General features: G+C 37.4%; 2 protein-coding genes across 8 annotated transcripts; one reads left to right on the top strand and one right to left on the bottom strand.

Annotated features, from left to right (window-relative positions):
• Positions 1-5532: 5532 nt before the first annotated feature.
• Positions 5533-7136, bottom strand: LOC121982215. Of its 6 annotated transcripts, XR_006112032.1 has the most exons (4): positions 6948-7136; positions 6789-6855; positions 6638-6692; positions 5533-5874 (listed from the first exon to the last, which is right to left on the bottom strand). XR_006112032.1 is itself a non-coding variant. In XM_042535180.1 (3 exons), exons 1-3 carry the CDS (start codon positions 6909-6911, stop codon positions 5729-5731), a joined length of 324 nt encoding a protein of 107 aa, XP_042391114.1. In that variant the 5' UTR covers positions 6912-7136; the 3' UTR covers positions 5533-5728. The 6 variants fall into 6 exon arrangements, 2 of the variants coding, with proteins under 2 accessions (XP_042391114.1, XP_042391115.1); XR_006112030.1 differs by lacking the exon at positions 6638-6692; XR_006112029.1 differs by lacking the exon at positions 6638-6692 and having other exon boundaries at positions 6789-6901; positions 6982-7136.
• Positions 7137-48957: 41821 nt separating this feature from the next.
• Positions 48958-64789, top strand: LOC121982214 (5-methylthioadenosine/S-adenosylhomocysteine deaminase-like). 2 transcript variants are annotated; one of them, XM_042535179.1, is made up of 11 exons: positions 48958-49231; positions 49315-49487; positions 49923-50081; positions 53130-53279; positions 54182-54325; positions 54854-55010; positions 55583-55755; positions 61033-61088; positions 61329-61431; positions 64174-64289; positions 64406-64789. In XM_042535179.1, exons 1-10 carry the CDS (start codon positions 49018-49020, stop codon positions 64261-64263), a joined length of 1419 nt encoding a protein of 472 aa, XP_042391113.1. In that variant the 5' UTR covers positions 48958-49017; the 3' UTR covers positions 64264-64289; positions 64406-64789. The 2 variants fall into 2 exon arrangements, with proteins under 2 accessions (XP_042391113.1, XP_042391112.1); XM_042535178.1 differs by having other exon boundaries at positions 64174-64312.
• Positions 64790-72089: the final 7300 nt, after the last annotated feature.

The following is a 72089-nucleotide window of genomic DNA, read 5'->3' as shown; positions in this document are numbered from 1 at the left end:
AATAAATTGGAAATAAAAGTGCGCGGCTGAGGAATCGAAGGGAACGCCGAGATCGCAAGCTTCCTCGAAACCCTAGGATCGTTTCTTCGGCTGTAAGTCCAAGAAACCTAATGTAAGTTGCTCATTCACCTGCGGTAAGAGTAGTTCCGAGATTTTCTGCTTTGTTGTTGTGAATTTGAGGTTTCGGATCTTAGTGTTCATGAATTCTGGAGCTTGCTGCTGTGTTGATTTTTGTAGCTTGCTTTTAGGGATTTTAATTTCTGTTGTTGATTCCTTCTTGGTTTTGTTTGCTGCCGTGAGCCCTAAAGAAAGAAGAGAAGGATTGATTGAGTTTAAGCATGAAGAATAGGAGAATTAGTTTCGAGTTTTAGTTTCCTTCTTTGTTTTGGATTGTGTTGTATAGAAATTATGGTTAGGGATTTAGCCTCTCTTTCATGCTTTCGGAACATGTAGAATTTATGTTTGTGTTCCTTTGTTTTAATTCTGTCAAAGTATCTCAATTTGGATTCTTAAAAAAAATGGCAGGTATAAGTATATGTAGCAGTTTAATGGCATTGGGTAGTATCTTAGTTTAGATTTTTCCGGTGTTTTGGAACTTGCTGTACAGAATTGAGGAATTGATAGAGCTTTAGTTTCCTTTCATGTTTTTTTTTTCCGGAATTGTTGCTAGGGATTTAGCCTTCCTCTCATGACTTCGAAATATGCAGAATTTAGGTTGTGATTTCCTTTGCTCTGAGACTTGCTGCTTTGTGATTATTTAATTTTTCTTCCTTGGCAGACTCAAAGATAATGAATTGGTTTGATGTAAGCTTGGGTTCTATAATTAGGAAGATAATTTCTGTATAGATTTCTTTTGAGGTTAGCTTAGTCTAAAGGGCTTGATGCCATGAGTTTTTTTTTTAAAGGAAGATAAGAAGGGGTTTTAATGGATTTGGCATATAGTTGGGTTTAATTACTGATTTAAAGTTATTCAAATTTGATTCTTTAAGTTTCAATTCAGCAAGTTGACTTCTTGAAGTTCAATTCAGCAAGATTAATTCCTCGCATTCAGTTCTAGTGTTGTAGCATTTGTGCATTGCTTGTACATTGTAAGTGTTTGTAGAAACATGAAGATTAATTCCATAAGCAAGAATAACCTTATAGTTAGCGTGACAGATGGGGGTTCTTTGGTAAATTAATGAGTATGAATAGCTTTAGGTCAGCATTTAGTTTAGTTCTTTTGCAAAGGTTATTAAGCATGGACAACCGGCCTTCTCTTTTAGCTTTGCAGTTTTATTTCCTTTGCAAATCAGTGAGCTTGAATGGTCTATTTTAATGTATGCAAATCTTAGATTTCCTTGTTATTGGACAGCATGTATAGTTAGATGCAATTCCTTATGTTCACAGCAAGTCTTAATGAATTGAACTTGTTTTATGCAACTCTAGAATCTATATGTACATATAGTATTCTACTTAATCCTTTTAGGGATTCATGAGAAGTTATAAGTAAAGTAAAGACCAAGGTCTGAAGAAGAAAAAGATAAATATTTTAAAGTATAAGAAGTATAAGTTTTATAGAGTTTCAAGTTCTAACCAGTTAGACCCTTTTGTTATCAATTGTTTAACATGCTATTAGATTTTTTGTTAGTGATCCTTTAACCTGCAGTTATAGTTTTAAGTTTAGCATGTTAGTTTCAGATTTCATGAAAACATTTCAGACTCTTTTATTCCAAGTATATAGTTAGATTTTTCTTTAAGTTTTTAGTTTCCTTTTGTTTTGCTATTAGGCAATGAACATAGAATGACTTGGATTAAGTATTGGTTTATTAGGCTAATTGGAGGTTGATCTGGCAGTGATTTTGGTTTATTTTTAGATGAAGTAGGTGGTGTCATCTCGTTAGTGTAAAGTGAGAGATGTTGAATGACTTTAGCTTGTGAAGTGATAGACCAAGTAGAGAGGAGCAGGATTATTTTAGAGGATCACCTAGACTATTGAATGGATTTAATAGAATCTGAACTTATGATGCTTAAGTAAATGTTCTTTCAATATGCACTTAAGTTATTTGGATTGAATATTCATAGTTTGCAATTCCAGTTAGATCACTTCTTCATATTGGTTGAAGTAGGAATGGACTTAAAAAAAAATAAGGAAAATTGGAGTAAATATCCTTTTAATCATAAATAGATCATGTTGATGATGAAACAGAAAGTTTAGAAAACAGTGGTTGATATTAGATGAGTGAGGAAACTGAGATAATTGAAATTAATTTGGAAGTTTTAATGTAGTTTAGATCTCCTCATAGTGCAGTTTTAAAAGATTATAGTGACGTTTGATTAAGTCTTTAGAGTGCAGATTTTTATTAGGAAGAGCTGTGCAGATTTTAATAAGTAGATTTTTATAAGTATAGTATGCAGATTTTAATAAGCAGATTTGTATAAGTATTGTTTGCAGAATTTAAAGTGCAGATTTCATTGTGCTATTAGCTGGACATAAGCAGTTTCCTCTGCAGAATATTAAGTGCAGATTTAGTTTAGTTCTTTAGCAAATGCAGCTTTCATTTATGCTATTAGTAGAGCACGAGCAGTATTTCTCATTTGCTATTAGAATAACATGAGCAGTATCGATTCCTATTTTTAGTCCTTTACTACTAGATACACATGAGCAGTTTCCTTTAGTTTTCATTTGCTATTTTAACAAGCATGAACAACCATGTATTCTAGTGGAAAAATAAGAATCCTATTAAATACTTTTAGAAGTATTAACAAGTAAAGAAAGAAAAAGAAAAGAAAGAGAAAGGCCAAGGCCTTTAGTAAATTCCAAAGTCAAGACTTTAGGGATTTTGACACACAAGGTGTCTATTAAAATATCAAGGCAATTAAAGAAGAAGTAATTAAGTATTTTACTTTTTAATGGCATGTACCGGACACAAGGTCCATTGGGTGGACTCCTAGATCGCCCCTAGGCACAAGATCGCCTAGAAGTACCTTAGTAGTTTCGGGATTAGCTACCTCGACTCATATTAAGGATGCGCGCAAATTGGTACAATGTCGGGCCCAAGAAGAAGTTGATTATTATTTTAAAGTAATAAAGTATAAGTTTTGAAACAAATGAAACAAGCACCATTTATGCTTAGAATTAGTAAGTTTAGTTCTTTTGAATTCTAGCATGCAGTATTAGTTTTGTTTGTTTCCTGATTTGATATTTAGCATGATTAGCTTTATCTACTAGCATGCAGTTTTATCCTTGTATAGCATGATTAGTTATTGGAATTACATGAGTAGTTTCCTTAGTTTTTCTTTGCTATTAGTGTGACATGAGTAATTATGTTTATGCTTTATTTTCTTTTAGAGCATATAGTTTCTAGTTCTTTCTGTATACATGCATATTCGTGTTTTTGTGAGTTAGATAGCGCTTACTAAGCAAATTTTGCTTATAGACTGCATTTTCTCTTACTGCAGATAAAGGAAAGGAAAAGATCTAGCAAGGAATGCGACAAGGTGGTGCGGATGGTGTGTGATGCCAAGACTATGGAAGTCTTGGGGCTAGAAAAGAGTTCTTTTAATTTTCTTTCTTTATTACTAAGTTTTCCATGTTTTAGTGGACTGTAAACGTTGGAGAATGTACTTTATAGTTCATGTCATTTGAGTTCATCTTTGTTTTAGATTGTTATTACTGCGTGGTTGTGAAATATATATACCAGCCGCTTGTGGCTGAGTATATATTGCATGTATTGTTGAATATGGTCATCGGTACAGGGGAGACTCTGTCGAAATTTTTCGGTAGGGTTTCCATGTGATTTTTAATCATACCGATTAAGTAGAGTTAATAGTTAAGTAACGGTCATCCTTAAAGAGTAGTAGTAGTAAGAAGGGTAGTCGTTACACCACCTCTGGCTGTGCTTGGAGGTTCTCTTGGGTCGTATATTTTCTAGAATACAATGATAAACTACGTATGCAACCAAGCACTGGTTATTCGTGGTGACTGAGAATGAACCCAATTACTATCACGAGTAGTTTAGTTGAACGGATGCACGACTGAGAGAGTTTTTGTGGGAGAACATGGGTGGACAGAGGTTCGCTTCCTGCTCTTCCTCTCACTCTCTCTTATCTTCTGCTACTGTTCACTTTGTTCAAGATCCAGCCTCCTTATATAGGAGCTCACACCCTTTGACCATAATAAATGACTAATTAATGGTCATTTATTGTCATTAATACAGTTTTAATTTGATCAATTAATGAACATTTATTGTCATTAATTATCGACAGTTTCAATTGAATGAATTAATGACCATTATTATCATTAATTCTCGACAATTTCAATCGAATGAATTATTGCTCATTTCTTATTATTAATTATCGATAGTTTCAATTGGATTGAATTAATTGAAACCATTTCATTCGTGCCTCGATCGGTCCGGTATTTGACGTGTGCAGGTTGTGCTCGCACACGAGTTAACATTGATTCAGTACAATCCGAGCCCTGGATTTGCACTCATGTCTCCTCACCCACACATGAGAGAGTATCTTCTCATGCATATGTTTACAACATTAATGCATGTATCATAATTTAAACCAATAATAAAACTAAGAGACTTCTAATGTGGAACTAAAAACTCATAAAAGGATAACCCGGTGCACAAAGCTCTCGTCATGCAAGGTCCCAAGGAATGATCCATTGTACGCAACCTTACCCTACTTTTTGCAAGAAGCTATTTCCAGGATTCGAACTCGTGACCTTTTGGTCATAAAGCAATAACTTTACCGTTGCACCAAAACTCTCCTTCAACTAAAAACTATGCATAAAAGAATTTTTTCATCTCTATCTCTTTATTTCATTCACATTTCCAACCCTCTTTGTCAAAAGGAGTTACATGCATTTAATTTGAGTGCAAGAAATGTGTAGTATTTGTCACTCACCAAGAAATTGTCGAGGAGGATTGTCTTCAGCTTCTTCTTCATCGTCATCATCCTCTTCATCATAAAAAAACATTGAAGATTCACACATGGTGAAGAGATCAAAATCCAAAGAAAATACTTGCTCTTCATGTATATATAGTTTGCAATCAACTAAAAACTAAGAAAGACATAATATTGATTTCAATGTCCGACAATGTGATGAATACCTCGTCATGACTACTAAAAAAGACCCTTTAACGACAGAATTTCCTGTCATTAAAAGGGCAATTTCCGTCGTTAAAGCTCATCAACGACGGTATTAAATACCGTAGAAAGTTGTAACTAAAAGTATTCGTCAAAAATTAATTAGTGACGGAAAACAAAATACCGTCATTAATAACTCTTAATGACAATTTACACTATCATCGTTAATAACTCTTAATGACGGCAACAAGTTTAGATACCGTCGTTAATGGCAACCACGACGATCATATGTACCGCTATTAATAATGACGATTATATTTACCATTATTAATAATTTAATATCATTTAATCGTTTCACAACAATTTAGTATACCATCGTTAATGGCAGCAACGACAGTATCACTAATTCAGACCTATCAAAATGTATATATTTTTAATAAATATATTAATGGATACTAATAAAAATTAAAACACGATATATTAAAAATTAAACCACCATATATATTAAAATATCATCCAGTAATTTATAATAATTGTTTCTACACATCATTAAACTAGATATCAAATATCTAGTAATCTCGACAAACTCGAGGTAAATGTCTTCCTTATGTACTAGTCACTATTCAAAAGACTAGTAGCCGCCCGTGATTTACCTCCTCTGTATTGGCTCTGAGACAGGTTGGCAGGGGCGCTGGGGACGAGCGTATTCGTCTTTTACCACCAAGAAACTCACCAATCCGTATATGTGTATTAACACTGGCATAGCTTGCAGTTCCTGTAAGATTCTTATTCTCCCTGTAAATGGATACACCATATGAAACCAAAAACACATTGCCTATAAAACAATTCAACAAAATCCCATGATAGGAAAATGTAAAATATAACAAAATTTGTTAGGCTGGATGGATTAAATAAAAATAAGAAAAAGATTCCAAGGAAAAGTCAATTTATAGTCATAAAACAAAACTTGCTTAGGAAAAGACAGAATTCTCTGCTCAATTTAGTTTGTACATTTCTTGTTAGTCGCCAAAGTGTTATCCCTAAACCCTAAAATGTTATGCCTAATTGATTGTTTACTATAACACAACCCCCAAAAGAAATCATTTCCTTTTAGAAATGACAAAAACCCTGAAATTGATCAAATAAGCTTGATTCAAAAAAACTGTGCAAACATCTCAAATTTTATTTTCGCCCTCCATTTCACTCTTTACCCTTCCTGTCAAGCTGCTCATAAAAAAACATGTATAGTACAGATTAATTTTTAGGGGCTGAAAAGTCTCACAAACAGTGGCTAGTATGGATATGAAGAAACTTATAAAAATAATAAATTATAAACTAAGAGAAACAATACAAATTCATTTAAGATTCTGCATACTAAAACATCAGCCTCAAAGAAGAATTTGCCAAACGTGCTATGAAGTAAAAAAAAACACAGAATTATTATATCAAGATCAAGTTTTGATTACCTATAAGGTATGTGCTTATGAGTTTGGAAATGCCTGTACTTCTTTGCGAGACCATAATTAATAATATAAACTTAAGAGTCAAAAGGTAATACCAATCAACAAATCAGAACGTGAAGATGTCATGCTAGTTACTCGATTGCTCCATTTCTAACATTCACAACACAACAGATGCGGAAGATAGCTATCAAATCTTCTCTTGAATAAACAAATAAACCTCACGTGAGGCTGTTAGAATAGAGTTACCTTCTTGTGGTATTGTGGTGACAGATTTGAAGAAGATAGCCTCATCTTTGACAGTTGAAAAGAAACCCTATGCAATAAGAACAAAACCCTAGATCCTAACCTCATCTCAAGTACTGCAACCATTGTGAATCAGTGAAAAAAAGATTAGGATTTTAAAACCTAGATTCCGTAATGCGATTTGGGGGGGAAACACCTTGATTTGGTCGCTTTCGATCTTGGAGAAGATGGAGATGTTGAGCACTGGAGGCTTTGAAGTGGCTGCGAGCATCCTTGCCGCTACGAGGGTCCTTATGGCCGTGTGAGGTTGCCCGGGCTCCCTCACCGCCCGACCTCGTGTTCGAGTGAAGGAGGCTCGGTTACAAAAGAGCATATGTTATGGAAAAAGGATAGAAATGTAAATTCATCGACCACCATTTTTTTTTTTTTTTTGGTCTTAACAATCTTAATTTTTCCTTAAAATTTTTCCCTTTAACATATCATTTTTCATTACAAAAGAGCAAATTTGAGGGAAAGGAAATAAGAAACTGATTAAGGCAACCTAATAGATATGTACATATATTAAAAAAAAATTAATGTTCAATATTGACCGAATAAAGTCTTTATGTATTCAAATTTCTAAATTTAACTCCTCAATTTTCTTTTTCCAAAATTCCCCTGTTTGACTGATTTTAAAAGTGAGAGATAAATGCTCATAATTTAAAAATTGATATATATATATATTTTTAATTTTAGTGCACTAGATTCATCAAGTCAACCGGCTCTTAAATTTATATATAAATAAATAAAAATAAAATTTAGAAAATCGATCGTGTTTTTATGTTTTAAAAAATGTAGGCTTCAGCACATTAAAAAAACAGCTTAAATTTCTAGCTCAATAAAAAATCAGAAAAGTAACAATGAGGAGAAAAAAAACCATGGTTAAAATTTTCCAATAGCGACAAGTGAAAATCCCATCGTTAAAAGTATGATATTAACGATCGAAACAAAAAATATCGTTGTTAATGACAAAGCATCAATGACAGGAGAAAATATCATCATTAATGTATATACACCAACGATAGGTACTAAATACGGTGGTTATTGAACCATCAATAACGACGGTGTTTGATATTGTTGTTAACTTTCAGCGTTAAAAGTAACTTTTCAGGTAGTGCATGATATCTTACCCGGTGTCATCATATTTTTTAAATTTCTATACAAAGAAAATAAAACTATGCATCCAACAATTCGATTACGAAGACTTAGACATAATGTCTAAGTGGTGTCATCATACATTTAAATACCTATTCACCGAAAATAGAACTATGCATCGATAATGCTATTAGAGTCCAAAGAATTTCTTGCATGCCTTCTTAAGCTTCCCCATCTTTTTCTTAGACATGTCTTGATGATGCTCTTCCTCTTGACCATGCTCTTCATCATGCTCACGATTGATTGTGATCTTCTGTTTGTTGTCATGAGCAATGTCATGTTCGATACTCCTATATTTGCCATCCTTTACCGAGGTGGATCCCCTCATGGAGAAGGTTCTTCGAAGGGTGGTGGCGCTATTTGATCTTGACCTTTGTGGAGTCGAAGATTGTGCTCGATTAAGCATTACCTCTAGTGTCTCTTTACCCTTTGTGGCGCCACTTTCATTCTTGATAGGAACCTCTTTCATTGTAAAGGAGCTTGTGTTTTCTCCCATGTTGAATGTGCGCGCACACACACATAAAAGACTACTAATGGAGAAAAAACAGAGGGGAGGCTTTCATTCTTGTTCTTTAGAGTAATATATATTAGCAATCCCAGAAGGGAAAGAGTGTTGGTTGAGCGGAGTTATCGGGGATTGGTTAGCTATGTGTTTTCTTAGCCAAACAACACCACCCGATAGCAATGGAAATCTATTTTGCTCCAACAACTATCAGTTGATATTATTCAATAATCACATTCTGCCAACAATTTGTGCCACTTTGACATGTGTATAATTTTTGATAAAGACATGTAACTGATGTGTATTTAGAGTAGACCAATAAGTTTTAACTTCGATTTGAAATTTATAAGAAAGCCTCTAAAATAAGTCAATGAAATAGCACCTAAGAACATTTCAAACATGGTCATGGAACTAAAGTTGAGTGAGCATGGCTTCATTGATGGATCACAAGTGTGGACCGTTAATGATTTCTCCGAGATTAAAAATGAGACTTCCGTTACTTTAGTACATAAATTAACCGAATTAATTGAAAACTGATTTAATATTGGCTAACTGAATCTAATCAAAACTTTGTTAAAATTGAATTAAATTAAAAATAGATGGTATCGATTAACACTGAATTAACCGAATTTATTTAAAAATAATAATAATAAATAATATAAAATTAATAATAAAATTAACTAAATTAACCGAATGCTCACTCCGACCGAGATAGTTAAGGACATATGAAGTTCATAGTGAAAATATCCAGACTTTTATTAAAATTTGAAACTTAAGAATAAGCGTCTAGAGACAACTAAACTCGATGCTCATGGGTAGGTGGAAGAATCCAATTTAAGATGGCTTTTGATTTTAACTACGACAGAAGTAATGGCGAAGGCAAACAAAGCCCAAGAGCATATTTGACACTTAGAAGAGGATAAATGAGGTTATGCCCGAATTCCTAGAAGGAAGAATATCTTGAAGACTAGTACGAATCTCTTTGCCCTGAATTCTTGGTCCCTTCTCAAAACAATGTACTTCGGATGCCGTTAAAAGTTAAAATGGTATATTGATGTTGTTTTAAGTTTAGGTATATTCAGTGTAGCATTCTTTGATAAAATAAAGTATTTTATAAACGTTGGAGGGGGGGGGTTGGTCAAAATTTGAAAGTTTTGATTGAATTTGTATTTTTTTTTCACAAATTGGTAATATTTTAAGTTTAAGTATGTTCAATGTGACATTCTTTAGCGGAATTTAGATTGTCAGCATAAATTTAACTGCATCCGAAGTATGTCAATTTAGAAGAGACCAAGAGGGAACCAGAGATTCGAGACCAAGAGATCCGAACTGCTTGAAGGCCATTTGGAAAGGCTAGGAGGGTTGAATTTCCTTTACCGCTTGTACATTCCAATATTTGTGGTCAGGCATGGATTTCATTATTTTTATAAATTGGAGTAAAAATGATAATGTTTATCTCATGTGGCTTAATATCATCGACTCCTCAACTAAATACAGATCGATAAATGACAAGGGAGTATTTTATCTTAACTCACCAGTCCTTTGCACGGGGAGGTCAGACACTCAATAAGGTGTTTTGCATCTGCTAAGAATTGACCCTAAAGTTTATTGGATCAATGATCCCCTAAAGTCCGTCCCATAGATATAGAGGGAGATAAATGCATGTACACAGTTGAAAGCACATGGCAGAGACGTTAACCTCAGGTCATGACTTCCCGAGGATCGAACTTTGGATCTCTCGACCATAAAATCATGTGCCCCCAACTGTGCTACACCCTAGGGGCATTCATTACTTTTATAAATGACTATACTTGACATGGTTGTCTATTAAATTACATAAAAAATCTAAAGCAATAGATTGTTTCATTATAAAAAAAAAAATGATTATACTCATCTCATGCGTTCCTTAATATCCATCCCAAGATTATGTGAATGAGGTAAATCACAGAATTACCGATCCTCAAGTTGTTAAGGCTAGGAAGAATTTTTTTTTCCCTAAAAAACATACGCCCATCAAAAATTAATCTTTGTCCATTATAATAAATCTGTCAACCGACCAATTGAGCATTTTCACGGGGATGTCTTCGTGCTAGTCTAAGGACAGGTTGACGGGGACATTGAGGGTGAGCGAATAACTTTTTTTCCATATTTTCATATAGGAATGTAGAGTGCTTCTCATATGAGGATGAGAGTCAAATAGATTCATGATAAACCAATAAGGCAGAGAGTATCTGAAGGAATTATGTAATGAAGAAGGGATTCCGATAAAGAGTATACAAAAACTCTTATAGGAACTCAAAAGGGATACGTCTTTAACCTTTTGTATGATGCTCTTGGTAAGTAAAAGGTGCGCCTTTAACTTTTGTGGGTAGCTGCTTCGTCACGGATCGGTTCGTTCTATTTTTGAGTCAATTAGATATTTTAGATAAAATAATTTGATGTATTTATTTATTTAATAATAAGATCTAGAACCACCATAACAATTTACAGTTTTAATGTAGGAATACTTGCATGTATAAATATTTTATTAACGGTTAAGGGCATTCATATTGCTCTTATGAATGGGGTGTTATAATAACCTTTTGGTATTAAAAAATATAGATTTGTTATATTAATGATCCTTTTAGTATCAGTTCTATGGATATAGAGAGAGGTGTATATAGATACATAGATGTTAGACGTATGGTGGGGTAAATTCAAAGTCGTCAGTTCTTGAGAATCGACCCCTGCCCATTACGCTAAAGATGTCATGCACCCATCGTCTGCGCTACGCCCTGAGAGCACCCTTTTGGTATTAAAAAAAAGGTAGATCCGCTACCTTAGCGGCGCTCCCTAGTGCTGGTCCTACGGATATGAAGGGAGGTTCATGCAGGTACATAGGCCATAGGCACATGGCGGGGTACACCCTTTTGGTATTAAAACTATTATGAAAGGGTGTTCTACGGGTTCGCGTATAAGTTGGTGTGGGGTGGGTCAGCCCTAGCCCACCCCATGAGTGTATTATTTTTTTTAATTTTAATTATTCATTTTTTTATAAATTTTAAAATTAAAAATTAAATAAAATGAATAAATAATAAAACATGAGCATATTTTTAATAATAATAATATTTATTTATTTTAAATTATAATAATCTGATTTTTATATGCTTTTTCTTTTAGCATTTGGGTTTGTATTTTGTATTATTTTATTTATTTATAATTTTTTTTTATTACAAATGATTGAGTGTAACGTGAGACTCATAAATAATGAATGTTAATGTTAAATAAAATATGGGTGAAAGAAATATGCTATTTTAATGAGGTGCATGATGAATGCTATAATGGGAGTGGACTGTGGATGCTCTAAGGGTGCGTTTAGTTCGGGGTTATTCTTGATAACCTTGGTTATCCATCCAAGGTTATCAACAAAAACCTTGTTTGGTTTAGGTATTCGATGATTCCTGAGTAATATTCCATGCCCGACACGTCAGCAATAGGGTCATGCAGCCCGGAATTGGAAAATCTCAAAAAACTAAGGGTGCGTTTGGTTTGCACCGTTTTCATTTTCATTTTTTGGAAAACGCGCGTTTTTTAGAAAACAGAAAACGACTATTTGTCATTCTCTGTTTTTCTAGAAAACGATAGCCAATTTTTTAGAAAACGCGCGCCGAAAACGCAAACCAAACACCGTTTTTCAGAAAACGCGCATTTTCCATAAAATGAAAATGGAAAACGTTCGTACCAAACGCCCCCTAAGGTTTTCTTGATTCTGGGGTTAACGAATTTTTTTTACCAAAAATATCCTCCGATAAGAAAAAACATGGAAAAAAGAGAAAAAATTGTAAAAAAATATTAAAAAATGTAAAAAAAAATGTTTAAAAAATTTAAAAATTTTTTAAAATAAAACATTTTAAAAAAAAATTTAAAAATAAAAACTTTAAATTTTAAAAAAAATTAAAATTTTAAAAATTTTAAAAAAAATTAAAAATTAAAAAAATTTTTAAAAAAAATTTAAAATAAAAAATTTAAAAATTTAAAAATAAAATAAATAAATTAAAATTAAAATTTTAAAAATGTAAAAAAAATAAATAAATATAAATAATATTAAAAAAATAAAAACATTAAAAAATAAAAAAACACATAAAAAAGTAAAAAAATATACAAAAAAAAGAAAAGTAAAAAAAACATAAAAAATAAATAATAATAATAATATGTATAGTTGATTTTGTAACTGAGGGTAATACGGTAAAATATTAAACTAAGGTATTCATTAAAACTTTTAAACAAACAAGTTTTTGTTGCATTACCTAGGTTGAACCAAACAACATTTGGTTATGTTTTATTCCCCATAACCTTGGTTATGTGATCACTAGGTAATCGCATAACAGATCTATTTTATGTGATCACATTACCAGGTAATCACATAATCAGGTAATCACATAACAGATCTATTTTATGTGATCACATTACCAGGTAATCACATAACCAAGGTTATACATGATAACTTAAATCAAACGCACCCTAAAAGCTAATAAACGTTTTCAAATGGTTCGATTAGATAAAATTTCCCATTCTAAATACATTTTAAGGGGGAAAAAAATAAAAGTTGGATCTATTTTAATCATTTAGCTGTGAGTGGACTAGACCTGTTCACGGTCAAGTCCTAATCCGGATCTACAATCGAGTCAACAGATCATCAATCCGTTGATTCAGATTGCAAGCTTAAATTGTAATTGGCTCGTCCTTGTCGGACCGATTAATATTTAAGGGGCCCTGAACCGTCTGATAAATTTTTTAGATGTAAATACATGTCTCTCAAATGAGAAGTGAATATCTTAATCGACTATGAGGATGTTTGGCTCAGCTTATAAGTTTTACAAAACAACTTATAAGTTATTTTAGGGTTTATAAGCTCTTCAAATATATTTGATAAATTTTTTTACAAATAGCTTATAAATTGTCAAAATAAACTGTTTGACAGCTTATAAGTTGTTAAAAAAAAAAATAAGGGAGACCTTATTTTTTTAAAAAAAAATTATTTTAATAATTTTCTTCTCTAAAATATTCTTATGTATTTTCATTAATCTCCATCTTATCATCTATAGATTTTTACAAACCTAACAACACTCTCTACATCAACTTCTTTTCCCAGTGCACGAAGTCTCCGACACTCCCTTCCATTTCTTCTCTCCCCCGTGCACAAATTCTCTGACTCGATTAGAATTTAATTTTTTTTTTATCTAACTTTTTCTTAGAATTTAAAAAAAATAAAAGTGTCAAATATATTATTGATCAATTTTTAACTATAATTTTTATTAGAAATATTAATGATTATCATTAAATTTTTGAAAACTTCTAAATTAAAATATCAAATAGTTTTATTTTTTATATAAGTTTAACCTATTATAAAAGTGTTAACTAGTTTCGTTTGTTTTATATATATATATATATATATATATATATGTGTGTGTGTGTGTGTGTGTGTGTGTGTGTGTGTGTTGAGCGATGTTTTGTGCGCGACAGTGAGCGATGCACAGACATGGCGTTGCCAGCTCGATTTCGCTATAAAAAAATATGTCATTTATTCTCTCTCCCCTTCCGCCTTCTATTCAAAACTTCTGCGTGAGAAATTTCTCAAATTAAAATCTCCCTCGACGTTCTCTCTCTCCCTTCGTCTCCATCGTCCGTCGGACCTCACGCTCCAACCGAGAAAGTTTCACCGGCGTCTTCAATCTCACAGCTGATGCGAGAGCTTACCACCTCTCTCCATTCCCAATGGTAATTCGTTTCATTTTAATTTGTTATTTCCCACCGTTATAGCATACATATATTAGAAGGATTAATGCTATAACGTGTAGGGATGACGCCAACTACAAATGCCTGCAGGCTACAACCATGTCTGTGCATTAGCTGCTACACGTTTAGCAGCTACAAACGTGAAGCAACCACTTGGTAAGTCATTTTTTTGTGGTGGCTTCATTTTCTAGCAGATATTACCCCTACAAATATTTAAGTTCATGTATATCAACTTGGTAAAAAATTATTTGAAATTATTTTTTACTGATGCAGCGCCTTTGCTTCGCTTCTAAATGTTGCAGCAACTACTTCGCAGCAAACTGTCCTTGTAGCTGCTACAACTTGTAGCAGCTAACTTGGAATGGTGGTCATAGAAGGAAGGAAGGATTTATGCTACAACGTGCAAGGCCGACGCCTGCTACAAACGCTTGCAGCCACATGGACTTTCATTTGCTACTACAAGTTATAGCAGCTACTTAGTCAGTTAACTACTACACCTTGTAGCAGCTAACTGTCCATGTAGCTGATACAATGTGTAGCAGCTACTTCGATAGTTAACTGCTACACCTTATAGCAGCTAACTCTCTATGTAGCTGCTAAACTTGTAGCAGCCGCTTGGTAAGTCATTTTTTTAGTAGCTATATTTTCTAGCAGATATTAACCCTAAAAATATTTTTGTAGTTGTATATTCACTTGCTAAAAAAATATTTAAAATTATTTATGCTATTGCAGCGCCTTTGCTTTGCTGCTACACGTTGTAGCAGCTACTTCGATAAATAACTGCTATACCTTGTAACAGCTATATTTTATAACAGATATTATCCCTAAAAATATTTAAGCCGATGTATATCAACTTGGTAAAAAATTATTTGAAATGATTTTTGTTGATGCAAGGCCTTTGCTTTGCTGCTAAACATTGCAGCATCAACTTCGTAGCTAACTATCCATATAACTGCTACAACTTGTAGCAACTAACTTGGAATGGTGGTCGTAGAAGGAAGAAAGGATTTATACTACGATGTGCAAGGTCGGCGCCTGCTACAAATGTCTGCAACCACTTGGACATCGAATGCTGCTACAAGTTGTAGTAGCTATTTCGACAGTTAACTGTTACACCTTGTAGTAGCTAACTGTCCATGTAGCTGCTACAACGTGTAGTAGTCACTTGGTAAGTCATTTTTTTGGTAGCTACATTTTCTAGTAAATATTATCCCTAAAAATATTTTTGTAGATGTATATCAACTTGGTAAAAAATTATTTAAAATTATTTTTACTGCTGCAACGCCTTTGCTTTGTTGCTACACGTTGTAGCAACTACTTCGATAAATAACTGCTACACCTTGTAGCAGCTAACTGTCCATGTAGCTGCTACAACTTGTAGCAGCTAACTGTCCAAGTAGCTGCTACAACGTTGTAGCAACTCTTACATAAGTCGTTTTATGTTAAATTGTAATTTCCTCTCCTCTTTTCATATTATATATCGTTTATCTATGAATATCTTTACAGGATGTCTCGGGTGGTAAACTGTTAATTAATTCCACAGCTAGTTGCTACAACACTGTAGTAGCTACTCGGAATGATAGCTGGTATAACGCTGTAGCAGCTACTCGGAATGATAGCTGCTACAATGGCGTAGCAGTTACACGGAATGATAGCTGCTACAACTCTGTAGCAGCTAACTCTACGATTAGCTGCTGTAAAATTGTAGCAGCTACTTGGAACGATAGCTGTTACAACGCTATAACAGCTAACTTGACGGTTAGCTACTACAACGTTGTAGCAGAAACCATCGAGGTAGCTGCTACAGCGTTGTAGCAATTACTTGGAATGTTAGCTGCTACAACGTTGTAGCAGCTACTTGGAAAGATAGTTGTTATAACGCTGTAGCAACTAACTCGATGGTTAGCTGTTACAATACTATAGCAGCTACTTGGAATGTTAATTGCTACAACACTATAATAGTTATTTGGTTTTTGCTATGTGATATACGCAGACTGCATAGTAGCTAAGCGAGCTAAGAGGGCGAGCGGGCTATCAGTCGATCTGGCGAGTAGAGAGGCTAAATGCGCTTTTGCCGGACGACCAAAGCGACCAGGTAGGCTAAGCGTTCGGGCGGACGAAGCTTAGAAATCGGCCGGGCGAGTGCGCTGAGCGAACCGATCTGCCTCTTTCCTCTCCACCTTTTCTCCGTTCACACATATCCAACAGAAGATTTGGCATCTATAGCTGGTACTTTCAAAGTTTTATTTCACTTTAATACTATATCTTAATAAATATAGCCGCTATAATTATCTTTGTTTTTGCAGGTTCTAACAACATGCCCTTGGAGTAATGAAGCTAGGTTTACCAAACTCTAAACTAGCGATAATTTTATTTCTACTCCGATTCTTACGTTGTTAGTCCATTAATCATCTGAAAAGTATTACATAAAGTCTCCCTGTGTATAGTAACAAATTCATTAATCCATTGATCTTTCTTGTATCCTCGATTCCTAATTCTACCATTAATGAATTGATGGGTCTCCAAAAATCTATTAATTTCAAATTATATGAGTGACCATTGAATTATTAATAGGGATTGGGACTAGTTAGTTGCATCGACAATAGCACAGATACACGTTGTACGGTTGTAGCACCTCACTTCTCTAGAGTTGCTGCTACAATGTTTAGCAGATAATTCGTACTAACTGCTACACAGTATAGCATCTACTTATGAGAAGCTACACATTGTAGCAACTCGCTTTAATACTGGATCTTGATAATGTTCGACTTATAATTGTCTTTGTTATACTAGTTCTTGATAGGTAGCTGTTACAACATGAAGTGTGTTGTAACAGTTACGAACCAGCAATTGCTACAACATCAACTTAATTAAAATTAAATTTCATTGACTCCTTCCATTGCATTTAATGTGTTATCTAGAAATGATTAAAAATATTGGAGAACAAATTCAAGCACGGTGTTTAACATCTACCCACAGAATAATCACAACAGCTAGTTGGCAGTAGCTGCTACATCATGTAACAGCTACTCAGGAGTAAGAAAATAAGGCGTAGCAGCTATAAAATACATTTATACCTTTCTTGACAAAATATTATCAATAAATTTACATTTCGATTACATCATAAGTTTAATATTAAACATAGTGTTCAGAACCCCCATGAGCGCTCACATTGTTCTCATAAGTTGTACAACGTCATTTTCATATTGGCCGAGTTGCGTCCACAGTCTTCTCCATGAGCGATCACCCTTAATCAACGTACAGAGTGTTGTGAACACCAAACAACTTCCATTATTTTCCATGTCCCTCGTATCCTTTGGTCGTGGATGGGAAAAGTTCGTCGGGGCGATCATCCTCTCCCTAATCCAGGAGCATTCCTCAAGGCATTGCTGAGGCTCTTCGTCAGCAACATGGAATATTGGGAGAACTTAAACTACTCCATGAGCAGCCTAACCTCATCAACATACACTCATTGGGGCTAGACGCTAGTGGTTCCTTTAAAGAAATTCCTTTACGAATATGGAAGTTTACACTAGACCGTGGAAGGCAACAAGATCGCTTTATCAATCCCGATTTGGAAGCAAGATACACTTCAAGATTTACAGTGGATGTCATGAAAGAAATGACAAAGGTGGTGTCGAGAAAATGTCAGCAATCCATGAATAAGCTACTCATTTCCATTGGGATTTCATGAACGGATCCACCCTCTGTTATATAGGAACACAACGGTGCTATACAATTAAATTTGGGAGTAGGTGTATTCATGAGCCCACAGTTGCCCTTCTGACAAAGTAGGATTTTACCAGTAGTCATGAGTCATGATTTATGATAGCTATGACTAGTCATATGAGTTATGCCAACTATGAGTGGTCATTCTATGGATGATGAGAGAGTAATGGACCAGATTTAGTAAGTTGTCATTGAATTAATTTATGTGTCTCCATAAATTCATTAATTTCAATTTATATAAGTGACCATTAAATTATTAATACAGATTAGGGCTTGTTAGCTGTATCGGCAGTAGCCACTACACGTTGTAGTAGCTCACATCTCTGGAGTAGCTATTGCAATTTGTATCAGGTAAGTCGCACTAACTGCAACACAGTGTAGCAACTAGTCTTGAGAAACTGCTACACGTTGTAGCAGCTTCTGCTAACTAGCTGTTACAGGTTGTATTCGTGATTATCTTTATTGGACATCTCGGATGATAAACTGGTAATTAATTTCATAGCTAACTGCTACAATATTGTAGCAGCTACTTGGAATGATAGCTACTACAACTCTGTAGCAGCTAACTCAATGGTTAGCTGGTACAACATTGTAGCAACTACTTGGAATGATAGCTGCTACAACTCTGTAGCAGCTACTTAGAATAATAGTTGCTACAACGATGTAACAGTTACTGCCATGGTAGAGTATACATTATATGCATAGAAGGAATCAAGGCTCGACGGTTGGTTATCCTTGTCTTTACTGCCTGTCTTATCTTTTCACAGGTTTTGATGAGTTGTACTATCTGTAATTTGATGACCTATTTTTATGGTATTGGAAAGACACTCTGGTTTGACTTGTCTTTATCAAGAGTTAATGATGTTAGAACACATTTTCCTATAAATCGTCTATCAACCTAACTCCCTCTTTCACACTACCTAGCCCTTCGTTCTCTTATACATTGGGTTTATTGTAGCTGTTCAAGGAACATGTCTTTCTTTAGCAGGAAGAAGAAACTCACTCTGGGTGGTGTTAAAGAACCCCCTATCGAATAGGATTCAAGCTCTACATCTTCTTCCTTCGAAAGACCATCTCTATTAGTAAAATCGTCTGCTTCTCGGTTTGTATTATCCATTCTTCTTCTATTATATATATCTTTCATTCCTTGAATTTACAAATTTTCTAAAACAATCCTAATAGGTATCTCAGTCTAGCCATGGAACATCATGTTGTTTATGGCTATATTAAGATTCTCACAGAACAACGGAACCAGGCGAGGAAGGAGTTAGAAGCTGCCCTTTTCCGAGAGAAAAAGAACCAAACTGAACTTGTACAGCTACGACGACAACTGTCCCAAGTTAATGGAGAATTAGAGGATGCTATAAATCAAATGAATGAATGAAATATCATTCTTTGTGAGGTTTAGCCTAACATCTCTCTAGCAATGCTGCCCTTCTACGAGAGAAAAAGAATCAAACTTAATTTGTTCAAGTGCAACGATAACTATCCCAAGTTAATGTAGGATTAGAGAATGTTATAAATCAAATGATTATAGCATTAGAGTTTATAATAACTTTTTGGCTTAAGATCTTGTTTGTCTTATATTATTATCTTTGTTTAGAATATTAATATTATTCTATTCATGTATATCAAACCCAACTATAGTCTCCAAGTCTTTTTTCATTTACGCTCAACAAGATGTTACTCTATCAATCTCAATTTTTTATTTAGATTAATTAAATGAGCTTCTAGATGTTGTATCAGTTAATGTATAAATAGTTAGAAACTGCTACTTGTTGTAGCAGCTACTGCAGCACCTTGCAACAGCTAGTTGTCAGAAGCTGCTACAACGTGTAGCAGCTTCTCAAGAGTAGCTGTTACACTGTGTAGCGGTTATGATGGATTAGCTGCTACACATTGTAGCAGCTACTCCAGAGACGTGAGATACCACAACGTCAGGCAGTAACTACGGATTAGCTGCTACATATTGTAGCAACTACTCTAGAGATGTGTGCTACTACAACGTATAACATTTATTGCGGATTAGCTGCTACACATTGTAGCAGATACTCCAGAGATGTGTGTTACCACAACGTGTAGCAGTTGCTGCGAATTTGCTGATACACATTGTAGCAGCTACTTCAGAGATGTGAGCCGCTACAAGCTACAACAGTTACTGGTGATGCAAATAACAAGCCCTACTCCCTATTAATAATTCAACGATCAGTTATATATTTTAAAAATAATAAATTTATGGAGACACATCAATTAATTAATGGTGACCTACCACATCTGCTCCATTGATCCGTAACGTCCATAGAATAACCACTCATAGCTGTCATTTATGACATGTATGACTAGTCATACTTGTCATAAACCACGACTCGTGAAGAATTCAAAAACCTGTTTTGTCAGAAGGCCAGTTGTGGATGTGTGAATACAACTATTCCCAGATTGAATAATAAGCGCCTTTGTTTTCCTATATAATAGAGGTAACCAGGCTCATTTCATGACATCCAAAGATAAATGAGTAGCTTATAAATGGATTGATGATATTTTCGCGGCACCACCTTCACCATTTCTTTCATGGCATCTAGTCTACATCTTCAAGTGTTTCTTGCTATAAATGCGGGAATGAGAAAGTGGCCATGTTGCCTTCCACGGTCTAATGTAATCTTCCATATTCATAAAGGAATATCTTTAATGCGAACATCATTGTCTAGCCCTGATCAAAGTACGTGCATGTGGTTAATCCGCTCATGGATTAGTCTAAATTCTGTACAAAATCCTGTGTTCGCGATAAAGAGCCTCGGGAATGCACTAAGGAATCCTCATGGAGTAACCACTGGATTCTTGCCTTGACAAACTTCTCCCATCCTCAACCAAATGACGTGAGAGAAATGGAAAACAATAAGAGACCAATGTGAGAGGTCATGGGGGTTTAGGACACTGTGATCAATGTGTTCAATATTACACTTACAATGTAAGGAAAATGTAATATTTGATTGACAATATTACACTTACAATGAAATCTCTGCCATATTGCCAATAAATGTATTATTTGAATTTTATTTCATAGGTATGTTGTGATATGATAATACGGTAAATTAAAATGGACTCATGAGTCATTATCAAATTCACGAACAAGGAACATGAGGTCCACGTTGTAGCAACGAGTGTGGTAGCTGCTATACCATGTAGCAACTAATGGGGTCAATGAAATTTAATTATAATTAAGTTGATGTTATAGCAATTACGGGTCGATAACTGCTACAACATATGACTTCATGTTGTAGCAACTATATATTCGTAGTTGCTACAACACAGAGGGAGGCATTATATAAGACATATCAGATTATTAATAGAATAATAGTATAGAAATCAGAGTAGAATAAGAAATTCTACCAATCCTCGTTATTTTAGGAAAAAGGTGATGATTTGAATAAATCTTACCTTGTTTAAAAGATCAAAAGAGGAAGCCTTTGTTGATACAGTCTGACCTGGCTGTTGTTTTGATGTTGACACTGATTTAAGTTTGTATCAGATATTAATCAAACTCAGACTGACTACTGATCGAGGTTGATCCGTTGGGAGGGAAAGTCCTGGTGAGTGAAGCCAGGCAAGGGAAATCCAGATGGGTCAAGGTTGACCAGACATCTGGTGAAAAGTCTAAGCAGGGAGCTTGGCATGGGAAAAGTCCAAGTATGGAGACTTGGCACGGAGTGGTCAGAGAGGGCTCGGTAGCTCGTTCTCTGGACCGGACGAAGTCGGAGAGGGCTCGGTAGCTCGTTCTCCGGACTAGGTCAGAGAGGGCTCGGTAGCTCGTTCTCAAGACCAATCCTAATATCACATGGGCGTTGGATCGGTCAACAGACCGATCCAGTGGGATTTTGATTGCCTGATCGGTGCACAGACCGATCTGGTGAAACTATGTTTGCTGATCGGTCTGGCGACCGATCAGGAAGAGCACATGCGAGTAATCTGATCGATGACCGATCAGAAACACTGAGCTCATCGAGTAATCTGATCGGCCGTAGACCGATCGGAGATGATGTCGCGAGAAGGAAAGGCGGTGGATCGGTCCGTGGACCGATCCATATAAACCCTGATCGGTCTGCAGGACCGATCAGGTCATATCTGATCGGTCTTGAGACCGATCGGTGACGATCTCAGGAGTGCAAGGAACCGCACTCATTAATCCCTGATCGGTATCATGCCATACCCTGATCGGTCCTCACGACCGATCAGACATCAATCCAAAGGTGTGGATCGGTCCGCTGACCGATCCACCACACTGTCTGCGCACACTGTCGGTTTACGCTAATTTCTGATTCGTTTCTGATGCGTCTGATCTAACATCTGCTTGTGAGCTTTTTGAGTAACAGGTTGCAGGTACCATGGTGATGCTTGAATTCAAATCAATGACTATCAAAGGAATAAAACAAAATGGTTTTTCCACTGGTTATCGCTGCAAATTGTGCAAAAGAAGCGTCAACGTTCACTGGCTTGTTCAGTTGGCTCACTGGCTGCAATCAGCTTGACTCTTCCTTATTGGTTCGAGCTCAGAGACACCAGTGAAGACCAAGGATGGTATTGGTGTGAGCTCAGATAATCAGATGAGGAAGAAGCGTGATTGGCGACGGTGATACGCTACTGGTTGACGTGATTCGATGCAGTGGTTTGGCTCTGGCTGAAGACAGCAAGAGAGCAGAGAAATAAGAAGGAGGTAGAAGAGAGGTTTGGGAAGTATTCTTTCTTTGGTAGCAAACTCTCTGTCGACGTTCAAGCAAGGGTGTTCTGTGAAGCTCTTGGCTGTGAATCTACTTCTTCTTCACTCTCTGCATTCATTGTGGCTGTAAGTTGATTGTGCATTCATTGTAGCCACAAAATTCTGTAAATCTAAGTCTTGTGCTTCATTCTAAATCTGTTTGGAGGGTGTGTGGGAGGTTTCTCCACCGAGACGGAGGAATACTTAGCCGGAATCTGTCTGGGGGTTGATCTACCGAAAGATCAAGGGATCGTCCACCTTACGGACACGCCGAGGAGTAGGGGCAAGTTATCCCCGAACCTCGTACATCATTGTGTTAGTGGTGGTGTGTTTTCTTCTTTGCATAAGTGTTTGTTTTGATTATTTCAGCTGTGCTAACAAATCTGTAGAAATTTTGTTTTGTTTTTAAGAGGCTATTCACCCCCCCTCTAGCCATCTAAGATCCCAACAAGTGGTATCAGAGCCTGGTGCTCTTCATTTCGGCTTAACAACCCAAAGAGCTAAACAATGGCCATGAAGGAGGGATTCAGCACCAACCGTCCACCCTATTTCGAGGGAGCAGATTTCCAATACTGGAAAAGCCGCATGGAGTATTACCTCAAGACCGATATCTCCATGTGGTTTTCCGTCAAGGAGGGTTTTACACCACCAAAAGATGAAGAAGGTAAGGAACTTGATTCGTCTAGGTGGTCTACCGAACAACTACGCAAAGCACAAGCCGATGCCAAGGCTATGGTCACCTTGCAATGTGGAATCGCCAAGGACCAACTCGTCAAGGTAGGTCCGTTCTCGAGTGCAAGAGACCTATGGAACAAACTCATCGAGCTCCAAGAGGGAACTCGAGATTCTCGGATTGCCAAGAGGGACCTATTCTTGAATCAGCTTCAAAATCTAACCATGAAGGACAGTGAAACGATAAGTGAACTTCATGGGAGATTCAAGGAGATCATCAACGGTCTACACTCTGTGGACGAACGAGTGGAGAATCGCGATCTAGTAAGGTATGCTCTAAAAGCTTTTCCTAGGAATGCCTTGTGGTCATCTATGGTAGATGCCTACAAGGTATCCAAGGATCTTTCCATTGTTAAATTAGATGAATTTTTCTGTGAGATGGAACTTCATGAGCTTGCTAACAAAGGTCAAAAAGAGAAGGGTATTGCTTTGTTTGCAGGACCAAAGAGCAAGGATGGAAGAAGGAAGAAGGAAAAGAAGAAAGAAAAGGAGATTTCCTCATCCACCTCTTCCTCAGAATCCGATGATGAAAGTGGATCATCATCAAGTGAGATGGCGAATTTCGTAAGAAGAATCATGAGAAGGAGCAGGAGATACAAAGGAAAAGGTAAACCTAGTGAACAAAATATTGACAAAACTAATGTTACATGTTATGAGTGCAGCAAAAAGGGACACTATCGAGTGAGTGTCCAAAACTTAAGAAGAAGGAGGAACGAGCCAAAAAGAAGGAGGAAAGAGCCAAGAAGAAGAAGGCTCTCAAGGCCACTTGGGATGAGTCCTCATCGAGCTCATCGGAGGAAGAAGAGAAGATGGAAAAGAGCACACGACAATTAGCACTCATGGCAAGGGAGGTTTCGGACTCCGGAAGTGAGGAAGATTCGAGCGACGCCTCAACCGCGGCTTCATCATCGTCGGATGATGAAGAGGTAACCTCTTCTCATATAGAAAAGTGTTATAAGACTATCACTCATTTATCTACATTGCTTAAAAAGTCAAAAACAGAAAATAAATTGTTAAAAGAAGAAGTAAAAACCTTAAGGACCCTTAGGGAAGATGAGGTCGATGACCTACATCTAGAAGTCCTTGAGGATGAGAACAAGGCTTTAAAGGGTGAGGTTGAGAAACTCAAGAAAATGCTTGAGAAGTTCTCAACTAGCTCTAAGACTCTAGACATGATTCTAAATGCCCAAAGGGCAGTCTACAACAAGGCCGGGCTAGGTAGGGGTGAGCAGTCAATCCGCCAAACCGACCAACCCGCTTATACCGACCCGAACCGAACCGAAAAAAAATGATCCGCCGGATATAGGGCCGGATGTAGGGTCCTAATATTGCATTATCTGATCTAGTAGGGCCGGATAGTGTTTTATCCCAATAACCGAACCAACCCGATCCGATCACCCCTACTTGTAACAACTAATGTTGATAAGTTGTTACACGTTGTAGTAACTACTGCCGATAAGCTGCTACACGTTGTAATAGTTATTTCCGATTAGCTGCTATAACGTGTAATGAGTAATGTCTATTATCATTTTAAAAAATTTTATTTTTTTTATTATATTTATATTTTATATTTTATTGGATATAGGGTCGGATATCCAAATAACTGATAACCCGTCGGATATCTGAAACATAAGAACCGCCGGATATAGGGCCGGATGTAGGTCCCAATTTTGCATTATCTGATCTAGTAGGGCCAGATAGTTTTTTACCCCAATAACCGAACCAACCCGATCCGTGATCACCCCTAGGGCTAGGGTATCAACCCAAGGAGTCGAGTTTCATTTCTCTAATGTCTAGAACTCAAGATAGTAGATTACATATTTCTAGGGCTCATGGAACTAGGAAAGGTATGACCAAGGCATGGGTTCCTAGGTCTTTCGTTGTAGAAGCATTAGGTCCCAAGATTTGGGTACCTAAAACCTCTATCTTCCGTGTCTTGTAGGCATTGGTCGAGGGGGAGCATCTATCAACTTGGTTTGTTGATAGTGGATGCTCCAAGCACATGACCGGGAACAAATCACTGTTTACAACCATTCAAAACAAAAGTAGAGGTAATGTGTCTTTTGGTAATAATGGTAGCCTTAAGGTTGTAGGAGTTGGAGACATTCATATATCCGAATGTCTCCATATCAAGAATGTCCTTCTAGTCAAGGGGATGACTTTTAATCTCCTAAGTGTCAGTCAATTGTGTGATACGGGTTACACAATTGAATTTCATTCAAGTCAATGTTTGGTTAAACACATTGACACACTTGACACGGTACTAGTAGGCACAAGGGTTGATAATATTTATCAAGTATCGTTTAAAAGTGCTACTAATGCTTTGATTAAGTGTTTCATGTCAAAAGAAGAAGAGTCTTGGCTTTGGCATAGAAGGTTGGCACATGTAAACATGAAGAACATTCGGAAGTTGGCCAACAAAGGACTAGTACGAGGCTTACCAAGCATCAAGTACCAAAAGAACAAACTATGTGATGCATGTCAAATGGGTAAGCAAACAAAAGCACCTCATAAAGGTAAAAGCACTGTGAGTACATCTACTGCCTTAGACTTATTACATATGGACTTGTTTGATTGTAACAATGTTATTTCATTGAATGGTAGTAGATATTGTTTAGTAATTATTGATGATTTTACTAGATACACATGGACTTTCTTTTTGAAAACTAAGGATCAAACCATAGATATTTTTATTTCTTTTTGTAGAAGAACTGAAAATGAAAAATCAACAACAATTAAAACCATTAGAAGTGATCATGGTGGTGAATTTCAAAACCATAGGTTCTTAGAATTTTGTCAAGCAAAAGGGTATAGACATGAGTTCTCAACTCCAAGGACCCCACAAAAAAATGGGGTTGTGGAGAGAAAGAACCGAGTCTTGCAAGAGGCTGCACGAAGCATGCTTAATGAGTACTCACTACCGAGTTACTTGTGGGCTGAAGCTGTAAATACAGCATGCTATGTGCAAAACCGAATATTGATACATAGGTTTTTAGGAAAGACCCCCCATGAACTTTGGTTTGGGAGACCCCCTACAATTAAACATCTTAGGGTGTTTGGTTGTAAGGTGTTTATCTTGAACACAAAGGATCATCTTGGGAAGTTCACGGCTAAGGCTGATGAAGGGATACTGGTCGGGTACTCTCTCACCAGCAAAGCCTATCGAGTCTACAACAATAGGACTAAATTGATTGAAGAGTCCTCAGATGTAGCGTTTGAAGAAATCCCCAACTCAAATGATCAATCAAGGGATGTAGGAGAAATTCAATTTGAACTTAGAAATCTAAGTTTGAATGATCAAAATGAAGAAAGAGTCGAGGTTGACTCTGATGACGATGAGCAAAGGCAACAAAGGGCTCCGGTTGATCCCTTGCCTGATATTGAGTCCTTGCCTGTGCCTAGTGAGACCATTCATGAGGCACCACCAACACCAAGACAATCTAGGATAACCATCAGTCATCCCCAAGATCAAATTGTGGGAGATATCCAACAAGGGGTTAGGACTAGGTCATTCTTTAGAAATGAGTCTAATGAAGTCGCATTGATTTCAGAGATTGAACCAAGACTAGTTGATGAAGCATTGCACGATCCTGATTGGATCATAGCTATGCAAGACGAATTAGGTCAATTTGAAAGGAGCCAAGTGTGGGACTTGGTTCCTAGACCGAAAAAGACCACCATTATTGGAACTAAATGGGTCTTCAAAAATAAGTTAAATCAAAAGGGAGAAATTGTAAGAAACAAGGCAAGACTTGTAGCCAAGGGCTATAGTCAAGTCGAAGGTCTCGATTATGATGAGACTTATGCTCCCGTGGCACGATTAGAGTCCATTCGTTTGATGCTAGCTTTTGCTGCACATAGAGGTTTCAAACTCTATCAAATGGATGTTAAATCTGCCTTCTTAAATGGTTTTATTAAAGAAGAAGTCTATGTTGAACAACCACCGGGGTTTGTGAATACCGAAGCTCCAAACCACGTGTACAAGCTCAAGAAAGCACTTTATGGGTTTAAACAAGCACCACGAGCTTGGTACGAGAGGTTGTCAACATATTTACTAGAAAAGGGTTTTGTGAGAGGCCAAATAGACCCAACACTATTTCTGCGTAGAGATGGTGAAAATATTTTTGTAGCCCAAGTATATGTCGATGACATAATTTGTGGCTCAAATAACAAGGGCTATTTGAATGAATTTATTTCTCACATGGAGAGTGAGTTTGAGATGAGTCTAGTAGGAGAATTGACATTCTTCCTTGGGCTTGAAATCAAACAAACTCGAGATGACATTTATGTCCATCAGACGAAATACACTCAAGAGATGCTCAAGAAATTCAACATGAGTGACTCTAAGGAAGTATCCACTCCTATGGCGACAAACACTCGCCTTGACAATGATGAGAGTGGAAAACCAGTTGATCTAACGCAGTATAGAAGCATGATTGGTAGTCTTCTATATCTCACAGCTAGTAGGCCTGACATACTTTTTGCTGTGGGCATGTGCGCTAGATATCAAGTCTGTGCCAAGGAATCTCATTTAATTGCAGTTAAGAGAATATTGAGATACCTTAAGGGCACAATTCGAGTAGGTCTATGGTACCCTCGTACAGAGTCTTTTGACTTGGTAGGCTATACCGATTCCGATTATGCTGGGTGCAAATTGGATCGGAAAAGCACTAGTGGGGGTTGTCAATTCTTAGGTTCATCTTTAGTTAGTTGGTCAAGTCGGAAGCAACATTGTGTTGCTCTCTCCACGACCGAGGCTGAATACATTGCCATGGGAGAGAGTGTATCACAATTGTTGTGGATGATACACACCCTAGAGGATTATGGACTTTCTTATAAGGGTGTACAAGTGCTATGTGACAACATTAGCACGATCAACCTAACTAAAAATCCAGTCCATCATTCAAGGACCAAGCACATTGAAGTGCGTCATCACTTCATTAGAGATCACGTAGCTAGGGGTGACATTGTGCTCACATATGTGGAGTCAAAGTCAAACCTAGCCGACATTTTCACCAAACCCCTTCCGGAAAATGAATTTAGTCATTTAAGGAGGGAGTTGGGGATGTGTTTGACTCATTAGGTCCTTAGGACTTCATCATGATCAATAAGGACAATTAAAATGACAAGAGAAATTGGGAATGATTTTGGGCAACTTGGGAGCATCTCACACAAACTATAAGGTTTAACAAAATATTTTTGTTTGCTAGAAATGGGGTGAGATGCTAGGAACAACCAAATTATTCAAAATGTATCATGCATCCCTTGAATAATTAGGTTGAAGAGACATTAATTGAGTATGGGGAACACCATTACATAATTCATGTGTAATTGGTTCCTTGATCTTACTCATATATTCCAACCAAGGAACCTTGGTTGGACTTTTGCCTAGAAATTTTCTAATCATGGTTGATGGTTGATGTGTTGATTGGTATTGTTGTTTGGTTTATGTCATGACTTTGATTGATAAAACGATAGGTTGTTAAAGGAAATAATAACAACTTGGATATATTTTGACAAACTTGAAACTAAACATAACAAGGATCAAAAATTTCAGCTTTCATGCCTTGATTGAAAATTAGGACAAGTTGTTTATATTTTGACAAACTTGAACCTGATCGTAGAGATGAGTTTAGCAAAATTATGTTTTGAACTCTTAAGGACCAAGAAGACAGAACTCCATATGGTTGGAATTAGTGTGAGGTTTTGTTTGATAAGAATCTGAAACTTTAGGGCTATAAACATGTTCAGACCATAACTTTTAGGTAAGAGTTATGCTTGTAGATCCTCCATGTTCTAGGTACTGAACTTGGAAGTTTTCCTAGAGAAACTTCCACGAATTATCGAACACGAGTTACTGAAATTACTGTTTTCAGTTACTGAAATTACGGGAGATACTAGTATCAGACACTGATCGGTCTACGGACCGATCAGGACAGCCTGGAACGCTCGAGCCCGCTACTGATCCCTTTCTGATCGGTCTACAGACCGATCAGAGAGTTCCCTGATCGGTCCAGAGATCGATCAGCACAAAGCCACTGATCGTCTCTGATTGGTCCGTGGACCGATCAGGTTGTTCTGATCGGTCCGGAGACCGATCAGGAGGCTTCTGATACCTTCTGATCGGACAACCGTCCGATCATTTCTTCACTGTACACCCATCTAAACCCTTAAAACCTCCCGATCTCTTCTTTTCCTCATTCACGCGAAACCCTAGCCGACTCTTCCCACCAGCTCACCCTTTCTCTTCTCTTTGCACGCCGGAACACTAGTCGCAGTTCTAGCTCTCCGAAGCTCTAGCCAAGAGTTCAATGGCACCAAGGTAACTCCTATTTCTCTAGAACTTTGGCATTTCGATTTCATTCCTCACATATCTGTGGCTTTGTGTTTCGGGTGGCTCCTGTGCTCTTCTTTTTCCCATTGTGTCCCATTAGAAAGAAACCAGTAGGTGAGGGTACTTCCAAGTCCAAAGATAAATCCAAAGCTCCTGCTCCCTCTCGACCTCAACCGTCCAGTTCGGGGAGATTCCCCAACCAACAGTTTGAAAAATCCTTTAAGGAAAGAACCTTCAAGTTGCTCCCATGTAGATCAGTCGATAAAAACTACATGAATGAATTTTGTCCAGCGATTATGGAGACCATAGCCTACTATAAACTTGATTCCTTGGTATATTTAGAGAGGGATATCAACCTTGACTTAGTTTCTGAATTCTATAACAACCTTCATCAGACTATTGATGGTAGTTATAGATCAAGAGTGGCTAAGCAAAACGTTGATTTCAGCTTAATTGCTTTCTTTGGTTATTTAGGCTGTCGTATGTGTTCGGGGACGGTGTTCTCATTCTATCCTGCTTTGCCTGAACCCGTGCCTCATCCTCTTGATGTCTCATCTGACTCGATTTATGAGTACTTCTTTGGACATCCGAGACCGGATGGATTAGATGAGTTAGATGTCGATTTTCCTACATTTGCAGCCCTTGGCCTTTCTGCTCCTGATTACATTCTTTTCAAAATTGTCACAAACTGTCTTCTGCCTATTACCTCTAAACCATTGGCAGAGATTCGACCGTATCATTGTCTGATGCTTTATGGGTTGCGTAGGCGTCTTGACTTTGATATCATGTCGAGTGTCTATACTTCTATCATATCCCATAGCGAGCCAAGCGGTTACACCATCTATATGCCTTTTGGGCATGTGATTACTGACTGGCTTGAGACCCTGGGTATTGACGTCTCTAAGGGGAGGATAGTAAAGATGGTTAGGCAGGATTGTCGACTTGGGAAACGTGCGTTTTCCAAGTCTGGAATCTTAGGACAGGCCGGGGCGGTTAGGTGGAAGGATGGAAGGGCACTAGGTGAGTTACCTCGACGACAGGCTGCTCCTGTTGCTGCTCCTCCTGCTGCTGACGATGGAGAGGCCGATCCTGATCTGCGCTGGCAGATCGCCGAGCTGGAGAGCCGCTTTGATCAGCACGAGGAGATGATATCTGCTGAGATGGATGGCCTACGTATTCGTATAGACCAGCGCTACGATGACCTGCGCGAGCATATTGACCAGCGCTTCGATGATATGCGCAGTCATCAGGTGGTGACACAGCAGTTGCTACTCGGATGGATGACACGCTACCCGCCTCCGCAGTCTTACCCAGGCTATCCATCCTCCAGCATGCCGCCTCAGGATTTCACCCTTTCTGCCGATGATGATGATGCTCCTCATGTTGAGGACGTTGATTGATATAGTCTGTGTGTCACCTTGTCTGTATGTATTTTGGATGTTATTTGTCTGACCTGGATGTTTGCACTTCTGATGCTACTCATGTATTTATGCTACTCAGTTTTATATTTGCTTGCTCTTTATTATGCTTCATTTTCTATCGGTTATTAATATGCTGTTCACTTGCATGTCTTGTTTGTCCTTTATTTCCTTATTACTGTCTTATAATACACTTAGAGGGAATTCTAAGTCCTTTAAGAAACAGACAGTAAGGGTTAAGGGGGAGTTCTTTGAGTTATCTTACCTTATTCGCACCTTTTCGGTTTTTGACAAAGGGGGAGAAGATAACTAAGTTTAGATGAATGAAAATTTGAAGACCCTCATACAGTGTAGTATCCGTCTTAGGGGGAGGATCTTGATTCCCCTAAAATTATGAAAATTTGAACAAATTCTGATCTAAACTTAAATCGTGTTGTCAAACAACAAAAAGGGGGAGATTGTTGATACTTGTCCGTTGTTTTGATGTTGACACCGATTTAAGTTTGTATAAGATATTAATCAAACTCGGATCGACTCCTGATCGAGGTTGATGCTTGGGAGGAGGAAAGTCCCGGTGAGTGAAGCCAGGGGAAATCCAGATGGGTCAAGGTTGACGGACATCTGGTGAAAAGTCCAAGCAGGAGCTTGGCATGGGAAAAGTCCAAGTATGGAGACTTGGCACGGAGTGGTCAGAGAGGGCTCGGTAGCTCGTTCTCTGGACCGGACGAAGTCGGAGAGGGCTCGGTAGCTCGTTCTCCGGACTAGGTCAGAGAGGGCTCGGTAGCTCGTTCTCAAGACCAATCCTAATATCACATGGGTGTTGGATCGGTCAACAGACCGATCCAGTGGGATTTTGATTGCCTGATCGGTGCACAGACCGATCTGGTGAAACTATGTTTTCTGATCGGTCCGGCTGATCGGTCTGTAGACCGATCAGGAAACACTCAGTAGCCTACTGAGTGTAATCTGATCGGTCTGTAGACCGATCAGGAGATGATGTCGCGAGAAGGAAAAAGGCAGTGGATCGGTCCGTGGACCGATCCATATGAACCCTGATCGGTCTGTAGGACCGATCAGGTCATATCCTGATCGGTCTTGAGACCGATCAGGTGACGATCTCAGGAGTGCAAGGAACCGCACTCATTAATCCCTGATCGGTCTGCAGACCGATCAGACCATACCCTGATCGGTCCTCACGACCGATCAGACATCAATCCAAAGGTGTGGATCGGTCCGCTGACCGATCCACCACACTGTCTGCACACACTGTCAGTTTCTGCTAATTTCTGATTCGTTTCTGATGCGTCTGATCTAACATCTGCTTGTGAGCTTTTTGAGTAACAGGTTGCAGGTACCATGGTGATGCTTGAATTCAAATCAATGACTATCAAAGGAATAAAACAAAATGGTTTTTCCACTGGTTATCGCTGCAAATTGTGCAAAAGAAGCGTCAACGTTCACTGGCTTGTTCAGTTGGCTCACTGGCTGCAATCAGCTTGACTCTTCCTTATTGGTTCGAGCTCAGAGACACCAGTGAAGACCAAGGATGGTATTGGTGTGAGCTCAGATAATCAGATGAGGAAGAAGCGTGATTGGCGACGCCTGGTTCGGCGACAGTGATACGCTACTGGTTGACGTGATTCGATGCAGTGTTTTGGCTCTGGCTGAAGACAGCAAGAGAGCAGAGAAATAAGAAGGAGGTAGAAGAGAGGTTTGGGAAGAATTCTTTCTTTTGTAGCAAACTCTCTGTTGACGTTCAAGCAAGGGTGTTCTGTGAAGCTCTTGGCTGTGAATCTACTTCGTCTTCACTCTCTGCATTCATTGTGGCTGTAAGTTGATTGTGCATTCATTGTAGCCACAAAATTCTGTAAGTCTAAGTCTTGTGCTTCATTCTAAATCTGTTTTGAGACTCTGTGGGAGGTTTCTCCACCGAGAAGGAGAAATACTTAGCCGGAATCTGTCCGGGGGTTGATCTACCGAAAGATTAAGGGATCGTCCACCTTACGGACACGCCGAGGAGTAGGGGCAAGTTATCCCCGAACCTCGTACATCATTGTGTTAGTGGTGGTGTGTTTTCTTCTTTGCATAAGTGTTTGTTTTGATTATTTCCGCTGTGCTAACAAATCTCTGTGTAGAAATTTTGTTTTTGTTTTTAAGAGGCTATTCACCCCCCCTCTAGCCATCTAAGATCCCAACAGCCTTAAGAATAGAAAAGGAACGAAAACATTTGTGAATGTTCTATTATAATAGTTAATCTTTCATTATAGGCAAGGGAGCATATACATACGCCGCTCTACATATAAAATGTCACTTTTTGTCTATTATGATATCGACACTATGACAGAAGTTTTTCAAATTGATCTATAATGACCAACAAGGTTGTCAAATTCATCTGTATTAACTAATAACCGCTCGTCGACACATTGTAACCCTAGCTTCATAATTCAATGGTCGTGTTGTTAGAACTTGCAACAACAAAGATAATTATAAGCTAAAATTTATCAAGATCCAGTAATAAAGTGAACTTTTCCAACATGTAGAACTTCTCAAGAGTAGCTGCTTCACTCTGTAGCAGTTAGTGCGGATTAGCTGCTACAAATTGTAGCAGCTTCTCAAATGTAACTGCTACTGTTGGATCGTGAAAGTCGATAGGGGGGTAAATATCGATTTAAAAAGTCGAAAAGAAGATCGAGTACGTTGCAGAAAAATTGAAATTGAAACAATGCTAACATAAGTAATTTTTTACTTGGTTCGAAGCCTTGGTCGACTCCTACTCCAAGGCTCACACTCATCGAGTGCTTTCGTTGGGCAATCTACTAGCAATTCGAATAAGTTTTTACAAATTGAAAGTACAGGAATGCTTAAGAAGATTAAATACCAACAATAATTAAGAACGAAAGGAAATAGTGCGGTGTCGGAGAAGCTTTAGCGTCGCAGGAGCACAACACGGCAGAGCAAGCTTTGGAAGGCTTTGTTGTGTGTTGTTCTTTGCTCCAGGATGCATCCTCCTGATATAGGAGGCTCCAAGCGCCCGGATCCCTTTCGGGCGCTTGGACTGTTACGTAGCCCGTCTAACCAGAGTGCTCCACGTGGCGCCGTGCGTCGGGGGTAGAATTTACATTTCGGGCGCCCGGACCACTTTTCTCCAGAAAGTCCTTCTCCTGTAAGAAAGAGTTAGTCTGAGGCAAAATGTAAATTATATTATCCCGCAAAACAAGGTGTTAGCACAGTTATAATAAACAAAGTATTAATTAGATTCCGTCTTACCGAGATCGGAATCTAGTCAAGATCTCAACTTAGAATTCCGAAATGGTTCTTGTTAGGACCAAAAGTAGCTAGAGGGGGGGGGTGAATAGCTCGTCGTGTTCGCTCGGTGCTTGGCGTTGCTCGGCGTTGCTTGGCGTTGATTGTTTCTTCAAGAATATGCAGCGGAAAATACAGAAACAAATACACCCACACTAACACTAGGATTTTACTTGGTATCCACCTCCAAAGGAGGTGACTAATCCAAGGATCCACACCACGCACGCACCCTCCACTATGAAACACTCCTTTTCGGTAACTACCGAGGGCGGAGAAGCCCTACAAGACTCTCGGTACAAGAAGAAGGAAAGGGAAACAAAATACAAGCACAAAGCTTACAATGAATGCAGAAAACCCTAACCCTAGCTTCTCTTCTTGCCTTTGATCCGCCTCTTGACTCGGAGAGCTTCTAAGAACCTTCAAGAATTGGCGATCACGAGCTTTGAGAGTGCTGTGGAGGAGCTGGCGAAGATCTGAGATGAAATCGTGAAGAGATGCCGCAGCCATCACACGCCTGCAGCTATAAACGACGCCAACGGTCGGATCCCGATCGATTCGAATATTCCCAATCGATCGGGAGGCTTTGGATCGATCCACGGATCGATCCAGGCGCCTCGTGCTCGGAAAAGCGCCTGGATCGATCCACTCGCGTGAAGCAGTCGCGTCCCAATCGATCCACTGATCGATTGGGACCTCTGGATCGATCCACGGATCGATCCAGAGGCTCTCTGTTCGCTGGGACAGGTCTGGATCGATCCACTGATCGATCCAGCACTTGATTTTTGTCCAAAACCAAGTCCCAAACCTCCCAAACCAACATCCGGTCAACCTTGACCTGTTGGTATGTCATGCCTAGCATCTAGTCACTCCCTTGACCTGCTAGGACTCCCTTACCAAGTGTCCGGTCAATCCCTTTGACCCACTTGGACTTTTCTCTGTGCCAAGTATCCGGTCAATCCCTTTGACCTACTTGGACTTTTCTCTGTGCCAAGTATCCGGTCAATCCCTTTGACCTACTTGGACTTTTCTTTCATGCCAAGTATCCAGTCAATCCTTTGACCTACTTGGACTTCCCAACACCAGATGTCCAATCATCCTTGATCCATCTGGATTTTCCCTTGCCTGGCTTCACTCACCAGGACTTTCACCTAGCTTCACTCACTAGGATTTTCCATCTGCCTAGCTTCACTTTGTAACACCCCTAGAAAGCCTAGAAGGGTAATGGGAGTACGAATGAAAAGAGGATGTAAATACTCTATGTTAAATATTAAGATGGATTTAGATGATTAAAACTTTATGAAAGAAAAATAAAGTTGAGAATATAATCATCTATACATGATTTAAAATGTATGGAATTAATGTGGACAAAAGAAAGAAATAAGAGATAATATGTACATGTATGAAATATTTATGCATAATGCATAATATATATGAATTATTATGTGTAAAAGAAAATAAAATGTTAGAAGAGAGATTGAACCTTGGATCTCTTGTAGGGAACATGTATAGGATACCAAAGGGGATAGGAGAATTTTTAGTAAAGAGAGGAAGGATTAAGTAGTTAAGAATAAGAAAGGATTCTTTCTACTTAAAAAGAAAAAGAAGTAAAAATATGCATAACCAAGTTTTGAACCTTGGTTCTCTTGTGGATGCATGCATGTGTTAACCAATTGGGATAAGAGAGGATATTGTAAGAGGAGAGATAGAAAATTTTATTAAAGGAGAGAAAAGAGAGAGATTAAGAGAGAACTCACAAGGCATATCTCTAGAATATTCCTATCATAAAGAAGAGGAATAAATGGGGAGGATGAATCAAGTCAAATTTCCTCCCCTCATTTTAGTATAAATAGGCATGGAGGGGTGACTTCAAATTCATCCTCCACTCCTCTCCCTCTCCTCCTCCCTCTTGTGCCGAGACCCCCTCTCTTCTTCTTCTTGTTGCCAAGCAACACAAGAGGAAGGAAGCTCCTCTTCCTCCTCACACCCTCCCTCTTCTTTCTTCCTTGTTGTTGCCGAGCAACACAAGAGGGAGAAGCTTCTTCTTCCTCCCCTCTCCACCAAAAGACCTAGCCACTCCTTTCCCTCCATTGGTGCCGAACCTAGCAAGCAAGAAGAAAGGTCCAAGCAAGTTCTCAATTCTAGGAAACTTAAGCGAAGAAGGTAAGCTTCCCCTCACCTGTGGTACAAGGCTTTTTATATGTTTTTATGTGAAATTTATGTAATGCCATGATATGTGATAGCATATGAAATGCTATACATAATGAGAAGAATGAAATATATGTAAATGCCATGATATGTGATAGCATATGAAATGCTATACATAATGAGAAGAATGAAATTATGTGAATGCCATGATATGTAATAGCATATGAAATGCTATACATAATGAGAAGAATGAAAAATGAAATGCATGAAAGATTGTTAAGGATATGATATGATAGTTATGCATGATAAATTACTTTGTATGGTTTGTACCAAGGGTGGGATCAGTAAACGCCCCGGGGTCGATGGAATAAGACTCGGGCCTCGTCAGTAATGGGCTTCTGATGCCCTAGGTCGATGGAGTAAGACTCGGGCCTAGTATGTATGTATGGTAGGGTTCAAGACTTGCTACCTTGGACCTACATATGATGTATGTGGTACAAACCGGGATCCCCAATGATGATGATATTAATTTCAAGTACTTACAAGTATAAGTTTTCAAATTCATGATGCATTGCCTGCATATGTGCTTGAATTAGCTAATGATTTGATATGATGCCATGATGATATGAATATGATACCTTTGTATGTTATATGCTTATGATATTACGCATGATATTAATATACGATGATTTTCGGTTTTAGTGAGTAGGAAAGGAACTTACTGAGCCATGAGTGCTCACAGCTTACTTTCCTTGTATCGCAGATAAAAGAACTGGATGAACTAGAGGAGCAACAGGAGGAGCGGATAAGGATGTGTGTGGTGGTGGCTCGGCAAAGAACGATCCGGACGGATTAATATGATTTCAATATATGCAATTTAATCTGTGATATCATGCTTAATAAATTAAATTCTTTAAAGTTTTTATTCTTCCGCTGCTATAGTATAACCAAAGCATGTACGTAAGTAGTAATAAGAACGTAGCGTCGCCTTTGGTTGGGTAAGAAGGGCGGGCGTTACACACTAGGACTTTCACCTGGCTTCACTCACCAGGATTTCCATCTGCCTAGCTTCACTCACTAGGACTTTCACCTGGCTTCACTCACCAGGATTTCCATCTGCCTGGCTTCACTCACCAGGACTTTTCTTCTGCCTGGCTTCACTTACCAGGACTTTCCTTCTGCCTGGCTTCACTCACCAAGACTTTCCTACTGCCTAGCTTCACTCACTAGGTCTTTCATTTTGCCTAACATCCCAGTTAGGACTTCCCAGTCAAGTATCCGGTCAACCTTGACCTACTTGACTCTTCTTCAATCAATATCTTATTGTCAAACATCTAAACCCAAACCAAGACTCAGCTTGGTTACCCAGGTCAACCTTGACCTGAGGAATATTGCACCAACAATCTCCCGCTTTTTGATGTTTGACAATACCACAATAACACTTACAATCTCATATGTAAGTTAGGCTAATCCCATAGCCTCCTTCTTCATGCCACTAGGTAATGAAAGCATAAATTAAGCTCTTCATTCTCCCCCTAAGAGGGCAAACTCCCTCTAGGTAATGAAAGCCTAACTTACTCCCTTTCATGAGTCCTTTCATTCTCCCCCTATGACCTTCCCATAGGTAATGAAGGCCTAAACTTAACCATACATTCTCCCCCTATTGGCACACATCAACCCATCGTTGGACACACATCAACCTATGCTCCACTGGCACACTTCAACAAATCCATTTGTTGAAGACTCTCCCCCTGAAGAGTTGCTCATCGTGATCACAACTTCACTCATTGTGATCACACGATAATGAGATCCCATACCCGTCATTATCACCTTAACTTCTCCCTCAATGTTGACAAATACCCAACCTTGAGCATTTTCAACCACTTAAGTTTCCACTTGAAATAATGAGGATATCCACTCCCCATTTCTCCCCATTTCAAGTTTAAATACTCAACCTTGAGCAAGTTCACAACAGAAGGTTAACCACCTTCCAAGGTTCATGAAAAAATAATTTTCATATTTTTAAAGAGTCCCTCCCCCTAAAGACATGGTGGTAACTTCTGTCATTGCACCAACAATGACTTGGAATCCCTAAAACATTAGGAAACCCAAATTTAGAAGTTTTGAGGTTCAAATATTCAAAATTTGAAACACACCTCAACCTAAACTTCAACTTAGCCTTCCTTAACCAACCCATCCTTATTTTCATATGAAAACACCCTTTTTATGGATACAAATGTATTTTAGGGGTTTGGAATGGTTACCTAGACTAAAATAGGTTCAAAGATGCTGAAATCAGGCCTTCCCAGCCAAAACCAGCAACTTGGATCGATTGAAGTTGGGTTCCAATCGATTGAACCTTGTTGAATCGATCCACTGATCAATTCAGACTCCCTGGATCGATCGGCTGATCGATCCAGCGAGCTGCTGCTCACGGGTATTGCCGTTTGATTCGATTCAGGCACTCCAATCGATCCATGGATCGATCGAGACTCGATAGTTGCTGAAATTCCATTTCAGTCACAGAAACCCCTAGAAAATTCTATAAAATCAAAAATCATGAAATTTCGTGTAGATATTATTTAGGGCATACTTAATCATGGAAAAATAGCTTTCTATGAAAATACATCATATTTTCAAAGATTGACACAAACTTGAAAACTTGCAAAAACTTTAGTGTTTTTCTTCAAGTTTGTGTCTAACTATTCAATGGTGATTACTATCAAAAGATAGCATTCACCAAGCTTTTCTAAAAACATTTTAAAAACATTTTCAAAACCAATATCCCATCATGTTCCTTGGGCATAATGCACATGACTTGTACATTAGCTTTCCCAATGATGGGAAAACACATAACTATGTGTTTTGATGAACCTAAAACTCAAAAGAATGCACTAAATCAACATCTTGAGTTTTGTTCATCTTCCTAACATCTCACTTGTATCTATTGTGGACAAAACACATACAAGTCATCTTAGAGGTCTTTGTGAGATGTAAAATTTGGTTTTGCCCTATTCTAGGGATCATGCATATCTATCTAGGCATTTTAGAGATATTAGACATCCACCCAGGATGTCACTTGTCAATAAGTGTCGTTAAATGTCATTCGTCCTTAATTACAAGGAATTAAACTTAATGCATGATTATGTTATGGCATACATCAAAAGAAAATAATTTTCAAAAGAAAATATCCTATTACTACATGATGTATGAATGTCATGACATGGTATTTTTGGATTTTTCATAATAAAACATGAATGAAAAAACTAGACATGATGTCATGACATATGATGGGCAAACAATCATGGCAAGATTTAGCATAAATAAAATATACCTAGATTAACTATCTAAGTATCCTTAAAGTCTTAGCTAAACTTACACCTTAAACCTAGATTGCCCTAAAGTACTACAAGAGAATGCCAAAGCCTAAATTTGGCATTTCTAATTTCCTTGATTTAATGTATGCCAATTGAAAATAAACATGTCCTCAAATGTTGGCATATTCCATTTTTCTTCAAGAGTAGCACTTTTGAATTAAGGCCCGGATTGCCTTAAATTGCCTAAGAACATACCAAAATCCCAACTTGGTATTTCTCAAGGTTTTCCCAATTTGTGCCATTTTAAGATAAAAACAATTTTTCACCATTTGGCACATTTTACTCTTTCAAGGAGTAATCAATAATTCCATTTCATTTTCAAAGGTTAACTAAAACCTTGAAAATGCTCCTTGAGTGTCAATTTCCTCAAAGTTGGGTTAACTACCCTTCTAATCGGAGTTGACACTCTCTAACCCATCTATGGGGTAGAGAAGATGCTCCTAGGAACCCAACACCTATTGGTGCTCCTTGGATGCTCTAGGTACTCACTAGGGATAACTTCCCTAGATACCTTCCTAGTGACCTTGTTGGGCTTCTTAGAAGCCTTGGTCACATTTTCTAGGTCAACTCTAGGGATAACCTCCCTTGTGACCTTGTTTGTGACTTTCTTAGACTTCTTAGAAGTCTTAGTCACATTTATTGCAAAAATACTCTTAGGGATGACTTTCCTAGTATTTTTGGCTTGACCACTAGACCTAGGGTTTGTTCCATAACTATATGGAACTCTATGGTAAGAGGGCACATCCTTCTTAGCCTTTGGTTTGTATCCCAAACCTCTATGGCCATTGGATGGCTTTTGTACCCCTAACCCTAGGTTATGCTCATTTTGCCCTAATAGGATATTTTCCATCCTTTTTAGGGTCTTTTCCATTTTATCAAGCCTTGATCTCAAGACTTGATTTTCTAACACTAAGTCCTTAGTTTTAGATTTTTCATTTGATTCATGAGCATATTTGTTCTTGGGCTTGTATCTAAAATCTTTAGAGTTATTGCCCAGACTTTTACCTACATTCCTAGCCTTAGGTGTAGTGGTTTTAGCATGAAAAGCTATATGTTTTTCTTTAACGCTATCATGCTTTCTATTTTCATGGTAAATAGCATTAAAATGATATAAGTTAGAACTATCATGCTTTTTACCATAATGTAAAGGGGTAGGCTCAATAAATGTTACCTTCTTCTTTACCTTGGAGGCTCCCCCTTGACTAATGCCTCCTTGAGCCTTGACCATCTTCTTCCCCTTGGGGCATTGACTTCGGTAATGCCCCTTTTGATTGCAAGAGAAGCATATAATATGCTCCTTGCTCTTCTTTGTGTTGGGGATGATCTCCTTGGGCTTCGCCTTGCCCTTTTGTGCCACTTGGCCCTTCTTCTTGGCCAATTTAGGGCACTTGCTCTTGTAGTGCCCATGTTCCCTACACTCAAAGCATATAATATGATTTTTATTTTTAATTGAAATATTTATACCTTTGCTTGTAGGGGTGGCATCTTTCCCTTTGGATCCGGAGGTAGAAGCTTCCTCTTGATCCGATCTTGATTCTCCTCCATTTGATTTTTCTTGACTCGTGGAGGTAGAAGCTTCTTCCATCTCTTCATCTCTTGACCCGGATGTAGAAGCTTCTCCTTCTTCTTGATCCGGTGTCACCAAGGATTGCTCCCCCTCAATCCTAGAGGTGGAGGCTTCATCATCTTGAATATGAAACAAGGAGTATGCTCCCTCCTTGTTCCCTTCGTTGCATTCCCTTGAAGATGAAGCTTCTTCTTGAACTTCTTCTTCGGAAGTTGAGCATCTCTCAACCTCGGAGTCCTCCTCTTGGTCTTGATCCAATGAGTCGCCCTCTTTGGATTCTCCTTGATTCGTACAGTGGAGGATCTCATAAATTCTTGCCAATTTGCTCCAAAGCTCCTTGGCATCTTCAAACTCTCCAATTTGTTCCAAGATGTTTCTTGGCAATAAATTGACCAAAAGCTTGGTCACTTTGTCATTGGCCTCACATCTTTGGATTTGGTCTTTGCTCCACTTGCTCCTTTTGAGTACTTTGCCCTTGGAATTTGTGGGAGCTTCAAAACCTTCCATGAGAGCAAACCATTGCTCTATCTCCATCATAAGAAAATTTTTGATTCTTGATTTCCAAGAATCGAAACTCGTAGAAGTGTATGGTGGAGCCACCCTTGTGTCAAATCCAAGCCCATCTTGGAATTGCATCTTGAAGTTGAGCTTGATAAAATCTTGAACTTGAAGAATTTGCTCCAACTTCTTCACCCTCTAGCTTTTCTTGTTATACTTGACCCTTCCGGCGATGATTCAGGTGAAGAGCGGTCTTGCTCTGATACCACTTGTTAGGACCAAAAGTAGCTAGAGGGGGGGGGGGGGTGAATAGCTCGTCGTGTTCGCTCGGTGCTTGGCGTTGCTCGGCGTTGCTTGGCGTTGATTGTTTCTTCAAGAATATGCAGCGGAAAATACAGAAACAAATACACCCACACTAACACTAGGATTTTACTTGGTATCCACCTCCAAAGGAGGTGACTAATCCAAGGATCCACACCACGCACGCACCCTCCACTATGAAACACTCCTTTTCGGTAACTACCGAGGGCGGAGAAGCCCTACAAGACTCTCGGTACAAGAAGAAGGAAAGGGAAACAAAATACAAGCACAAAGCTTACAATGAATGCAGAAAACCCTAACCCTAGCTTCTCTTCTTGCCTTTGATCCGCCTCTTGACTCGGAGAGCTTCCAAGAACCTTCAAGAATTGGCGATCACGAGCTTTGAGAGTGCTGTGGAGGAGCTGGCGAAGATCTGAGATGAAATCGCGAAGAGATGCCGCAGCCATCACACGCCTGCATCTATAAACGACGCCAACGGTCGGATCCCGATCGATTCGAATATTCCCAATCGATCGGGGAGGCTTTGGATCGATCCACGGATCGATCCAGCGCTTATCGCGCGAAGCAGCCGCGTCCCAATCGATCAGTGGCAGCCGCGTCCCAATCGATCCACTGATCGATTGGGACCTCTGGATCGATCCACGGATTGATCCAGAGGCTCTCTGTTCGCTGGGACAGGTCTGGATCGATCCACTGATCGATCCAGCACTTGATTTTTGTCCAAAACCAAGTCCCAAACCTCCCAAACCAACATCCGGTCAACCTTGACCTGTTGGTATGTCATGCCTAGCATCTAGTCACTCCCTTGACCTGCTAGGACTCCCTTACCAAGTGTCCGGTCAATCCCTTTGACCCACTTAGACTTTTTTCTGTGCCAAGTATCCGGTCAATCCCTTTGACCTACTTGGACTTTTCTCTGTGCCAAGTATCCGGTCAATCCCTTTGACCTACTTGGACTTTTCTTTCATGCCAAGTATCCAGTCAATCCTTTGACCTACTTGGACTTCCCAACACCAGATGTCCAATCATCCTTGATCCATCTGGATTTTCCCTTGCCTGGCTTCACTCACCAGGACTTTCACCTAGCTTCACTCACTAGGGGTTTCCATCTGCCTAGCTTCACTCACTAGGACTTTCACCTGGCTTCACTCACCAGGATTTCCATCTGCCTAGCTTCACTCACTAGGACTTTCACCTGGCTTCACTCACCAGGATTTCCATCTGCCTGGCTTCACTCACCAGGACTTTTCTTCTGCCTGGCTTCACTTACCAGGACTTTTCTTCTGCCTGGCTTCACTCACCAGGACTTTCCTACTGCCTAGCTTCACTCACTAGGTCTTTCATTTTGTCTAACATCCCAGTTAGGACTTCCCAGTCAAGTATCCGGTCAACCTTGACCTACTTGACTCTTCTTCAATCAATATCTTATTGTCAAACATCTAAACCCAAACCAAGACTCAGCTTGGTTACCCAGGTCAACCTTGACCTGAGGGATATTGCACCAACAGTTCTAAGTTGGATCGACGCCTAACTTCCCTTCCCAGGAACGCGTCCTCACAGTCATTCCCCTCTAGTGACTTACCTTAACTTACCTGCCAGACGTCCCGTTATCCCTTCGACTTATCTGGACTTCGTGCCAGCTATCAGGTCAGCCCGTCGACCTAGCTGGACTTCATGTCAAACATCCGGTCAACCCGTCAACTGGTTTGGGCTTCGTGCTAGCTATCATGTCAACTCGTTGACCTAGCTGGACTTCGTGCCAGACATTCGGTCAGCCCGTCTACTAGTCTGGGCTTCGTGCCAGACGTCCGGTCAGCCCTTCGACCCGTCTGGACTTAACCTACTTTGTCATTTATAAAAACTTGAGTTAGACCGTTAGTGCATATATATATATATATATAGACACACACATGAATATGATATGCTGCGCGATGCTACAGTGCGCGTCGCGCAACATAACAGTTTTTTAATATATTTTTTAAAAATTTTGAATTAAAAAACTATTAAAATATTTTTTTAAGAATTTATTTCTAGGATTAAGCTTCTAATTGGATTATAATTTTTAAGCTAATTTTTTTTTAAAGATTTTACCTCTTGGGTTTAGGCTTCCCAATTGAGTTATAGTGTTTAGTTAAAAGAAATATTAAAAATGAAATAAAGTATTTACAGAGTATTGTAATGTGTTTAGGGGATATATTAATGTATTAGGGATTTATATAAGGAAATGTTGATTTTTTTTAATTCAAAATCTAAAAAAATAATAGATATTATTTTTTTTATTTTTTTAAATTTTGAATTAAAAGATTTATTATAATATTTTTTTAAGATTTTATTTCTAATCTTCCCAATTGGGTTATAATTTTTAAACTGTTTTTTTTTAGATTTTAATTTTAGTGTTCAGACTTTCCAATTGAATTATAGTGTTTAGTTAAAAGAAAAATTAATAATGAAATAAATTTAAGTAATTATAGAGTATAGTAATATATTTAAGAGATATATCTATGTAATAGGGATTTATATAAGAAAGTGTTGAATTTTTTAAATTCAAAATCTTAAAAACAATAATTACAAAAAAAGAGAAAGCTAATACGCTGCGCACAGTTATGTACTGTGCACGACTGCGCGCGTCGCGTAGGATATCAACGTTTTTTTTCTTTTTATTTTTTTTAAAATTTTGAATTAAAAAAATAATTAACATATTTTTTAAAAATTTTATTTCTAGGGTTCATGTTTCCCAATTGGATTATAATTTATAAGTTATTTTTTTTAAAGATTTTACCTTTAAGGTTCAGATTTCCCAATTGGATTATAGTATTTAGTAAAAAGAAAATTTAAAATAAAATAAATTTAAATATTTATGGAGTATTGTAATGTGTTTAGGAGATATATTCATGGATTAAGGATTTATATACCAGGAAATATTGATTTTTAATTATTTTTTTAATTCAAAATTTAAAAAAAAATAAAAAGAAAAAAAGCGCTGATATCCTGCGCGACGCGCATAGTCGCGCAGGATTAACACACACACACACTCTCTCTCTCTATATATATACTAGTGTTTCGTGCACACCGTTGCGTATGTAATATAATAATATATAAATTATTTGGGTCTTTGAAAATCCGAATTGTTTTATAAACCAAGAATTAATTATTTGGGTAAAATTCGTCAGACTCATGCAATAGTGACGCTAGAGAATCCCTTCCCTATGCAAAAAAATATTTTAATTTAATATTATACTTGTCTTAGTAAAAAAAATTAAGAAAAGTATATTTTTTAACATTGTCGACTTAAAATATTTATAGAAACTTCTTTGATTATAGGGTTGTCAATTCTAAGATATGGGACTAAAGAAAATTATATTTTTTTTATATAAAACAATCAGAAAATTAATGATAAGAACAATTCTAGATTGTTTCGCTTGTGGAATTACTAATAAATCTTGAAATTATTTTTAGTGTAAATAGAAAAAAGGGCGTTAACGTAAATACATTTTAGGCTTCACCAAAGTTAGTTAGTAAAGGGGGAAGATTTTTAATAAAATAGTGTTTAGGGGATATATTAATGTATTAGGGATTTATATAAGGAAATGTTGATTTTTTTTAATTCAAAATCTAAAAAAATAATAGATATTATTTTTTTTATTTTTTTAAATTTTGAATTAAAAGATTTATTATAATATTTTTTTAAGATTTTATTTCTAATCTTCCCAATTGGGTTATAATTTTTAAACTGTTTTTTTTAAGATTTTAATTTTAGTGTTCAGACTTTCCAATTGGATTATAGTGTTTAGTTAAAAGAAAAATTAATAATGAAATAAATTTAAGTAATTATAGAGTATAGTAATATATTTAAGAGATATATCTATGTAATAGGGATTTATATAAGAAAGTGTTGAATTTTTTAAATTCAAAATCTTAAAAAAAATAATTACAAAAAAAAGAGAAAGCTAATACGCTGCGCACAGTTATGTACTGTGCACGACTGCGCGCGTCGCGTAGGATATCAACGTTTTTTTTTCTTTTTATTTTTTTTTTAATTTTGAATTAAAAAAATAATTAACATATTTTTTAAAAATTTTATTTCTAGGGTTCATGTTTCCCAATTGGATTATAATTTATAAGTTATTTTTTTTTAAAGATTTTACCTTTAAGGTTCAGATTTCCCAATTGGATTATAGTATTTAGTAAAAAGAAAATTTAAAATAAAATAAATTTAAATATTTATGGAGTATTGTAATGTGTTTAGGAGATATATTCATGGATTAAGGATTTATATACCAGGAAATATTGATTTTTAATTATTTTTTTAATTCAAAATTTAAAAAAAAATAAAAAGAAAAAAAGCGCTGATATCCTGCGCGACGCGCATAGTCGCGCAGGATTAACACACACACACACACTCTCTCTCTATATATATACTAGTATTTCGTGCACACCGTTGCGTATGTAATATAATAATATATAAATTATTTGTGTCTTTGAAAATCCGAATTGTTTTATAAACCAAGAATTAATTATTTGGGTAAAATTCGTCAGACTCATGCAATAGTGACGCTAGAGAATCCCTTCCCTATGCAAAAAAATATTTTAATTTAATATTATACTTGTCTTAGTAAAAAAAATTAAGAAAAGTATATTTTTTAACATTGTCTATATATTATTATATTACATACGCAACGGTGTGCACGAAACACTAGTATATATATAGAGAGAGAGAGTGTGTGTGTGTGTTAATCCTGCGCGACTATGCGCGTCGCGCAGGATATCAGCGCTTTTTTTCTTTTTATTTTTTTTTAAATTTTGAATTAAAAAAATAATTAAAAATCAATATTTCCTGGTATATAAATCCTTAATCCATGAATATATCTCCTAAACACATTACAATACTCCATAAATATTTAAATTTATTTTATTTTAAATTTTCTTTTTACTAAATACTATAATCCAATTGGGAAATCTGAACCTTAAAGGTAAAATCTTTAAAAAAAATAACTTATAAATTATAATCCAATTGGGAAACATGAACCCTAGAAATAAAATTTTTAAAAAATATGTTAATTATTTTTTTAATTCAAAATTTTAAAAAAAAATAAAAAGAAAAAAAACGTTGATATCCTACGCGACGCGCGCAGTCGTGCACAGTACATAACTGTGCGCAGCGTATTAGCTTTCTCTTTTTTTGTAATTATTTTTTTTAAGATTTTGAATTTAAAAAATTCAACACTTTCTTATATAAATCCCTATTACATAGATATATCTCTTAAATATATAACCCAATTGGGAAGATTAGAAATAAAATCTTAAAAAAATATTATAATAAATCTTTTAATTCAAAATTTAAAAAATAAAAAAAATAATATCTATTATTTTTTTAGATTTTGAATTAAAAAAAATCAACATTTCCTTATATAAATCCCTAATACATTAATATATCCCCTAAACACATTACAATACTCTGTAAATACTTTATTTCATTTTTAATATTTCTTTTAACTAAACACTATAACTCAATTGGGAAGCCTAAACCCAAGAGGTAAAATCTTTAAAAAAAAATTAGCTTAAAAATTATAATCCAATTAGAAGCTTAATCCTAGAAATAAATTCTTAAAAAAAATATTTTAATAGTTTTTTAATTCAAAATTTTTAAAAAATATATTAAAAAACTGTTATGTTGCGCGACGCGCACTGTAGCATCGCGCAGCATATCATATTCATGTGTGTGTCTATATATATATATATATGCACTAACGGTCTAACTCAAGTTTTTATATATATTCATGTGTTTGAATCAACTTTTAAATAAAAAAAATAATAGTTTTGATATTAAATTTATAGATTTTACATTCTACTTATGAAAAACACAGATAAATATATTAAATTTATTTATTAGAATAAATTTATAAATTTTAACAAGAATATTATAATTTTTTTAAAAATATATAATTTAATTTGTAATGAATATTTAAATTTATAATTTATATTTATTAAGCTTGTTTAGGCTCGATAAAAGCTCGAATAAATTCGTGAGGCATGAATATATTCATTAAATAAAGCTCGAGCTCGGCTCAATTATAAACGAGTCAAATTCAAACATCAAAGAGTTCGGCTTGGCTCGGTTCGATTACACTCTTACTTATAAACTGCCATAATTAATATTTTCCTATTTAATTAATTATTTAATAATTAATTAATATTTGTTTATATGGTTATTCTTAATAAGTTGAAGAAATGTAAGAGATGATTCTGTTAGTTAATTATTTAATAATTAATTAATAATTTATTTTGTTATATGATTATTTTTAATAATTATGGACCGATAACGACAGATAATTTTATGAATTTATCATTTTATTTGTTTTAATATAATAATCAATCATAACTGACGAACTCCGGGCGTACTGATGTTGACCGTTCACTACGAACGATTACCAATTTACATGTGTCCGGTACCGAAATTTCATAGGGCCGAACCCAGGACTGGGTTTATATATATATATATATATATATATATATATATATATAATTCAACCCGACTTTAATGTATAATTTAGGGAAACGCTGGCTGGAGTGTGGAAGGGAAGGAAGAAATGGAGAATGCCGCAAATCGCCCCATCCTAATCCTTCACAATGGCGTCATCGTTACCATGGACCAGTCGTCCCGCGTCTTCCGTGACGGCGCCGTCGTCGTCGCCGGCGACCGCATCGAGGCCGTCGGGCCATCTGCTCAGATTCTCCGCGATTTCTCCCACCTTGCCACGGTCGACTCCGTCGTCGACCTCCGCGGCCGAATCCTGCTTCCAGGTGCACTGCTCCTCCTGTCGTTTAGCTGCTGATTCGATGTTTCATCTTTCCACCCTCATTTTGCGTCTTTGGCCGGTGATTAGGATTCGTCAACACGCATGTGCATACGTCGCAGCAGCTGGGGAGGGGCATCGCCGACGATGTTGATCTGATGACGTGGCTTCACAAGCGTATATGGCCGTACGAGTCCCACATGACGGAGGAGGATTCCTACCTCTCCACGCTGCTCTGCGGTATCGAGCTCATCCGATCCGGAGTGAGTGGCTTGTGGTTCTGAAGGATAGCATTTGTTAGAAACTCTCGATCCTTCTACAATAATTTGTATGCTTTGTTTCCCTATCTTTGGCGTCATAGAATTCATATGGTTGAAATTGTTCTTTGCAAGCCTTTACCGTCCTATATAATCATGGACTTCTGTGGATATTCAGAGGTTGCAATCTTCGCAATTTCGTTTAGGGGAATTAGAGTATTTGCGACTCAAGTTTTGAGCACAAGGTCTCCAAGCCAGAATTATTCAATGTGTTGAATGATATTGATTAGTTATTTAGCATGAGCTAGTGTGGCATGTTACTATAATATCTGAATTTTATGCCAGTGATTAGGCTTATAATTTTCCCATTATATTTCAATTGGTGGTATTAATCTTTTCAAATGGAAGTTTGTGATTGTAATTTGCGGGTTAATGAATCAGGTAACATGCTTTGCGGAAGCAGGTGGCCAACATGTCAGCGGGATGGCTAGAGCAGTGGAAGAGCTGGGTTTGCGTGCATGTTTAGCAAAATCTTCTATGGACACAGGTGATGGATTGCCTGCAAATTGGAGTGCTTGTTCTACGGACAATTGCATTCAGGTTTTAAATCACACAACACATTCTACACTTTGCAATTTTTGATATGCTCATAGCATGCCCAAATTTCATTTCGATTTTTCACTAAAAAATTTAGACTAAATTTAGGTTATATTGTGCTGTTAAAGTAAGAGAAGAGGAAACTTAAATTGCACTAGAAAATGATAGAAAGCAAACAAAATAACCAGACATGGCATTTAACTTGATTGCAAAGTTCAATTTAATATTTATATTTCTTTTATATCGTTCTTCCAATGAGTTTTGAAGTAAAATTGTAGCTTAGTATGCCAACACTTTCTAATCCATAAAATATTAATGTTTAACATGTTTTACCTTTCGTTCGTCTTTCTTGACAATATTGGACATGATATAATATTTAGTGTACAAAAAAATGTAGATATTTTTTTATTCAATTCTTTAACCACGTTTGAGTTGAGATACCAATAGAAGAGATTCATTGAGAAATTAGAGTCTGATCTACCATTCAATAGTTATGTATAACAAAGTTCGAAATCTCAGCCCAAGCTTAAATTTCAGTCTTTTGGCCAACTCAAGACATGTATGCCCATGTTGAATGCTGGTGTTGGAGGCATGTTGAAGATGAACACTTGGAGAGGAGGAAAACACATGAAACACTGAACACCAGGAGGAGGACCTAAGGGTTGCCTCAAGTGGTGACAAAGTCAAGGGTGATATGACCTTTGATGTTGATGAATGGCGTTCCTGAGTCGATTGAAGGGTCACAGAGTTTCACATGCATCTCTCAAGCTACCTCACTATAGACCATGGGAAGTTTTTGCCTAGGTGAAATCTTAATTCATAGTCTATGGAGAGATTTTGAAATTTTTTTGATGAATTTTTCATGGACCACAAGAAGTTGTCATTGTTACTAGTAGTTATGCGGAAGTCTCACGAGCTTGTGATATCTTCCTCAAGTGAAGTTGCCACTATTTTTGGAAGTTGTATGGAAATCCCTCATTCCATTGTGAAAGCTTGGCCAACCTTGAGTGAAATAGTTGCCATCTATAGAGTCTTGTGGAGCTGTCATCTCGTCACAAGGTGTTGTTGGGTTAGGTTTCCTTGTTTTGAGCCTATTTCGTGTGCCAGCCACCTAATGTAACGAGAAGCTTAACCTGTGTTGACTAGCGTGGAACAAAATCTTAATCCATTATATATAGTTACCTCTAGTTTGGGAAATTAGATATGAACATGTGCTGCTAGTGTGTGAGTGCAATACTTAGTAAGTAGCCCCACCTCTTACTTTAAGTTGATGCAACAACAAATTGAACTGAAACTCACATAGAGAATTGGACAAAATTGATGAAATAAAGTGACAACTATCTCACATAGAGAAAAACAAAATTTTGAAAATTAGAATTTTATTCATTAACAATTGATCAATTAAACAATGAAAGAAATACCACTAGTTGAGAAACAAATTAATCTCATTAAACTACTACCAAATTACATGTTCCTCCAACCAAATTAAAGGATATCAAACTTTTGAATTTCAACACCTAAAATAAAATAATTATCAAATCAATAACAAATTTGAAATTCATGTGAGTGCAATCGCCCTCAGGTCAAGGTTGACCAGTTTGACTAATCTTGAGCTTGAGTTTCGATGTTTGACAATATGTGAGAGAAGTCAAGCAGGTCAAAGGAGGACCAGATATTTGTCAATGGAAGTTTTAACTGGAGGTTAGGTAACCGAAAGTCTTAGGTTAGTCAATGGGAAATCCTAACTAGAGATTAGGCAACCGAAAGTTATAACTGGTGGTTAGGCGATGGGAAATTCTAGCGAGGCTAGGCAATGAAGACCTAGTTGGGAACTCGGCAGTGTAAGTCCTAGCGGGGTTAGGCAATGGAAGACCTAGTTGGGAAAGGTTGACCGGACACTTGGGACACTTGGTGATCCAATGGGAGTTGACACAAGATGAAAAGTCCAAGTGGGTCAAAGGTTGACTAGGCATTTGGTGATCGGAAATCCAACAGGAGTTGGCATGAGATGAAAAGTCCAAGTGAGTCAAAGGTTGACTAGACACTTGGCAAAAAGCCCTGGAAAGTCAAGGGTAACCGGATGCTAGGCAACGGGAAGTCCCAACGAGTCACAAATGACTTTAGGATTGGGAAAAGGAACCCTAAACTCGAGTTCAGAGTTTAGGGTTGGGCGATCGATTAGTCTAAGGCCAATCGATTAGGAAGATTGGGAGGTTTCCGCAAAGCTCTGAATCGATTGACTAATCGATTAGGCCTTAACAAATCAATTGGGGGATGTTTTCGTGGGACAATCGGTTAAGGCCAAACCAATCAATTTGAGTAATCGATTGAGGGGTTTTTCACGATAGCACAGAAAGTCTTGCAATTAATTGGGTAATTGATTAGAGGCTTCATAACCAATTGGTATGACTTACCAATCGATTAGTCAGGAAGAAAAAGACATGTTATGTAGGTTTTGATCCATCAAATGACGTGCAGTCGATTAGGGGCAAGCCTAGTCAATTAGGAGGTGAAAAACAGTTTGAATAATGTTCGTATAAAGGGAGTTCTTCTAGGGCTTTCACCGCCGGTTCTTGGGTGTTGGAGAAGAAGTGTTGTGGCATTTTCCACCACCAAGAGGCAATCCAAAGCAAGAAAAGTGTAAGTAAAGCAAGGTTTATGTTGTAAAGTCGTTTTCGATTTCCTTTGTAATATAGTTTGCATTTCTTGATCGTATTTCTTGTGCCCTAGATCATATGAGGTTTATCCACTTCCGGAAAGTTTCCAAAAAGGAGGTTTTCATAGTGGATACTGTGAGAGAGAGAGCCGGACCCTTAGATTAGTCACCTCAAGAAGGTGGATACCAAGTAAATTGAAGGTGTTAGCATTGTTTCAAGTTTTCTGCTGTAACATCAAGTTCAAAGAAGCAATTGAAACTATTCACCCCCTCTAGAGACCCTTTGTTTACATTATGCAGTCACTTTGTGCAAGCCATATGTATTATTATATATATACTTCTTTATTGTGTTCGACTATTAGACATAACTGATAGATACTCACCGACTGATGTAGTCTCAGAGAGAGCTATACACTAAGCATCATAATACAGCAGAAGGAAGAATCAGAATATGGTTTGGATTAAGACAGATTATGAATGCAAGTGATCAATTATTACTAAAAACAAGAGATGCGGCTGAGGAATTGAAGACGGGCATCCATATGGTAATCATTTTTGTCTTAGATATTTTCACTATCTTATGCAAAGGCAAGTTTATAAGTTTTAGCAAAATTTTGGAATTTCTTAGATGATGATAATCTAATCAAGCTGATTTATTTACAATTTAGCATTCATATGCAATGTATATAGCATGTTCTGAGAAACATATTAGGGTCAAAAAATTAAAATGTCTATATAACTTACTTCTGAGCTCTGTTTTGCAAAATACAATTAGTTTTATTTGACAACTAAAAAATTCACAATCCTTAAAAAACCGATACCAATTTTATAGTGTTTGCACATCAAGATTCTACGAAAATCCAACCTAGAAAAACATAAATGTGTCCTCCATTGGACACAAAGGCCATAGAAAGATTACAAGGAATTCTTAGGTTAAACACAAAAAAGTTATAAAGTATATTGAAAAAGTGTAACCAGACATAACTGCATTGAACTAAGAAATCGTTTCAAACAAAAAAAATTGTTGCCGATGCCTTATATATTTTACATTTTATCTTTTCTTGTTAAAGATAGATAATTCCCTATCATGATGGCTCTTTGTAAATTGATGGCTTATTTTATGGAATTAAAATTTTGTCCATTAAAAAAAGTACATTTCTATGCATTTGTTTTGAATATTGAAAATTGAAATGGAATCTTCCATGGACTTATGAAATGGAAAATTTGTCATTTCTGCTTAATTTTTATTAAACCCATCACCCTACATTTCTGTATCAGTTTTAACTTTCTTTATATATTAAACTGGGAAGATCTCAATATTAGGACAATTGAATTTGGAGTATGTGGAAAAGATTTCACTAATTGTGATGCTTGGTTAACGTAGATGGTTGACTAGGGCAATATTTCATATAATTTTGATGTTGGCTTAAAAAAAAATATTCTGTAGCATGTTGCAGAAATCCCTTACGAAAATCAACTTGTGATGAGCACTAGAAAGGTTGAACATGGTACAGTGACTTACTTGGAGAAAATTGGTCTTCTACGGAGCAACTTGTTGGCCGCTCATTCTGTTTGGCTGAGTGATGCTGAGGTACCACTATCATAGCAGTTACTTTTGCTTTATTGATACGCTGGATTCGTCATTGAATGTATTTGTGGAGTATTCACATGGTTTTAAAATTTGGGCAGGCCGCCAAGTGGCCGCCTCCTAGGCAGTCCAACTGATTCACTGGAATAAAAAATCTGTTTTTTTAAAGTGTTCCTTGGCTATGATCTTCTACATAACGTAAGAGAAATCCCACTAGTGAATATGGAAGATATATTGGTTTTTGTGTCCCCCTTATACTGCTGCAGGGAAATAATTTAGAGTGAATCATCTTTACCTCCTGTGAATAACAAACGTTTTTTATATGTGGGGATGTAGCTTTCTATAAAACAATTAATAACACTTTTGTTGGAGCTCTCACTGCTGGAATAATAATTATTTGTTTTCCTTTCAACCTCTCTACTCATCCTGCAGGATTTGTAGCAATGACTATAAATTTCTTTCAGCTTGCTTAAGTGCTGCAATTCAAGCAAATAAGGAGTTTGTTTTTCATTTAAATTTATTTCTATTCAGATTGGCTTCTTTGCTAAGGCTGATGTCAAGGTTTCTCACTGCCCTGCCTCTGCAATGCGTATGCTTGGATTTGCTCCCATAAAGGAAATGCATGAAGCTGGTGTTTGTGTTTCTCTTGGAACAGATGGAGCGCCATCCAACAATAGGATGAGCATTGGTATGCATTGAGATCCTTGTATGTGAAATAAAAAACTATTAGTTCAAAGTTTAGCTATTTACATAATCTGATAAAACTTGGAAATCTACCTGCGTAATAATTGTTAACTTGTGTCTGAAATTTCATTTCCTAGATAGAAGTTTGAATAAAAGTCTGGTGAGCTTCAGAATTCGATTAAACTATTAATATGACTATGAAAATGTTCCTGACAGTATATGAAAAAAAGCTATGAGACCATTTTGTCTTTATGTATTACCTCCTGTCATTCCCCATTAATATACCTATATAGGAAAGTTTAAATTGATGAATAATGTGCTTTTGTTAGAAATTAATCTTTTAGATTTAACTAGGTTTGAGTCATAGCCACATTTGCCCACTAAAGCTAGATAACAACAAAATGATTACATAAATACACATACTTCACTGTTGACAACTTCACGTAAGATGTAACTTGAACAATGTTGGTGTAATTTTCACAAGATTGTGATAGAAACCTTTTTTTTCACCTTTTCATGGAATAATATTTAACTGCAATATTTGGTGGATGTATTACTTTTTCCTTCTTCATTCAGTTGATGAGATGTATCTAGCTTCACTCATAAACAAAGGAAGAGAAGCTTATACAAGTGGGACAACCAATCCAACTGTTGTGCCTGCTGTAACAGTATTAAAGATGGCCACAATAGATGGTGCAAAATCAGTGCTCTGGGACAATGAGATTGGTTCAATTGAGGTTGCCAAAAAGGTTGGCCAATTATATCTGTCCTGTTCTTTTTTTTCCCTCTTAATCTCATTCTAATCTTCTTCCTGTTTTGATACTTTGGAAGGTTTTTGATAGGAAATTACACTAATCTAGTGTTTTGTAGGAACACTACTTCTACCTCTATGAATAGGATTCCTTTTGAATTCAAAGTATTCCTCATCAACAAGTGATTCCAAAGTGATTTAACTTTGATTTTTTTTCTTTCTGTTTTCAGCCATTTTTTTTTTAAATCTATATTATTTTGCTAAATTATTTGTTAATTATTAATGATGTTCAATTTCTTGGGCAAAATAGGATCGGCAAAGGCCAATCTAGATTTGGAATTGGCAGTCTTTGAAAACTATACTAGAAAGTTTAAAACTATATGCTGATATGCCATTTGTTGAACTGATAATAGGGAAGTCATGTAAAGACCTGTCAAATTTATTCCAAATTGTAACCAGCATTTTAAACAAAAAATTACAGCAACTAGTTTTCAAGGAAGATTGAAATACTAGTATGAGTTATCATAAACTTAGAACTAAAAAAAGATGATCGAGTTGGTTAGCCCAATGATTTTGTTTGTTAATCTGTTTCTTTCAACTATATTAAGAGTGCTACTGATTCCATACGAGAGATATATTCTGGTGTTACGTGAAAAATCACACATGATTATTGTAAAGTACATGTTGATGCATTTTTGTAAACCAAAAAGTTTAATACAAGATTATCTCCTTGATTACATAAGCTTGAATTTGGATATGCTTCTCCAAAAACTCTCATATTTGCGCTATGAGAAAAATTGATAATAATGCATATTTGTTTGTTTTTCCATCTGACTTAAAATACCAACTCAATTTTCATCATAGATGCTTTACCTCCATACCTGGAGATATTCAAGTGTCTTTCTCTTTTTGTTGACATTTCCACCATCATTCTCCCTTTGTCCAAATGCTCTCATTTTGATCTTCAACACTTTTCTTTTCACACATCAAAGGTATAGTTGAAATGCATTATGTTTCCATCTTATGGTAATCCGAATGTTGCTTTGTTTATGGTAAGGAATGTCGGAGTTGAAGATGATGGTAACTTGTCCTTCAGACATTCTCTTCTCTTGCGAGATTGTTGATTAAGGCATGCAACCCAATAGGATTACCCCTAAGTCATAAATTTATGGGTCAACATGGATCAAATAGAAGAAGTCAGTTGTTGTTGTTTGGCTTGAATTTTTCAAGAAAAGAAACGGTTGAGATGTGGAGAAAGTTTAAAATTTCATACCATGTCAGTTAGCGAAATTTACCATTTCGTTCGGCACCGCAAGCCGCCACGGCCTCCGCAATCCCGTGACTACCACAGGGACATCAGAGTCCACCGTGACCATCTGCGGGGTCACGGAGGTCACCGCAAGATTAAATTTAAACTTAGGTTTAATTAAACTTATATTAATAATTTCAATCGATTTCTGCCTATCTATTCTTTATACCTTTTTCAGATGAATTATGTCTATTTCACATCTAGGATTTACATATACAACATATATCACTGTCAAGATTAAATTTGCAAAACAAACATTAGGTTGTGTCATATATATCAAAGAGTATATAATAATGATGTATTTGATTCATCAAATACACAGTCAACTCCTAGAGATAATAATAAATTTTTTATTTATTTACCATGTAAGAGATGTCAATATGATTTCGATATTTTTTAAATATGAAATATATTAATTAAAAAATCTAAATATTATTTTTTTTTAATTAATATTTAGATTTTTTAAAAAAATTAATATTTAAATTTTTTAAATTAATATATTTTATATTTAAAAAATAATATTGACACAATATAGTACCAAAACCATATGACACATTTCAATTTTGTGCCTCTTGTGTAGGAGCAGAATTAGATGTGTTGTCGAATAAGGGTGAGATGAAATTACACTTTACTACTCGGTTTGCTATGGAAGTATTTGTAGAAAGTGGGAGGAATAATATTGTATTACTTGTTAATAATACAAGACAATTACATAGTTATATAGGTCTCATGAGCAAACCGTAAATATAAAACTTCAATGTGGGACTAAAATCTCTTGCACATAATGCAATTAACCCTAGGTACCTCTAGCGAAGGTTCAGGTTGTGTTTCCTAAAGAGACACAACAACGGAAGGAAGAAGTTGGGGGAAATATTCTTTGACCACCCTTTCTCTCTATTTCCTTAGACATAATGGAGGGAAGGAAGAGGTAGAGGAAATCTTCCTCCAAAGAGCTAGATTTAATTTCTAACATAACTGTGAAGAGTCTCCATTTGGGTGGATATATATATATATATATATATATTCTTTATCTTGGTTTTGTTTTCTTTTTGTGTTTTCACTTATGAATTTTGGAGATTTAAAACCTTGCTCTTTTGTTTTATATGAATTGATAGGAAAGGAAACTCTTCTAGCTTGGTTACTCCCCGGTTGTTTCCTTGTCCAGAGGTAAAACAACCATAAATTTTCCTTCTATGTCAGTCGAGTCAACACTGGTGGAACTCATCTTTCTACATTGACATGCAAATCAAGGTAGATACTTGATATGTCATGAGGTGAGGGCAAGTGGCTTCTACTAATTGTGCTAGATGTGAGGGCATATCCGGGAGGCAAGTGCTTTGTATATGGGAGGCTAGTGTGGGAATGGGATGCTATGCGTGTGTGGGAACTAGAGGCATGACATATCTTTTGAGTGATGGATTTTGACAAAGTAAGCTACTATTTTTTCTAGCTCATTGGTGCCATCGATACCACATGTTGGAACAGTCGATACTCTATTTTTCTTGGGTCGAGGTTGAAACATTGACTATTGAATGAAACTTAAGCTTGCTTCTAACATTCCCCTCTCAAGCTGAAGCGTAGGTACTATCTATGTCTAGCTTATTATATAAACTAGAAAATGTAGACTATGGCATGACCATGATAAAAATTGAACAAAGCTTAAGAAAGAGTTATTGGAGTGAGAAAGCATCAATTTTTCTGGCCTTAGAATAGCATATTGATAGAGAAAAATGAAGCAAGAGAGGACAAAGTGAGATCTCAATAATTTATCTTGAGTGGACTTCTCCTGCTGGTTCATATGATAGCATGTGACAAACATATGAAAGGGGAGAAGGATCAACAAGGCTTTAGGACAAAGATAAATTGAAGGATGAGATAAAGGCCTAAAAAACAAGTCTGTTAATTGGGTTCTCCTAGCATGGTCTAAAAAACAATGCATGATAGGCTAAAGAAAGGAGAGATGGAGAACATTGACAAGGTTCCTAACGTCGACATGAAACATACAAGAGTACATGAAGATATCCATCAAGAATAAAGAAGACAAGATGTGGAGGTAAAAGGAAATATATGCAAACCAAGGTAAAAGTAGAGGTGAGCAATCAGTTTAAACCAAACCGACCGAACCAACTAAACTGAAAACCGAACCAACCGAACTAACTAAACTTTTCAAAAAAATCAGATAAAACATTGGTTAATTTGGTTTTCAACCGAAATAACTGAATTTTCCGGTTTGGTTTGGTTTGATTAGGTTTGGTTCGGTTCAACTCATAATATCAGTTTAGTTTGGTTCTGGCTTAGTTCAATTTGATTTGGTTTGGTTCCGATTTGGTTTGGTTCAACTCATAATATCAGTTTAACCGAATTTTGATTTTAAAACCGAAACCTAACCGATTAAACCAATATTTCTACAAAAAAAAATTCCGAATTAACCGAACTGAACTTTTAACTTCGGTCGGTTAATTCGGTTTAGCCGAACTTTTGCTCACCCCTAGGTAAAAGAAGAAGATGCTGGTACGAGAAAGAATCCTTTGAAGCAACAGGTAGTAGGAAGAAGAATGAGCAGCAGAGAGGAGTGTGCAGTGTGCTCGAATCAGGTCTAGAGGAATAATAGAGGGATGCCTTGGAAGACTGAAGTAGGCAGAGGGGAAGGAGACGAAACTTTGATTGACGAAGGTGATCATGTGATGTAGAATTTCAGATGTAGGCGCCATCGGTGTTGGAAGGTGTGGTCTGGATAGAGGAAGAGGTGAAGAGGCTGTTTATTGCTGGAAAGGAGGAAGTAATTTATCTTTCTGTTGTGAAGGATGAAGAAGCATAGTGTACATAGGAAGAGTAGTTGTTAGGCTAGAAGAAACATTGTCAGCCAAGGGAATCACATGTTCATCTTCAACAAAACTTGATCATGGTGGTGGAACACAATTTGGAGAGGTGGACGACCCATTGAAGGGTTCCTCCACCTGTATGGCTAATGCTGCCGCAACCCTTTTGCAGCTGTTGCTTTTGGTCTTGAAACCAAAATATCAACAACGGGGGCAGACTCCAACACCAGGAGGAAGTTGACGCCGCCTTTGATTTTCACTAATGTAGAAGCGGAGAAGGGCCACTCTAGAAGCATGGGAAAAAATTCCAGAGGTGGCTATCATCCACTTGAAGTGGTTTGCCAACAAAATCATTGAGTTCAACACACACATGATGCATCAGATATGGTACAATCCGTGTTCATGGAAGACTATAAAGGAGAAAAGGTTTACTAACATGAACATCCGTGAGGAAAAGATGCCTGAATTGATTTTTGTATGAGTTGATCAAAAGGAAATCTTACAAGAGGAATAAATGAATGAGGACTGGGTAATGGGATGATTATGTGAGAGGAATATTTAAATAAAGGTAGTTGTCACCAAAAGTGCAGCCTCCCCCTAAGGTGATTATTTCTAGAAAACCTAACCCAAGAGATAACTCTAGCACCATGTAGAAAGTGGGAAAAATAATATTATATCACTTGATAATGGTTTGGACTTATGATAAAATTCTAAATATAAAATGTCAATGGAGAACTAAACTCACTAGGTATAACTCTATTTCAAAATATGAGAGTTATGTACGGTTTTCCACTTTCATCTTTGCTTTTTTTGCTTGCCTCACTCTAGTTTTAATCTTGCATGTGGAGTTGTGGGGTTGTTAAAGGGGTTCAAAAGTTTGATGATCAATTAATATTAACTTGATCTTAAGCATTTTTGGTTAATACTTTGGCCTAACAAAGTTAATTGGTAAGTTCTCAAACCTGAGCAAGTTGTTGCCAATTTGTTACATAATGAATTTAATCCTAGACATGCAAGGTGCTTGGAAAGTATTGTCCATGTATTGTAGGGCTATACTGGGTCTCACATGTTGTGAATTAGAGATGATTCTGGGTACATTGCTCCTGATTGTGTCTTCTACTTTCTGAAGTTTTCTTTTTTTAAACAGGCTGACTTGATAGTTGTCAATCCTTTTTCATGGACCATGGTTCCATTGCACGATTGGTAAGCTTTGTTTTTAATTGCAATGTCCAGAGAATAATTCTTAATTTATAATTATAATATGAGTATGACTGTCTATACAGTTGCATCAAGCAGAAGGATAACATAATGTTTTCAGTTAACTGGAAAAGACATGTTATTTTCTAGTAAACTTGAGTTTAAAAATGAATATTTTGCCATTTTTCTTGATTTCTTGATTTTTAACCTCATTGGAAGGTGCTAACTATGATATGGACCTTGCAGCATCTCCAGTCTTGTCTACTGCATGAGAACCGAAAACATTGATTCAGTCATGTGCAATGGTCAGTGGATCATGAAGGACCATAAAATCTTGAGAATAAATGAGGTGCATACCACTAGTTTCTATTATAACCTAGAATGACTTAAATCTGCTGAAATTCTGCCTTTGTTCTAGTTGCTTATATGATTTTCAAAGCATATTTTCAGATCTGCAATGTTTTTCACTATTCTTAAGCCAAACCGTATGCACTATTTCAATTAGGTTTTAGGTTCAAATTTAATGCATAAGCATTTTTGTGCTAAGTGTTACATATTATTATTTACTAAGTCGTTAATCAAGAACAAGCTGCGTTCAATTTATCTGGGGTCCGATGCATGTATTATGTAAGGCCATGTTTTAGCACCTTCACAATAAGTAAATTGATTTTGGAAGGCAAAATAAATAGTATATAAGAATGTACTTGCGGTTTCATAGCTTTTCCTAAAATGCATCTTTAGTTATGGATTCACGTAGACTCTACTGGTGCAAAGATCTCTTGTTCCCTTTGAAAAATTCAGCAAGTAAAACCTTTGAAACTATGCAGTTTAGGTACATATTAAAACCAAGGGCAGGATCAGCATTCAAACTGCTCTTTTAATTTATAAGTAGCTTTATCATAAATAATATTGGATCATCTTCTATAAGGAAAATGACTAGCATAGCAGAGTTGAACATTTAATGCAATTACATCAATGTAATCAATATGCAATCACTAGTTAGCCTGAGATTCTAGCTTCACAGTTCAGGTTACTTTTAGCTGGCATGGAGTAAAGAAACTCCATGATCATTGCTTCATGATGATTGTCTGTTTCAACACAAGATGGAGCCATGGATATCCTAGATTCATTTGATGCATAAATGTTCTGGCAGCTGTATGCATTTTGGCTGCAACCAAGATGACTCGTTACTCTACTTGGAACTTTTTGTCTATACGTCCTAATCTAATCCTCATTCCTCTGTATATTGCATTGTGGTTATATTCCAAATACTGCTGACCAATGTCTAATCATCCTCGTTGTCATGACCCAACTAGGTCTGCATGGCCTGGACATGGCATGGAACTCACGAGTATTGTTTACAAATATACTAATGAACACCACCAGACCACAATGTTATAAGCAAAGTCATTAAGCTCAACATTTATTGCAAAAGAACAACACAAGAGTATTCTCACAAAACATAACTGCAAATCGAACAAGATAGCATAACTGTTCTATGACATAAACAAGAGAAAACACACAAAAATTTAAAAAAAATGTATGAAGCCTCCTCCAATCAATCCTAGCAAATCTGACTCCAAACCACTGAGGATCTAGATATACCTGCTCCTCGAATGAAAAGAGAATGAGAGGTCAACAAGGAAGACTGCAAGTAGAAATGATGAAATGTGCAAGGTAATAAGGGAGATAGTTAACTTCAAAAGTGTACTGCATTTTAATGACGTAGGTTAAAACTGCATTGCATGAATATAATACTATTTGACAAGGATATAAACCAACTGCTATTTACTAAGGTACTACAATTGATTGACTGTAGTCTAGAACCACTCATGGGTATTATCATTTGTACTCCTCATATTGCGACAAAGAGCGGCACCACAAGCACACTCTCCACAGATGCGACTACTGAGATAGACCTAGATCATCTTAGCCATCATGGCCAACGAACAAATTAGGAGAGAAAATAATAATAATAACAATTAAGTCTTATCCCACTAAGTGCGGTCAACTAAACTAGGAGAGAAACCAATATATATATTACACGCTGATGTTATGTTGTGCATTGCGTAACATTTTTTTATTTTTTAATTTTTGTTTTTTAAGCTTAGGGTTTATCTTTAGGATTTAGGGGTTAGGATAGTGTTAAGTCTAAATAAATAAATAAATATATACATACATATAAAAAAAAGTCAACCAGCATATATAACTGCATTGATAATCTGCGTGCATAGCAACCACTATGATGTATGTATTAAGAATATGCTATGAGGTCAACATGATAATATAAACAAAACAAGCAGAGTTGACAAGGTAACATCAAGATTTCCTTGCAAGGATCAGCACAGTGAGCTCACTAAGGTGAGACTTACGTTATCACCGCCCTCAACCTCATATACAACATCAAACTGCAAACTTAATTCACCACTCTAATACTCACTACTTGCTATCACTCAAATCTTTCCCTTTACCTCCAACAAGGTAACATCCGAGTTAAATGTGCACTCTCGATATACCTCATTGCTTCCAACTAATTTCCTCTATAAGTATCTCACCACTTGACAAGCTGCAAGGTAACTAGGATACCAAACTGGCTCACTTCCCCATTCTACCACCATCAACTCAAGGACACCTCACGCTCCGAAGCCCAAATATCTACTTGGCAATCTTCTCTTATGATCCCACATGATGCAAAGGAAGGAGGAACAAGAATCTACCCTGTGATACCTAAATCCTTTTCTCCTCGAAGAGAACTAGCAGAATCTCTACTTATTATCCAATAGGGAACATGATGAAACTTTAATCTATCTTCACCAAATGGGACCTTTTTGAAAGATGGATTTTCTAACACATACAATGCAATATTGTCATTCAGCAACATTTTATTGTCATACATATGAAACTGCAAATGAATCACATTCCATGGAAAATGTATGATTCTATTGGAAGATGGTTAGTTTGAGTTGAAGTTAGCATGCTTCATTGAGTAGTTCCATTAAGTTGTGCTTATCTTATCAATGAAACTACTGATGATATCTAAATTTTGCATGGTCTTTCTTGATCTACATATTATCGTTTTTCCTATGGACAGGAAGAGATTGTCTCATTAGCAATCCAAGCTGCAGATGCTCTCTTAAAAAGAGCAGGGATTAGTCTTCCTGAAAGAATGAACTATTTGTGATCGTTTTGCAGCTTTGCAGAAACCACGTACGTCCATCAATTAAAGCTAAGTATGAACTATTTCTGATTTTTTTGGTCATGCAAAAAAGTGGCTTCGCCGTCTCCAATTTAAAAGCTCAACCAACTATTCCCTTGTTGTCTAGATGGCCATGCAATAAGACATCTTGGAGAATTTTACTATGAAAAAGCCTGAACCTATTGCTGGAGAAACTCCAACTGGGTTGTTCTTCCACTTGATGTAAATCTTTGCATTATTTTTGATGAATAGATGATGAGTTTGGTGCTCTCTACTCTCAAGGTCGAGCAACATGCACAATCTCTGGAGTTGAATAAATAAGCTCGGAAGAAAAGTTTGCCTTAGTAAAAATTTTAATATCATGGTCTTTTTTTTATGTTGATAAAATTCATAAAGGGCATCCTAACAGTGTTAATCTTGTATTTCTCTTTAGATTTTGTGCCTGCTTGTTGGTCATTCAAGGCAAACACAGTCGTTGCTAAACGTAGCGATTAAAAGACGCAATTTATTACACAGATTTGAGCTTTCATCCCTTACAATTATTTCATTATTATTTATTTATTTATTTTATTAATTAATTTGTCAGCAGTGTTTTTGACTGCTGAGCAATGGAAAACCCTCCAGAGTCATCCACGCGTACTTGAACTTACGGGTGTCACCTGCGTGAGGCGAACAGATCTTCTAGTCTATTAGAAAATCATTTTTAATTACAATCATATCATGATTATAATTGATTATAATTTTTTTTCTAAATTTATCGTCCTCATCAAATTATAATTTAAATCAAAATAGATGATAAAAATTATCCCTCATTTAGTGTCCGATAATTTGAATATTTGCCCACTTTTGATAGTTTCCGAATGGTTTTCAGTCATATGTTTCGATTTAAATTATAATTAGACGGGGATGGTAAATTCAAAGAGAGATTATAATTAATTATGGTCGGATTGTGATCCGGCCGTAATTAAGAATGGTCCATCTTTTGATCTATTTTTTTTTTATGTATCTAGACTATGACAGATTCAGGAATTCAAATATGGAAGGACAGATCATAATAATAAGGGACGATATTCTCCATCTTCATTCCTAAAACTTCATAATACTAGGAATTTTATCATCAATGAGGAGCGACTGTCGATGTTGTCTTTCACTGGATCCACCCCTGTACCTAGAGATCTGGTCTCCTTTCGTGAGCTGCTGACTGCCGGTGATGCCGCAATTCTTGCCGTTACCTATGAGACTGATGGCGCTAGGTCGACCGGCTCTATCCTGTTAAGGCCGAAGCACTTGACGATTACGTTCGACTGCGGGCACGGGCACGGGCACGAGCACGAGCAGTTGCTAAACGTCGCCTCATACTCCGGCTGCCCCTCGACTGATGCCCCTGTACTCTTTTGTGTCACGACGATATCCGATAGTCCACATGTCGCAGCCTCCACTCCTACATTCAGTTAACTTAAATAACTCGTTCCCACTTCCTAATAAATAAGACACAAGAGTTCTTATAGTTAATCTTTTCTTTAAAATGAAAGAAAATATAGAATTTATTTAATTGTATAAGAAGAGTTTAGAGCTGAAGCAAACGAGAACAAGGAGAGAGAGGAAGGATTTCAAAATGTTGGATGTTGGATATTGGGGCCTTAAATGGACCAAAACGATTTTGAGAAAGGAAGTCATCAATTGTTGAAAGTTGTAATTGACTTCAAAATTGAAATCTACGATTCGAGTAGATAGATTTAGACTATTAATTTGCTCAAAACCGATTAAGGGTGAATGAGAAATTAATGTTTAAAATCGGCCCAAAATAACATTTATTATTCATTAATAAAGTGCATAGGAGAATAGTCCCACATCGGAAATTCTCGATGTGTGTTCTCTACTTATTAATGAAGATGTGTTAATAAAGTTAACACAAAAATAAAAGGACATGTGCTCCCTTAGCCCAGGGCGAGCAGGTGCTCGCACCTGTGAGCCCACCACCCGCCACGTGCGCAATGGGCGCTTTGTAGGCGCACTTTGCACGCCTACGTGGCACTCGGGTGACGTGTGGACAGTTGACTTAGGGAATGGATGGCTACCGTTGATCAACGTTGATCAAATAGGTATGATGGATGGCTTGGGATGAGACTTGATCTAAAGCATCGAATCAATGGATCCAGATCCGATGGCCGATGACAATAGGTGGGATCTGAGGGTCACAACTCCTCAGATCTGATGGATGAGATTGAAGTGGGCTTGGTGAAGGGTTACAACCCTTCAGATGGATGATCTAGATCGATCCAGCCAAGGAACACATCCACTCACCCAAAGGACACTCAACCTCTTCTTTCAGTATAAATAGAACCCTCCAGATGATGGAATATTCACTCAATCCTCTCTTCTCTTCCTCAAGCGTTCATCTCATCTTGTGCATTCAAGAGTCCAAGAAGTCTACTAGAAGGTTCGCTGGTCTCGGAAGTCGGAGTGCTACGATTCCGAGACGTTCGGAGCAATATCGTTTACGGAGATAGTGTCGAACACTAGCCTCGACGATCAGTTTGCATACTCCAGAAGCTACCCGGAGTCAACAGTCGTAAACGATATTACGTGCAAACTGATATGGCTACCAACGACATTCCGACGGCCGTACCGACCGTCGTTCCGACCGCCAATCCGCACGGAGAAAAACCGGAGAAATTCATCGGAACCGACTTCAAAAGATGGCAGCAGAAGATGCTGTTTTATCTAACAATGCTAAACCTTGTACGGTTTTTGCACGAAGACATGCCAGCCGCTACGGAAGGTAGTAAGGCTGCTAGCGATGCGTGGTCTCACGGAGATTTTCTGTGCCGTAATTATATACTCAACGCCTTGGACAACACGTTATATAACGTATATTGTTCTCTGGAGACGACGAAATCTTTGTGGGAATCCCTTGAGAAGAAATACAAGACCGAAAATGCTGGATTGAAGAAATTCATCGTCGGTCGGTTTCTGGATTTCAAGATGGTGGACTCAAAAAGCGTCTCATCTCAAGTCCAAGATATGCAATTAATACTGCATGATCTGGACGCCGAAGGCATGAAGCTGAACGAGACATTCGCAGTTGCTGCGGTAATTGAGAAGCTCCCTCCGTCATGAAAGGATTTCAAGAATTACCTAAAGCACAAGCAAAAGGAGATAGGACTGCAAGACCTGATCCTGAGGCTACGAATAGAGGAGGATAATCAAAAGTTATCCGACTCCAAAGGAACCAAGCGGACTATAGACAAAATGTCCAACCTGGTCGAGCCGAACGCTAAAAAGCCGAAGCAGTTCAAAAAGAAGGCTCAAGCAAAGAAGTTCAAAGGCTCCTGCTACAACTGTGGAAAGGCAGGACACCTGTCCAAGGACTGCAGACGCCCAAAGAAGTCAACCAAGGGGCCAAAGGATGCTGCGAATCATGTCACAACCTCTCTTGAGGACTTGGATCTCACTGCGGTTGTATTTGAAGCCAACTTGGTGGATACCAACCCGAAACAGTGGTTCATTGATACTGGAGCAACTCGTCATATCTGTTCCGATAAGGCGATGTTCTCCAAGTATACTCCGATAAATGGCAGGAAGCTCTATATGGGTAATTCCACGACGTCGCCAATTGTTGGACTCGGAAAGGTTGTTCTGAAGATGACGTCCGGAAAGGAGCTAACACTCATTGATGTACTCCATGTTCCCGACATCAGTAAGAACCTAGTTTCTGGAGCGGCATTGGTCAAGGCCGGATTTAGGCTAGTGTTCCAGTCAGACAACTTTGTACTTACGAAGAATGGTGTCTTCGTAGGAAAGGGGTACCTAGAAAAGGGTCTATTCAAAATGGTTGTAATGCCTGTACTCCGAAATTTTGATGGTAATAAAATAAATGCTTCCAGCTATGTTGTTGAGTGTTTTAATTTATGGCATGATCGACTCGGACATGTGCATAATAATACTCTCAAACGTCTCGTCAAATTAAATTTATTACCAAACGTCAATGTTGACGGAACACACAAATGTGAAGTGTGTGTGGAAGCGAAAATGACGAAACTACCTTTTCATTCGGTGGAAAGGACAACAACTCCTCTAGAGTTAATACATAGTGATCTATGTGACTTGAAATTTGTGCAAACTAGAGGAGGTAAAAAATATTTTATTACTTTTATCGATGACTGCACAAAGTTCTGTTATGTCTTTATTTTAAGAAGTAAAGACGAAGCCCTAGAGGCGTTCAGAACCTATAAAACAGAAGTTGAAAACCAACTTGACTAACGAATTAAAATAATTCGAAGCGATAGAGGTGGAGAATATGGTGCATCGTTTGATGAATTTTGTACAGAATCTGACATTATCCATCAAACAACGGCGCCTTACTCACCTCAATCAAAAGGTGTTGCCGAACGTAAAAATCAGACACTAAAAGAAATGATGAATGCCTTGTTGATAAATTCAGGCTTACCTCAAAACTTGTGGGGGGAAGCAATATTATCGGCAAATCACATTCTAAACAGAATCCCTCATAAGAAAAATGATAAAACTCCATATGAACTATGGAAATGCCGCAAGCCATCGTACAAATACCTGAAAGTGTGGGGGTGCTTGGCAAAGGTCGAAGTACCTAAACCAAAGCAAGTAAAGACGGACCTAAAACGTTCGATGCGGTATTTGTCGGATATGCCCATAATAGTAGTGCATATCGTTTCCTAGTTCACAAATCAGACATTCCTGATATACATGTGGGAACAACCATAGAATCTCGGAATGCGATATTCTTTGAAAACGTATTCCCAAATAAAAAGGGAAACATTGAAAGTGATAACAATGGAAGTTCAAACAAAAATGACGTTACCGAACTTAACTGTTATAAAAGGACTATTGACGATCAAAGTGAAGAGCCACGTCGTAGCAAACGGGCTAGAGTTGAGAAATCGTTCGGGCCAGATTTCATGACTTTCATGTCAGAAATGGAACCAAGAACATTAAGTGAAGCTCTCTCTAGACCCGATGCTCCAATGTGGAAAGAAGCTGTCAATAGTGAAATTGAGTCTATCATGAATAATCATTCTTGGGAATTAGTAGACCTTCCTTCTGGTAATAAACCATTAGGTTGTAAGTGGATACTAAAACGTAAATATAAAGCTGATGGATCAATTGATAAGTATAAGGCCAGACTTGTTGTAACGCCCCGGCTCGGGCGGGCCCCACCTGAACCGAACCGGGAACGCTACCTGAATTGTCCATCGGGTTGACGACTAGCTCCACAGACCACCGGAGATCCTTTCAGCGTGCTTTGTCCTCACTCGCACGCACCCTGGAAAACTTCCCAGGAGGTCACCCATCCTCAGATTTCTCCAAGCCAAGCACGCTTAACTTTGGAGTTCTTTGAGTTTGGGCTTCCGAAAAGGAAGGTGCACCTTGGTGATATGGATAGTACCATCTAACCTTTAAGCCATACTTAACCAGAATGTTTAGAACCTGGGTATTACAATCACCCCCACTTAAAGACACAACGTCCTCGTTGTGTAACCACGAATCACACCACAGACAAATCCCAGAATCTCCCTCGCTAGGTGGTGCCCTGGGTGCTCCTGCCACAGGCGCACTCACGGTCGCAAGGTTGCTCTGATACCATCTGTAACGCCCCGGCTCGGGCGGGCCCCACCTGAACCGAACCGGGAACGCTACCTGAATTGTCCATCGGGTTGACGACTAGCTCCACAGACCACCGGAGATCCTTTCAGCGTGCTTTGTCCTCACTCGCACGCACCCTGGAAAACTTCCCAGGAGGTCACCCATCCTCAGATTTCTCCAAGCCAAGCACGCTTAACTTTGGAGTTCTTTGAGTTTGGGCTTCCGAAAAGGAAGGTGCACCTTGGTGATATGGATAGTACCATCTAACCTTTAAGCCATACTTAACCAGAATGTTTAGAACCGGGGTATTACACTTGTAGCCAAGGGGTATAAGCAAGAGGAAGGCCTTAATTACTTCGATACATACTCACCGGTGACAAGGATTACGTCCATACGAGTGCTAATAGCCATTGCAGCACTGTATGACCTTGAAATACATCAAATGGATGTTAAGACTGCGTTATTAAATGGTGAGTTGGAAGAAGAAATTTATATGGAGCAACCCGAAGGGTTCATGGCTCCTGGAAATGAGAAAAAGGTGTGTCGACTTGTTAAGTCGTTGTACGGACTTAAGCAAGCGCCTAAACAATGGCACGAAAAATTTGACAAAGTAATGCTGTCAAACGAATTCAGAATAAATGAATGTGACAAATACATTTATGTCAAAAATACACCTGAAGGCTATGTAATTGTCTGTCTATACATAGACGACATGCTAATAATGGGCAGTAATCATGATGTAATCATGACTACAAAGAAAATGTTGACCAGAAATTTTGATATGAAAGATATGGGTCAAGCAGATGTTATATTGGGAATTAAAATTCTCAGGACATCAGAAGGGATAGTTTTAACACAATCCCATTATGTAAAATCTGTATTGAAAAAATTCAATGCGTACGATCTCTCTTCGGTGAAAACACCTATGGATCTAAGTCAACACTTAGCGAAAAACCATGGTGAGACCATATCGCAGTTGGAATATTCTCGGATAATAGGCAGTTTGATGTATCTCACAAACTGCACACGTCCAGATATTGCCTGTACGGTCAACAAACTGAGTCATTTTACGAGTAATCCAAACGACACCCATTGGAAAGCATTGATGCGAGTTCTCAGATATTTGAAATATACTATGAACTATGGATTACATTATGGAAAATATCCCACTGTGTTGGAAGGATATTGTGATGCTAATTGGATATCAGATACAAAAGACTCCAAATCCACTAGTGGATATGTATTCACGATCGGTGGGGGAGCAGTATCTTGGAAATCCACTAAGCAGACTTGCATTGCTCGGTCAACTATGGAATCCGAGTTTATACCACTAGACAAAGCAGCTGAGGAAGCTGAATGGCTGCGGAATTTCTTGGAAGATATTCCGAGCTGGATGAAACATGTGTCTGCCGTACTAATCCACTGTGATAGTCAATCGGCGATTGGAAGGGCACAGAGTAATATGTATAATGGGAAGTCACGACATATACGTCGTAGACATAATACCATTAGGCAGTTGATCTCGAATGGAGTGATTGCAATCAACTATGTTAAGTCCAAAGATAATTTGGCAGATCCTCTAACGATGGGGTTGAGTCGAGATCAAGTATACTGCTCATCAAGAGGAATGGGATTAAAAATCTACAACTGAAAACGACTGTAGCGGTAACCCAACCTTGTTGACTGGAGATCCCAAGATCTTGGTTCAATGGGACAACGAAGTTACAGAAGTTGTGGTCCAGCACATTAGATAGTTTATCTCTATCCCAATCCTAGGATGAATTTGTGTTGTCCTACCTCATGTAGTGAGGTTAAGCTTATGCTTTTAGTGACTTCTATACTTGATAAGGTGGAGTATGGTAGGATACTCTTGATAGAAGTGTCACCTATGTGAATGTGAAGACAGGCCGCTTCAATGAAACACTCATGAATCCAAGATGGTATCCATGGCCGAAACGGAACCAACCATGAGAACCTAAAGTAGGTGAGATAGATCTCTGTGTGGGTGTTATTGTCTAAGTATACACCAACAGCTGAGCAGTTCAAGACATCACGTTCATTGCGCAACCTAGTATACTCGATAGCATTTCACTACGGAAAGTTCAAAGCCACAAGCTACCTCTCCCGATGCAATGACTTATCGATTGGACTCTTGTAAAGTGTCAGCATGCATACACACATTGCATTAA

The sequence above is a fragment of the Zingiber officinale genome, chromosome 5A (genome assembly GCF_018446385.1).
Source record: "Zingiber officinale cultivar Zhangliang chromosome 5A, Zo_v1.1, whole genome shotgun sequence".
NCBI classification, from domain to species: Eukaryota; Viridiplantae; Streptophyta; class Magnoliopsida; order Zingiberales; family Zingiberaceae; genus Zingiber; species Zingiber officinale.
Note: the sequence above shows the minus strand (reverse complement) of the source record. Positions and strands in the feature narration are given on the sequence as shown.

Bases quoted from the DNA above. Each gene is read 5' to 3' on its own strand.
- LOC121982215 (XM_042535180.1), bottom strand. From the start codon at position 6,911: ATGGTTGCAGTACTTGAGATGAGGTTAGGATCTAGGGTTTTGTTCTTA. The intron at 6,693-6,788 runs GTAACTCTATTC...TGTGAATGTTAG, and splicing joins CACCACAATACCACAAGAAG to AAATGGAGCAATCGAGTAAC. The intron at 5,875-6,637 runs GTATTACCTTTT...ATCCATTTACAG, and splicing joins ACGTTCTGATTTGTTGATTG to GGAGAATAAGAATCTTACAG.
- LOC121982214 (XM_042535179.1), top strand. From the start codon at position 49,018: ATGGAGAATGCCGCAAATCGCCCCATCCTAATCCTTCACAATGGCGTC. The intron at 49,488-49,922 runs GTGAGTGGCTTG...TTAATGAATCAG, and splicing joins TCGAGCTCATCCGATCCGGA to GTAACATGCTTTGCGGAAGC. The intron at 54,326-54,853 runs GTACCACTATCA...ATTTCTATTCAG, and splicing joins TTTGGCTGAGTGATGCTGAG to ATTGGCTTCTTTGCTAAGGC.